Here is a 60,948-nt window from a genome sequence, read left to right as displayed (position 1 = left end):
ATATAGATGGGCAGAGGGTGCCTGATAAATAATTGCTCAGGCCAACAGTACTTCTGCCTTGGCTGTTAGGGCCACCCATGGTGTGATTCCTCAAAACTGTGTTTGTCTCTGCCTGATTCAGAAGTGGAGTCTCTTATTATTATTTATTGCTGGTAGAAAATGGCAATGAGAAAATCCAAAGTGATTGCACTAGAGAAGGCTAAAAGGATAAAAATACTTGTAGAAAGAGTAAAAATGATGGAAAGTTAATGGAACAGAATGAACCAGAATGAGTGGTGCTGGTTTTTGTTGTCTGTCCTTCCCAGTTCTGTCAGGACCGAGTAAATTATGCCAAGTAGAATCTTGCAGAATTTTGCAAAAAATTGCCTGAATTTATCCATACTCACTGCTTTGTGAGGAAGGGAGGCCACTTCAGAGGCTGTGGCCTCTGCACTTGGAGTACCTTGTAATTTTGGGCATATTTCCTGAAAACAGAACTCATCTTTCAGGGATCTCCTGAGTCACTTTGAAAAACTCAGGAACGGGTAAACTCCAAAGCTTTTGATCGTGGTGGTGGAAGGCTCAAAGACTGTATTTCACCTCTTTCTGCGTGTGAGGCAGGAGTGAAACTGCAGAGCATTGAGCAAAGATACTTCTCTTATCCCGTGTCTTGCTCTTCCTTCGTGGTTTGTTTCAGGTTTTTCTTTCTTTTTAAGAAGTGGCTCTTCCCTCCCTGCTCCTTGCCCCAGGCTGTAGCCCTTAAAGCAACTGGGATGGAACAGCAGAGAGGCAATAGTTGTTTGTTGTTTAGATCTTACTTATGAAAAATACTAGGTTTCTGTTGAACAACAGCTGTTCTCACCACACTCTCTCATTACTCACTGGGCACCTCCAGCCACAATTTTATTCAGAAAACCTGGAGATGTGCTGTGAACCCCAAATCCCATGTCTTTATCCATCAGAACTGTTCCTAGTGACAGAGGTGTTCTGAAGCAAAAAATGTGTATGTAGTAAAAAGTGAGCTTTTCTGTGCACAAGTTACTCAACATTCAGGTTTTTGGCTGTTTCTTTCCAAGACACCAAACATTTGTTTTACATTTAGAGAGTCAACAGAACAGGAAGCTAACATATAGAAGAGGGAAAAAATCCTTAATTTTACAGTTAGGCTTTTTTTTTTTTTATTTCAATCAATAGTTTAACAAGTGCTTAAACTTCCCCAGCAGTTTAATCTGGAACATAGTTGAGAAGAAAAATATCTTCTATAACTTTACAAAAATAAAAAGATTTTTTTTTCTTTTAGAATCCTGCACTTTAGGCAAGCACACTCCGACTCAAGCAAGACTGACATTATATCTTAAAATACAAACTTCTGTTCATAGAAATGACATTCTACCCCAGGACAGCAGGCACAATAAGTAAATGGTATAGAAACAGAGTAAGAACACTTGTTTTGACTTTTCTGATCCCTTTTGTCCTATTTCTTGAATAGAGCCTCTTGAAACAATTTGCCTAAGAATTTCTTTAGGTTGCCATTTCTTCTGTCAGGTGGATCCTTGAGTAGGATATTACTGAGGGAAAAGCTTTCACCTGTCTTGGCAACATTGGCAACAGCTAAAGATACCAACATTAATGGATTATTTTTTTTTTAAACCTGCATTTCAGCAAGGGACAAATCACCCAGCTTGCAGGTCTTTCACTGCTAAACCACTTGCAGCTTAACCTCTTCAGCAGCCAGGGCTGCCAGCACATGAGGTCAGGTTGGAGAAATAAAATGAATGGAATATATTGTGTCACATATGTATGTGGTGCTGTGCAGCAGTTAATTTAGTGAGTGATGAAACCAAAGAGGGGGTAAGCTTAGCTCCTCGTTCTGTGCCTGCAAGCAAGGAGAAGCCTCACAGAAAATACAGACCAGCACATAAACTGTGCACTCTGAAGACTTACAGCTTTGTCCAACTTGACTTGTATTGGCTAAAAGAAAAATTAAAAATATACAGGCACGTGGAGGTAAGCTGGTGCAGCAAATGCTAAGAACCCAGATCATAAAATTGTTTCTGTCAACACTACAAATAAACTACAGAAGTCCCCAGTCAGATTTCATGTAATGCATTGTGAAGATCTTTTAAAAGTACTTCCTTTTTAAGTGTCTTTAAATAACGGGGAAAAAGAACATTTATGGTACAATTTGTACAGTGAGTTACATTTTCATGTAGTCTAACCATAAACCTTTTAAAACCTAGACCTTTGCGAGTCTGTGATTCAAAACAGCTGAGATGTGAATGTGCTTTTAGAGGTTATAACTGGACAGATCTTTCTCTTGAAACTGTTGCAACATTTTTGACATTAGACAATTTACAGAGGAGTCACAAGGCACTAACCAACTGTAGATGATTGCCCTGATAAGTATAGAAAATCATGCTGTGGAACAGCTCCTTTGGTCTTTGCTTTCATCCTGCATCACAAGGATGTGCAGATTTCAGCTGGGATTGAGTACGTGTGGCACTTGCACAAGCCAGTGACACAGTCTGGCAACTTCTAACCACGGATGTTTTTTCAGAGATAGGACCACATGGGAGTGCTCAATGGTGGTAAAAGCAGCTTGTCTTGTGTGATCCAAGGAATGCCACACAGTACCCATCCTTTAAAAAAACCCCAAGTGTGAATTCACTCCTGGTGCTAGATCTCAAATAGAAGTCAGAAATGCAGCAGGTACTTAGGGGACTTGTTTGACTTTAACAGCTCAGTAGCCCAGTTAGAGAAATGCTGGTATCACTCTGCTGACTACAAAACTCAATCCAGAGAAAACCAAACTCCATGCTGGTTCATAGCTACTCTGTCAGAGGCATCCAGCCTCCTTCTTGACCCTCTAGTTAAAACTGTGCTCCCCACCAGCAACTGATCCAGAGCTGGCTCTTCAAGTACATTTGACTGCATGGAGCAAAAAATACATCAAGAAATGCTGATCAGAACAGCTGTTGTTCATTGGGCTCAATTCACCACAGCTTTCAGATCCTTCCAACAGGCTGAAGAAGGATCTAACATTAAAAGGATGGATAAATACTTTGTCTGGTGATTACTGAGCCAACCAGAGCTCCATTCCTGACTCTTAAGTAACAGTCTTCTGTGAGTTTTTATTTGTCTGAGGAAAAATATGAAAAGATGTGGTCTGACTCAGCAGTGCATCTATCCATGATACTGCTCCTTCCCCCTGTCTTCCTGCTGTCTCAAAACTAGGTGAACTCATTCTGTTCCAATCCTGAGGAAAGTCACATCCATGTTTTCAAGGAATGGTTTTGCTATAGTAGTCAGTATGAAGATTCACTATGTAAAGTTGAAAGACTTTCATTCAAAACATACTTTCCCTAGGATACTGAAAATAATACATTAAAGGTTCTTTTTCTGACACAGTATTGGGCTGGGCAGCTAGCAGCTGCTTATGCTGTGAAGAAACACTACAACTTTTTTCCTTATGTTTCTTACAGATGTTCCTGCTCTTCCTGTGAGCCAGAATGTGTACATCAGTAAAAGCCACAGCCCAAACACACGACTAAGCTACGTTCTCAATTCATTCCCCATTAAAGCATGGGAACGTGGTTCATCTATGAACTTCCAACCCCTTGCTGGCCTTAAACATCTCCCCTACTGCTTCCAGAGTCTGCTCTGACTTGCATCAGTGCACAAAAGGATGTATTCACCACCGAGAGAAACCTGAGAGTTTCCAGGGCAGGCTCTAGTTGACAAATGCTCTCTGAGGGCTGTCTCTCCACCTTCCCAGCAGTGTCTCTCCATACCAATGCTGATTTAAGCTCCATAAAACCATGGCATGTGTTGGGACACTTCAGCAAGGAGAAAAGGAAGGACGTGGTTGCATTAGTGCATCACTTGCTCCTCCCTCTCTAAGACTGGGCTGGTGTTCCTCCATCCGAGGGGGTGTTTCCAGCTGCTTTCTTGTTTTACCAGGAGCTACAGTGTGTTTGCTGCTGTAACCCTTTTCTCTGTTCTTACACAAGGTCAGATGACTAAAAAGATGCTGCTAAATAGGGCTGCAGAACACATTAGATCCCATTTGCTTTACTCTGCCCACCCAGCTCACCCAAGTACTGCACGTGGAGTATGTAAGGCCTCAGGAATATGGGAAGTCTTTCCTGCAGCCTTGTATTGGCAGCTTACCTGCACTCTGTGCATCTGACAGGAAAATTGCTGCTGCTGGCTGGCTTTGAGGGGGCTTCATTGTAGCTACTCTCTAGATACAAGGGGAGGCCTCGAAGCAATTACACAGCCAAGTTAATTGAATGAGAAAATACTAAACCACTGGTTATTTTTACAACTTAATGATTGTAAAAATAGCTTAAATTACTTGGAGTATTTTTGTTTTAATTAGGGGTATCAACCCAAATTTAGCACTTTTTGAACAGAGGGCTGTTGATTTGCTGATTCTTTCTGTATTATGAGCTGTGAGATAATGGCAAGATAAATCTTTGTGGGTTTCCTCCTTATATACATATCTACATCAGAGCTGTGAAGTCAGAGGGGGAAGCTGCTATCACAGTACTGGCACAACACCGAGCCCTTCCCCAGAGCTAAATTCTGATGAGAAATCAGGCACTGGGGATAAGAGTACCACAACAGTAAGATGGCAGAGATGACTGAAGCAGGATCATAGAGTTCATCCCAGCAGTTAAAAAAAAAAAATAAAAGGAGACCCCTTCCCTCCCCCCAGAAGTCTGCAGTCCTAAAGTGCAATTACTTTTGTGCAGTCGTGTCAGGCCAGGGATCAGACTGGATGAAGTTCAAAGCACAAACATCAAACGAGTGCCGTTCGGGATTCGAGGAGGAAGAGGGAAGTAAGGAAAAGAACAACAGTTCTCAGGCATTCAAGTGCATCAAGAAAATAAATGTCCTTTTCTGTCTGAAGAAAAACAACCCCCAGTCTGGTGGAATCCTGGCTCTGTAGTCATGAAAAAGAAGTTTTCCTCGCTTCTAGCTGAGAATGTCCCAATATGACACAGTACAAATAAACAACAGAGCAAGAGCTGGGGTGCTGCGATATTTTTCCGGTGCCCTGCTGCTATACAGCCTGATTTTATTCTCCTCGTGTGACTCTTCAGCTCTGGGCTCTGATGAGGTGCACTGAATTAAAGGCATCTGGTAGGAAGTGGCTCTCTTCTCGGGTCGGTCGGGGCTGGAGCCGTCGCTGGGTCTCTGGCCGTTGTAGAGCAGGTACCTGCCCCAGGCATCCTGCTCCATCTTGAAGATTTCGTACTCGGTGTGAGGCAGGCGGATGCCGAGCGCGATGCAGCCGTTGGTGTGGGTGACGTCCTGCTGAACCCCAACCTGCCAGGATCCCTGGGCTCCACACTCGTTCCCGTTGAACACATTGAGCAGCGAGGCTGTGGATATATCCATGGGAGTGACCTTCATGTGATTCACTGTGAGAGAGGAACAGGGGAGCTGTTAGCGGAGGGACGAAAACAACAGCAAAGCCAACGTGCAGATTGGGGCACACCTGTTAAATCAAAATTGTCTCCCCTTGTTTCTTCTTAAACTTGTTTTTCACATTACAGGTGTGGCCAGCAAATCTAGGAGCACCATTTAATGTCTTTGTCTGTGCAAAAATTGCTTTTTGCAAAGAACAACCTCCCTCCAACTCCGCTGAAGAAAACCTGATGGCCACATATCTCAGCCAGAGATTAAGCAAAGCTTTTCATAAATTCCAGACAATCCTTCACAGATAAAGCCTGGTTTGTTGTACTAGGAGATAAGGAAAAGAGGAAACAATAAAACTTTACCCATGTTTTATTACTGCCTGTATTAATTCGTAAGTGGGGTATTTATCACATATTTTTCATCATTTCTTAACATTTGCGAGCTACCCTGCAAACCTAATAAAATAATTACTTTCCACTGGGAAATCTGTAAAACAACACAGTTGCACTATCATCCTATATTACCTGTCCTTTTTTGCATGAATTATAAAATATAGATGACCTACAGAAAGATGTTTTTTCTCATCTCTCAACATTGGCTGCAGCTTGCAGTATCAAATGTAGAACTGCTGCAGTTTCTTTAGTTCTAACCTGCTTGTATTTCAAAGGAGTTTAAGGCATATAAAGTTTCATTTTCCAGCCAAGTTAAAGAAGTTGAGAAAAGCCAAAATGAATAAGCCTGCAGAAGCTGAATAGAGATTTTTCCTGGTGTGTGTTTGACATTGTATATCAAGAAAAAGGGATCTGAATGGATTGGTGCTACCAAAACAGAAGCAAATAACCATCCCTCATGCCTTCCAACATACAAAAATCCCAAATTCTCTTGCAGATCATTTTATAGTAAGATTTGTTGTGAGCTTTTCCTGAGCTTTTATAAACAGCCATTTGACTCAATAGCTCTACAATTCACATTATTTACTCTAGCTGGAGTAAAAGGTAATTTATAGAAATTGAACCGGAAAGTTTTACCTAAGCCCAAATTAGTGACCTTGATCTGTAAGATACGTTGGCACAACATAAACCAGAAATGCAAGCTGGATTTGATGCCAGGAGCTGAGCTGGGACATGCTGCACAGGCAGCCCTAAAGAGCCAAAGTTCTGACAGGCAAGGGTATCTCCCACCTCCTACAAAACATCTCAGATAAATAAATTATTTCTTCTAGTTGGATGCTTTTCTAAATTAGACCCATGTAAGATGCTTTACACTTCTAATGTGGTAACTGAAATAAGGAGAAGAGCCTACAGAGGGCTTGAGGCTACCAGAGGCTCCGCTGGGGCTGGTGCCATGGTGGGATGTTGTGTTTTGGAGATGTTTGTTTGTGTGAGTGGCTCAGGCCCCTGAGCTCTTTTTAAGCAGGGTTCCATGGGGCTGTTTGCAAAAGAAAGCTTCTCAGCCATGGGTGGCGTCACCACCGAGAGCTGCTTTCCAAAGCACCCGATGCCTTTGGGTTGGATACATTTTGTCTTTGCTCTGGCATCTTTAATCAGAGCTGTCTTTAGGGACACCCTTATTTGCTTGAGGGCCCCTTGGGAGCACATGAAAAGATGCATGCTGCTGCATCTGTTTTCCAGAGAAAATTATTTATACCCCTTCAGATCTGAAATGCCTTCTGAAGATGCTTTTTTCTCTCTACGGAAGGAGCCCTAGGACACAGATCTAACCACTTCTTTTAGAGGCTTGATGGCTGGCCACTGGACTTCAAGATCACTAAGTAATGTGGAGTCTTATTTTCTTGTGTGTACTTAAGGACTTCTGCCTCAAATGAGTATTGCTTCAGTGGTGTGAAATGCCATGCAGCTGTATAGTTTGGCTGGGCATTGACACAATGCCTGCAAACTTCCCAAGAAATTATGAACTGCTGAAAATCCCAGAATGAAATCATCAGCAACCAAGTCATTATGAAGAAACTGCTCTGGTCCAGAACTACCTCCCTCCCCACTGTATCACGCTTCTCTACCTTTGAACACAAACTCCGTGCCACCCATGACTTTGGACGAGTGGACTCCGCGGCTGTAGCGTCCCTTGGCGTAGATGGTGAAGGTGGGGTGCTTGCAGATGGGGTCGGAGTAGTGGTAGTAGTGGCCCTCCCAGGTGTTGTTGTTGTCGTGGAAGATGAAGTGGCGGGTGAGGAAGAGCACCTCCGGCCGCACCTCGCAGCGCTGGCTCACCCACTCTCCATGCAGCCCGATCGTCAGGTCCGCCTTGGGGGGCAGGAGGGGTGGGTGGTGCTCGTCCGAGCGGTAGATGATCCTGCACGGGATGCACTTGTGGTCGTGGTTCTGAAACAAAGCAGAGAGGAACCCTCAGTTGGCATCACCTGGGATACAGGGCAGTGTATCAGGCCAGCCACTTCATGCTGACGTGACACCAGCTCCACACTTGAAGGAATGCATTGTCATTTCTGATCTTGTTAGTGGTACTATTTGGCTTTGTATTCATAAGACTGCACAGCAGAGGGGCATGTAAGAAATGAATTCTCCTGTCTGCATTTATCTGAAATTAACATTTTAGTTCAGGATCTAGAAAAAGCTGACTTTATCCTTCAAATCATACAAGAAGCTGGCAGATGGTAATTTACTACGATGATAGGGATTTTGCAATGCCTGTGTCAGAAATCAATACATTTGCTGAACTCTTATTTGTCTGTCTTTAAGTTGTTAACTTTAAGTACTGTAGATAAACATGAGTGTTATAAGGACTTCTTTCTTTTTGGATGGCACCTTGGGAGAATAGTAACCAGTGTTTTTTAAACTCTTTCAGCTTTGCTGAGCCCTAACACAAGTTTGGGAAGTGTGTGATGTGGCTGGTTGCTGCTGGACACGGTGAAAGCTTTATTATAGCCCTCTCCAGCAGGAACAGGGGCTGTGATACATGCTGAGCTCCAGGGTGGCTCATCACTGTGGGCCATGCAGCAGCCTCAAGCAGCCAAGTACCCCTGGCCCCAAATGTGAGTACCTGGGGTGTCTAAGAAGGGGCCTGCAGGCTCCAAGTCTGTGGAGAAATTTCAGGCTGAAGCTTCCACCTTCTGAGCAACACCATTTATAGTTACTTTGTATAGACCATTATTCTACATCCTAGGGACACAGAACAGCAGCCATTTCATTGATTTCACTATTGCTGAAAAGACTTTGGATGACTGTCTGGTCTGGGGCAAATATAAACCCTGTTTAATATGTGTAAAAGACATATTGTGGGTGTTGTAAGTTGATTCTCTGAAGCTACCTACAGTCATTTTATTGGAGGAATTCAGGGCACCTAATGAAGATGGTGTGAATGTCACCTCTAAAGTGAGCCAGAGCTGAAGGTAGTGAGGGGAGAAACGCTGAGCTTCACAGCAGCTCATGTGGACTTTAAAGTAAGAGCTGTGAATATGAGCATTTATGTTACAGAGGGTGCTCAGAGAGGCCTCAAAAAAGAGGGCTGGAAAGGTGTACATAGAAAAAGTATTTCTGTAAATCTCCCAGATGGCTGCATCTTGAGCTTTAGCTCTTAACTCAATGCACCTCAGGAAAACACCTCACAGCTTGAATGTGGTGGATGTGAGTAACCTGCCAGTGCACCTCCCTCTCTCCAGGAAGGATCGAGGAGAGTCCTTGAGAGATGAAAGCACAGGATCTGTGTTGGTTGATCTGAACCACTGCTGGCCACCAGCCCTGCTCTGAGGAGGAAGGAGGTTGGACTTGGTGACCTCCCGAGGGTCTTTCCCCCCCTAAACACATGGTCTTCTGGAGACCACATGTGCTGACATGCTCTTGAAGTGGATGTAGTCCTTTCCAAACACTGTGGAGCTTGTTACCAAATTTTAAGATATGTTTTTTTCAGCTAAATTGTGCAAGCAGGTTGAGGTCTGTCAGTACCTTAGTGAAATACAAAAAACATTTAATTGAGTAACTTAACTGCAACTGGTGAAGTTACTGCAGATATATCCACAAAAAGTATCTTCAATTGTAAGAGAAATAATGTTTTTTTCTGGAGATGAAGATGCCAGTGCCTTTTAACCACACATTTCTGTCCTGCTATGGAGCAGACTGGCTGCACTGTTCCCTGACACATTAAGGGCAATGATGACAGTAACTTTATGGCTGTGATTGCCCCACTCACAAAACCAGAAAGCAAGAAAAGTGCTATAAAACTAAAAATAACTTATATAAGTTGAATCTATCAATAGTAGGAGAGAATTTCTGTTACAGTCCCTTCTCCTCTGAAGTGCATTTGAAAGCTTCTATCATCTCCTAGAGGAGACCTTGGCAGAGCAGTATATTGGTTTGGTTTATATACACATTTTCCTCCCAGGAGCTGATCCTCCAAAACCAGTTTGTGAGCCAAGGCAATTTAACCTGGGAACCAAGGATTCCTGTTGCCCTTGTTCAAAACCTGAAGAAAACCAAACAACAACTCAGCCTGTTTTCTTTTTTGGTCACCACTGTCCACCATCACACTGTGAGCAGAGGTGACTCGTTTGGCAAACCCCAGGAAGGTCCCTGTTAACTCTCTGTTACTTGTCTGTAGTTCACCTTTGTAGTTCTTTGACCACTGTGGTCCTGAACTACTGTACTTCTGTGCAGCCCTTCTAATTGTGAAGGCTTTGCACCAGCTGTGAGGGTCTGGCCAGCTGGGCTGCTAAGGAATGTCCCACCTGATGGCCTTGTAGTCACTGACAGTGTGCCCAAATGAAGGGGCTGAGGTAACCAGAAACTTTTTGCATCGAACTGAGTGCAGCAGGGAGAGGTTGGGGTGGTGAGGGAGGAAGCAGAAACATCCTTTTCACAGCTGTGAGACACCAGCTGGCTCCAGCCCCTCGCTGGATGTACTCTGAATCCATTGCTTTCTTGAGACCAGCATTTGAATCTAAGCCCACATAAACCTTTTTTGCTGTGATACTATCTTTCACAACGTTATAAACTTCTTAGTGGAAGAATATGCCACGTATAAATTCCCTCAGTATGATTTTTTGCCCATGTAATGGGCAAGGGAAAAAGCTAGTTCTGTTATGAGGCAATTTGGCTTAATTATGGAGTAATTTATGTTTAACAATTGACTGTATATTTCACTCTTGCTTTTTTAGGTCAGCTGCTCTTGGCTCTTAATTACACTATCTGAGGCTTTGCAATTCAATCCCTTTCCATGTGTTTCAGGGAAAGATTATTTTCTAAAAACAGGCATTCAAAGAAAACAGGGAACAGAGACAAAGGACGTTTGAGTCCAAACAGGATTAAGAACTCTCTAGTAAAAAGCTCATTGGGGCATGACATAAACTAAAAAGCAATAAAACAAGCAGAGGACAGGATGGACATCGGTTCTACGTTTTGATTATCTTAGGTGCACAGTGCAGTATTTTTAATACTGGGGCCTTGCTAGAAGGACTGGGCCCTAAAATAGCTGGGAGATTCCCTCCCATGATGGGTGACTCCTTGAAGCTCTGCAGTGCCAAAGCCATAGTGACAACATTCCTCATCCTTCCAGGTGTTTCTTTAAAGCCAATTTCTGAACTAATCCACAAAGCCATGTGTGCCAAAACAAGCCTGAATCTCTGGCTGAAAACTCAGTTCTTGTAGCTGGGGAGAAAATAGCTTAGTATCTAAAAATTCCCACCAACATGTTTTCTTATCACTCTGTCCTGCTGTCTCAGCTGAAGTGGTAATAAGGACAGAGAGCTCTGGAAGCCAAGCAAGGAGGATTCCAATTAAAAAAAGCAAACAAACATGAGGTTCCTTCATCTTTTTCCCAATTGCTATGGACAGTCAGAAACACTCCCAGCACAATTTAATTTTTTCTTAAGTTCTGTGGAATTCTAAGACTGCCTAAGACTAATTATCTGACATTGGCTATGTCACATAGCACGTGGCTGGGTCTGTCATGCATATCCTTGTTGCAGGGAGACATGAGATGAGAGACCAGGCATTGGATTTCTTCAGGCATGGGCTCAGGCTTGAACTGTGTGTGCAGTACAGATCTAAGCAGAATCCTGGGATGTTGAAGGGGCCAACAGCCACAAGAGCTGGGGTAAGAAACCCCTGCCATATGACTGCATGTATTACCCTGAGGGGAAGGGCTGAAAAAGAGGGGGAAGAAAAACAACACTCAGCTATGGCCTTGCACACCTCCTGAATACCACGTGTCACAGGCAGGACTGGTGGGACTGGAATGAATCATGCTTTAAGCCTCACCACCCAAGGAAACACAGTACCAGGTGTTAGGGCTAATAACCAGTGCTGCCAGGATGAGTATAAATGGAAATTCTTGGGAGAACATCAATTCAAGGAAATGCTTCCAGCTCAACAAAAAAAGCTGGATGGCTTTGCTTCACACTGCCCAGGAGCCAAGTCCACAGCAAGGACACATTTATGAATTGGTCAGGATAGTATCAGGCTCTCTCCTCCACCACTGTAGATAACTGCAGACCAAGACAACTTTAAAAAACGACCACAAATTCTCTCCAGTACAAAAAATTTGCAGGCTTTGCATGACCTCATATGAGGCTGAGTTGACTAATGTGCATTAGGCTGGCTCTGGGGAGTTGACAAGCATGGCTGACACAGTTATAACTCAGCCTGCCAAACGGAATGAAGAGAAACGAAGATTTAAAACTTTAATTAAAAATCTTGAGGCAAGTAAAATGCTGGAGAGAGCGGTAACTCCTTTGCAGAGTTGTCAGATGGATATTTCTTTTGGTAGGGAGCAGAGGTGCTGCAAGCAGGAAGGAGGGTGGAGATACGCTCAGATTTATCTGCAAATACGTACCATATATTCTAAGATATTGAGGAATGGTTTTTATTAACTGCTCTTATGAAGGGAAAGATAGTGAAGGAATCTCAAGGCACTACCATTGCACAACTGTCTGATCTATGATGTTGATTCTGTTGCACAACCCTGCATAAAACTGAAATAAACAACACCAATATTAAATGCAAAAGTCTTCTGGTTGTTCTTTTCTGGTATAAATGACTTTAGTGTGGGCAAAATACAAGAACAAAAAGAAAACCAGACTTCTCAGATGAATGTGCTTACATGTCATCTGTCCCATTAAAATGATACTAAATTATGGTGAAATGAATGTTTTATGAAGTATTAATAAAAAAAATTCCTGGAAAACCCGAAGGGACAGCTTGAATGTCCATTTTCAAGAATAAAGTATTCCTGAATAAAGCTGCCTTATGTATTTATTAGGCCCTTAAAAAGCATCCTATCTAGCCCTCTAAACCATGCAATATTACCACTGAGTCTTCCCTGCCCTTTTACAAAAGATGAAGCCACTGTGCTAAGATGCCAAGGGAAGGTGTCAGTAGTTTAGATACATATGCTGAGTTGACCTGGAGGCCTGGGCTAGGCTAAATGGTTAATTTTGATCCCTGGTGCTGCACTTGAGTTGTGGCAGGCTTTTACTGCAGCTGCAGAGCAGCCAGTGCTCAGTGCAGACGTGGCACCTTCAAAGGCGCAGGGCCACAGCCGACAGCGCTGCCGAGCACGGCCAGAGCCACCCTCAGCTAAAAGCTGCTGCTCCCTCATCTCCTTAGGGCACCACACACACTGTTACTGTTCATAAACCTGGAGTTAACCCACCTGACCATTCTTCTGAATATTCCTACCTTGCTTCCCCTCATAATTTTCCTAACCAAGAGCTCTTTTCAAGTAAAAATGGACAAAAGGCACCCTTCAAGTGTTGCCTTAACCTAGAAGTCTAGTGGCACCACTCGGACAAACAAAGGAGTTTTGTCTGCCAAAATTGTGCTTTTTGGTTGAGTTTTGCATATTTCTCTGAGGCACTTCATGTGTTTAACATCTATTTATTAACTTATGATTGCATTTCCCTGGGAGCTTCACAAGTACATAGCATTCCCCTAGAGATGAAGTCATTGTGTTTCAAAGAGATGAAGACTCAAATTTTTGAAAAGCACAGGAAACCTTGCACCCTTTGCTCTTTCCTGGCTAAAGGAAAGCCCAAGAACCAGTCCTTCTCCATACATTGAATCTGTATCAGCTGCAAATTCCAGGTGCTGCTGGAAGTCAGGTCCCAGAGGTAAATAAAGTTGTAATAGAGAATTGATTCGTTAGTCACATTTTAAAGGGAAAACATATTACTGAAAGAGTGTGTCCAGCAACTGATTGAGCATGACAAAGAGTGAAGGTTATCCTAGAGTGCTTTTTAGATTTCTTGTGATGTTCCTGGCCATGATAGCCTTATTCCTAAGTAATGATCTAATCAGAATGACCGGTCATCACAGCCCTGCTTTGATATTTCCTGTTACTCTGTCACATGATAAAATAGCACAAGGAGTTCTTTGTTTACAAAGCAATATTGCTGAGGCAATTACATGTCAAATAAGTCTCCCAGTACTGCTATTGTACACATTTTCTGTAGTTTAGAGCAGACATTTCTGAAGACATTTTCTGTCCTGCACAGAAAACGAATAATGCATTCAAGCCTTCTTCATGCTACAAGTCCCTGTATACTTCTGTGAGATTACAACTAACCAGGCAGCCTCCCTGATGTTGTCCTAACTGGGAAAATTCTGTATAACATATGTGATGATGGCCAAGCAGTTCCCCCATCCTGCCCTGCCCAGCCATGTGCTCCCTCACACTGGCTGAAGAAGCTCCATGTGTGATAGCTTGAATCACTCAATAAACTTGCAATGTCAAGAGACATCAAAGATGTTCATCTCCATTCATCAGCCAGTCCTAACTAGTACCTTGAGCCAGGTTAGAGAACAGCCAAGATAAATCTATATAGTGACCTATTCATCATCTGCACTCAAGAACTTACACATATTTTACTGGAGGAATTTGTTTAAGGTATATTCTTATCTAAGAGAGTTCGTAAACCCTTTAGAGATGACATATTATATGTTTTTATAAGCTCCCTGATTCTATATGAACACTTGAGATACAGTAATCTGTGAATTTATTCAGATTTGTAGCTCAGCATAAAGCTGTCTGGTTTTTGGACAGCCCTTTTGATTTACCATCCCGTGGTAAAATCGCTGCAGGAATTTGGAAAAGGTCCAATTCTATTTGTTTAAAGTCCTGATCATGTGGCTTTGGCATTCCTAACATATCCAGCAATCATTTGTTTTTAATTACCGTTCATTTCAACCACATAAGTAATGAATGTGGCTACCACATCCAACTTACAGGCTGTGTAAACTCTTGGGCTGGGTGGAACTTTCTTCTATATAGAGGCTTAACTATAAATTTAACTCCAAATGTGAATCCTCTTAACTTATTTTAGGCAGGCCTTTATGAGTCTAAAATATAAATAAATAAAAAGGAAATGAAAAAAGCCTTAAATGAAAGATTCCACACAATACACCTGATTCACTTCAGAAGCAATTTCCTGGCCTCCCCAACCTCTTGGTATGACTGTAGAAACCTTAAGAAAACAAGTTGATTTAACGTTTCTATTTATTCATGGTGTCCAGTTTCCAGAGGAGTCTGTGACTTGTAGTTTTAAACCCAATTTAGCATTTAAACTCATTTTCAGCTGGGTCCCAGTGGAGCAACAATTAAAAAAGGAAAAGAGTTCAAAAAGGAAGGGTTATAACCTTTCAATGGTAGGTTTGCCTGGACTTCCAGAAAAAAAGGGGGAAAAGCACTTCTGTTACTATTCTTCCTGCTTTTGGCAAACAGTAGGTCAGAGTGCCTGTTGAGAACCTGTTGGTATAGGGATCTTCATGCTTAGGTGCAAACCAACAAACCCACATCCTGGAATCTTTCATGGCAGCTGAAGCAAAGGCTCATTTTCTATGGTATTGCTATTTATATCATGCTGAAAGCCTAGTACCAGCAGGCCCAGCTCCTCTTAGCTAACCTGTCTCAAGAAACACACCTCTCTTACGCAGAATTTGGTCCCTTAAATTTGAACATTGTATTTTAGAGCCACCATATTTTAGAGAGAAAAAGGGATGCTATGGTAGCAGAACACGCAGGCAGGAAAATCATTACCTAAAATCGCAGCAGGCCTGGACAACAATCTGAATTTTCTAAAGCTGTCTGAAAGTACATCTGACTGCTCTGACTGTAATGAAATTACTACAAGGTGGAAACGTAGGCATTTGCTGTCTTATATATCAGCCCAGAATAAAACATCTAGATTAGACCAGAAAAACTACTCAGCTACAGTGATTTAAATCAAGATTTTGTCTCTCTTTCAAGCAGTTGGAAAAAGATCTACAATTTTTTCTAGAACAGATACAATATAGCTGGTGTCTGATAATTCCTATCTACAGATACCTGTAAGGAAGAGATCTAGCAAAGAACCCTCACACGCAAATCAGTAAAGTTGATGTGGTCAATTAAAAAAACCCAACATTTTGCAGAGGACTGTGCTGTGGTACATCTTCTGCTGCTGAAACTCTCTATTTTGGGAAAGTAAGTTCAAAAAGAATACTCAAACTTGTCCTTGGTAACTTGAAGACAGCATAAGAATGACAGAAATTACTACAGTTTTCATAAAGTTTTTCATAAAGCAAAACAGTTGACTGTGGATTAAAATGATCCCTAGGCCAGGCTACAAAGCAATTAAAGGCAGATCACACAATGCTGTATTTCCTGCTATTGCTGATAAGCTGTAACTGATTTTTGAACCATTTGTGGTGAGATGATTAAAAATGGTGGTAACTCATAGGCTGGAAGTGATGCTGTGGCAGTGCCCAGCTGGAGCACACTGATGGCAGCAGCACCTGGCAATGTGGTTCCAATTGCTGCCTGCCTTTGAAATGTCACCAGAAAAGATCTATAACAGCCTTCCTGCAACAGGCCATCAGTGTCTCTGCTTCCTGTTTGAGTTTTATTTAGCTTACTATGGGTTGATCAATTCCCGATGAAGCTGAGGGCACTCTGAGGCTCCTTTGAAAACTGAATTATCAAGAGCCCCATTCAAAATTCACCTGTTTTTAATTTCATTAATGTGTGTGCCTACGTCTGGATCCATGACCTCTGCAGTCCTTCAGTTTTTTTCCCTTCATGCTGCCCCTTCCATGTGTTTACCTTCCAATTTCCTTGTCTCCTCTTCAGGTTATGGATCACTCAATTTCCATCTGCTGATATTCATATTTGATTTCCTCTCTCCCTGGTTGCCCCCACAGCCGTAGAAGTATCCACTGATGCCTGTTCCTCTTCTGCTATCTCAGTTCTATATGAAACATTCCTCTCAGCTGCTAGCCTACAACCATGGTCCCAGCCAACCACTCCCACTTCTGCCTACAAGTCTCTGATTCCATCTTCAGAGTGGCCTTTACTGAGTTTACTTAATGAGATTACTTTTTTCCATATTTGCAGTCACATAAACTGCAGCAAAGTTACTGTTCTCACAAAGTTCTGTTATCTTCTGTTAATTATGGCTGTAATCAACCCCCTGTATTAAAAGCACACGTAGATTTTAGGTTACATCAGTGCACTTACTCAGAACAACTGAGTGATTTGGGCTTTATCAGCAATGTCTTAAAAAGAGGACACATGCAAACCCCCAGACACGTACCTTGGCATTTTGAAGAGGAGGCTGGTAACTAGAGGGCCGATAGAACCTCCTCTGAGTAGCATCGGTGTGAATGTCTCCCAGGAATAGCTCCTCCACAATGTGGTCTACATTGAGGTGCAGGTACTGCTTCTCCACACGGATCAGCTGCAGCTCGTGCATGGCAAAATTCAGAGCTTTGGTGCATTCACAGCCATTGTCTTCTCTCAGCAAATCATAGCTCACATCGTGCTCCCAGGGACTACCTCCTGGGATAAATCCAGGGCACGTCTGGTTCACCAACTCGCTCAATTTTTTGGCTACGGCTTCGTTGTGGCATATGATCTGCACGCTGCGGAGCTGGTAGTCGGCCTCGGTGCCGCCGCGGATGATCCAGGACGCCTGCCGCAGGCGAATCTTGCCGCGAATGACCAAGGTGTAGATGGGGTTGGTGCAGCGATTGCCTCCGTAGTAGAACTGATAGGCATTGAAGGTGTTGTTGTGGTAGAACCTGTAAGACCTTGTGATGAACTCCGGGCCCGCTCTAACTTCGCAGCTGTGGGAGGAAACAATGTGGAAAAAACATTTTAGCAAGGTGGCACATGATGTCTACTACGGGCAACATGACCCACATGGGTCCACAGAGACACCTGGGTGCTTAAATCCCTCCAGCAGGAATAGGAGTGAATAGGAACTAGGCATCTGTGGCCTGCCAGTTATCCAACAGTTCCCTCTGCTGCTATTAGCACACTGCTTCATGGTGTCATATATACTAAAGGATTTATCCTGTAGGCTTAAATACTTTGAATTGTGTTTTGCTTTTGCCTTTTGTCTAGGGACCACCATGTGATTCAACTCTTTGTTGAAAATAGGAGCAGCTTATTAACATCTATTGCTCTCTTTTGCACGGTAGATTTAGCAGAATGACTGATAACATCAGAAAGTGAAATGTCATATGTCCAGGGAACAGCAAAAAGAACTGGCTTATAAGCTGCTCTAGAAGCTTCTCTGTGCAACTCCATAATCTCTGGTCTTCTGTGGATATGCAGGATCCTATCCTGAGCTTTTCCACTCAAAAAGTCAACAATACTCAGGTTCTGTCAGTTCTTTCTTTTTCTTCCCAATGACCACCCCCCTTTTTTTTCCTGGCAGTGTAAATGGCAGTTAAATTCCACTTCCTGTAGGAAGCCCTCCTGTGCCTTCAAACTTGTTCCCCTTGTCACCTCTACACTGCTTAATACAAACAGAACTGTAGAATTGTTAAGGTTGGAAAAGACCTCTAAGGCCATTGAGTCCAGCCTTTAACCCAGTACCACAATGTTCACCACCAAGCCACACCCCAAGTGCCACATCCACACGTCTTTTGAACACTTCAGAGATGTTAACTTCCAGAGATATTAACTCCACCACTTCCCTGGGCAGCCTATTCCAATGCCTGACCACTCTTAAGTGAAGAAATTTTTCTTAATATCTAATCTAAACCTCCCCTGGAGGAACTTGCGACCATTTTCTCCCATCCTGAAATACACTCCTTTCTGTTAAAAAAACCCCCAGTCTTTCCTACTACAAGTCACTTCCAATGAGCTTGTGAATATTGGCTGCTGAGACACAGAAAGCAAAACAGCTCTCTGAAACACAAGTCACCAGATATAAAGAGTGACAGAACTAGTGAAATACAGCTTCTTGATTTCTTTTGCTAATAAAACCTGTGCTAGACCGCTGCTCTGAAAACAAGGACCCATTCAATGGATCAAGAGCATGGAGACAAATATAGTACAATGTTATGTTTGAATGAGCATCCATTTTGGCAGCTTGGTAGGCTCCTTCCTATTCAGAGAGATTTAAAGATATTTCACAGCATGCTGCTTAAAATCCAGACATTAAATTGATTCATCAAGACAGCTTTATGGCAGACTATTTTAATGTTCATAATGCTGCTCCTTCTCCTTTTATGCATAAACATACAGAGAGCATCTGGAATTTAGAGCATCACCATATTAAAGAAAATATTTCTGTTGTTGAAAGTGGGAATATTCATCCCTCCCTCTCTGCTTTTTTATCATCTTCTCTTCCCCATCCCAAGCATTTTGTTTTATCTTTCCTTACCCAGTAGAGACCCAGTGGCCCTCAATATTGGGAGGCATCTGTACGGTGATGCGGGCTCCATTGTGAAGGTGTTTCAGCATATGATGGCACTGTGACTCCTTGAAAGCCCTCCAGGCACTCTTCTCCAAGGACCGAGGGTAGGTCCTGCTGTCAGGGTGCAGAAGAGCAGAACCTTCTCCCAGCCCTGTGACAGAAAGTGTAAATTACATCATGAGACCCTGCTGAGTCGGCCTTCAATGTGACAAAGGACACTGTGACCATCTTGTGTTGAATGACACTTGTTCATATTGTTATGTGTCTGGGCAAATACTGTTTACATTTATTTTCTCTTATGAAAACAAACAAACAAACAAAAATGGGAAGCTCTTCCTTTCTGTCATAATCCACTAAATAAATTTATGAAATAAATTGAGGAAAAGAGCTCGAACTGAAGTGCTGTGTTTCCACACCCAGGAGATGTGGCTCTGAAACTGAACTTTAGAGACACCTCTGTAATCTCTGGTCAGGACAATCAAAAACCTAGACTTTCAAACTTTCAGAAAGTTGCATCCAGATCCGGACACAAACTTTGCGGTTTCAGCCCTCCTCTAATTTGAACGCTTCTATAATAAACTTGCAAATAAAGACTACTCTTTAAAGTCAGGGGAAAACAGATATTAAAAGCAAAGCCTCTGCACACAGGAAGCCTCTGTGATGACTGAGGTGGTCAATTAAAGGCAGATCCTTCTATTTTTATTTTAAAGGGGAAAAGGAATTTCAAAAGCTAACTTTATCTCCAGCACACAGTAATTTTGGTTTCTAGTAATGTATACATGCAGAATTTACTAGCATGCTCTCTACACAATATTAATTGAGCAAAATGAATACATAGCTTCAAAAGGATTGTGCCTTTACTCTTTTAGACACATCCTGCTCTTAGATATGTTGGAAAACATGGATCAAAAGAAAACTTCACATCTAGGGGTTAAAAGGTGACAAACATGAACCTTACATAACGTGTTGGAAACTCTATTACATTGCCAGAAGGAATTTGAGCACCAGAGGGCTACAAAATGGGTAAGGGGTCGGGTGAAGGGGCTGTTTGGGTGCCTGGGAAGTTGGGGCAGCCATCTCAGGAAAGGGATGTCTCACTCTAAGATGCTTCCAGGAGCAGGGTCTGGGATTCATCCCCATATTTTCTGCTGCCTTCTCAGCTGACCTGGATAAGAAATGGGGCTGTTGGGGATCACCATTGGAAACCACCCAGTACAGGATCCTATGCTTTATGACCCAGGCCCCATCTGACATTTGGGCACATGCCTAGTGTTAGGTAGACACTTTCTTAAGTCTTTCCCATTTCCTATTAAAAAGAATAAAAAAAAAGAAAGGAAAAAAAGAAAAAAAAAAAAAAGAAAATAAGAAAAAAAGAGAAAAAAATAAAAAAGAGAAAAAAAGGGGAAAAAAGGTGATTTATTATGTTGGCTAGGTCTTAGATCTTCTGGAAGAAACTTGGGTAGCACCTGGGAAAATGGCATTGCCAAAATTATAAATACATGTCAACCATTTAAAAACAGCAATTCCTCAGCTAAACAGAAGCAAAGACTTGTCCAGGAGACAGGGTAAAAAATGATCAGAAAGAATACAATAAACACTTTAACCTAAACAGTGCTCACCATTGAACAACACTGGGATTTAATGAGATTAATGAATACAACCTCACAAAATCTTTTCTGGAAAAACTGATAAGTTTGTTATGTTGCAGGTAACAAACAATTCTTCAATGTGAATGAGAATTTATGGCCTTGCTTTCTATAGGGTAATAAATACTAGGAATACTTTGATATTTGAGCACACTGCCTGGGATGTCCTTACAGAAGCCTGATTTTCAGGGGATCAGTACTTCTCCTTTTCTGGATGTCAGAGATTTCTCAGGTATTCCTACACTGCTGAGCAGAGTCACTCATGCTAGCACCAAACAGCTCCCACTCTGCAGCCAGAAATGGTATAGCCATGACAGGGTGATGCTCTGCTGGAACTGACTACATCTTTGGAGAGGCAGGATTGACTAGGCTGGGTCTGTGCTTCATGTCCATGCAAGGTACATGGCAGAGGTTGTAGCCACCAGCACTATCTTTCAACGTGGTGTCTCCTGCAGACAAATTATCTCACACTGAAAAAAGACTTTGAAAATTCGCACTTCCTTTGAAGTTGTTGAACGTTTGAAATTTGCCATCAGAAGAAAGTTCTGAAATTGTTCAACTGGTTATTTTCAATGCATATTTATTGTACCACTGCTTTTATGCAGCTGTATTTTGCCTAGTTCATGTCATATGACTCATGAATACAGATGCATTTAGAAATGATTTATTCATTTAGGCATACTTGGGGATTTAATTTCTTCAAGCAAAAATCCTTCTTTGGGAGGACACCATCTTGTACGTGCACATATCAAAGAAAAAACTCAGTAACCACATCAGACATTCCCAATTATTCCCTGAAGGAAATAATAAAAAGAAGGAGATTTTGAAAAGGAGTCAAACTTTATGCGGCATTATACAGTGTCTTCTTTGATACAGCTCAGAAGCAATTGTATCTCAGCTCTCCATGTCACATGAGTGTAGTTCTGTCTACAACTTGCAAATGATAAACTGCAGCTAGGGAATAGCAGGGAGCTTCCATCGACAGGCCTAGAGGAAAGAGGGTATTTGTTTGGGACTCTATCCATCCAACTGCAACAAATGAAGGCAAGAACAAATTCGGGTAATCAAGAGAGGCATGAGAACATAACGATGGCTGCAGAGACACGGGGAGAGGTGTAGAAAACACACATATAGAATGGTTTGGGCTGGAAGAGACATTAAAAATTATCCAGTTCTGCAACAAATGAAGGCAAGAACAAATTCGGGTAATCAAGAGAGGCATGAGAACATAACGATGGCTGCAGAGACACGGGGAGAGGTGTAGAAAACACACACATAGAATGGTTTGGGCCGGAAGAGACATTAAAAATTATCCAGTTCCACTTCCCCCTGACCATGGGCAGGGACACCTTCTACAGGACCAGACTGGTCAAGGCCCCATCCAGCCTGGCCTTGAACACTTCCAGGGATAAGGCATCCACAACTTTCCTAGGCAACTTGTTCCACTGACTCCTCACCCTCACAGTAAAGACTTTCTTCATAAAGAAAGAAAGGATTGGATTTAGATCTAATCTAAACCTGCCATCTTTCAGTTTAAAGCTGTTCCCCTTGTCCCATCACTAAATGCCTCCGTAAGAAGTCCCTCTCCAGCTCTCTTGCAGGATCTCTTTAGGTTCTGGAAGGTGCTCTAAGGTTTCCCCAGAGCCTTCTCTTCTGCAGGCTGAACAACCCCAGCTCTATCAGCCTGCTGCCACAGGAGAGGTGCTCCAGCCCTCTGAGTATCTTTGTGGCCTCCTTTGGACTTGTTCCAGCATGTCCACATGCTTCTTATGCTGGGGACCCCAGAATTGGACACAGTATTTGAAGTGAGATCTCCCCAGAGCAGAGGGACAGAATCCCCTGCCTTGCCCTGCTGCCCACTCTGCTTTGGATGCAGCCTGGGATGTTTGGCTTTCTGGGCTCTGAGTGCACATATTGAGCTTTTCATCAACCAACAACTCCAAGTCTTTGTCCTTGGGGCTGCTCTCAGTAATGCTAAACAACATCACAGGACCAGAATATCAGAATATGAAATACAGTATAAAATTGAGAGACAGCAATGGGACCTTTACCTATGTTCGCCTTGCTGGAGCAAGTAACTACGCAATTCAGTGCAAACTCCTTCCTTACAAAGAAGTAATTTCAACACTTTTGCAGTTACTGACATATGCCTGTAGATACAGCTGCCACACAAAGGAGATGTAACTTCCCCTTGTACCATCTGCAGGTCAAATACTGAGACCAGTGAAATGCTCCCCACACAGAGCAGTAAATCAAATTCCATCTTCTGTGTTTTTCCTCCCAGCAGGTGCTCAGAGGCAGTACAGTGCCCCCCTGCCCCACCCTTGGCAGTGCACACGAGGTGTTCTGCAAAACTGAGGGACTGCAGGGATGATTCACTTATTTTAAAAGATCCATTTGGCCATGTTAAATGAGACATTGCTCGAAAGGTTCAAGGTTAAAACATGCATTCACAAAACTGGGAAAAGAATTTCATGACTCTTTAGAAGCCCACTTTGGATAGTAGATGCAGTTGCAACATAGTTGGAGTCATTACTTTCATTCAGAGAGATCCAAGTCTGCTATTCTCCATAGCACTGACAGATGGTAGGTTTCAGTATCTCCATGACTGAGTATCTCAGACTCAACTGAGAATATTTCAGACTCTCTCTGACTGACTGTTTGAATTTTTGTGTGTTATCAAGGAATATTACCCACTTGTTAAAAAATAGAAACCCAAAAATCCACCCACTATGCTACTAATCAAAAGTGTGACAGAATTCAAACAAACAAACAAAAAAATTTTTGCGTGAGATGAATAACAATAATTTTGTGAAGTGTCTGGTTGGCTCTCACTTTAGCTACACCAAACCAGAGATTGGTGTGATTGTATCCCCTACCCCACAGCATTTGTTTTCACAAAGGAGCAAGTTCAAAAGGAAAAGGAAAATTCCAGAATCCACTTGAAATACCAGGTGGCAAAAAAAAAGCATGTTACGATCAGCTGATATCCAGCTTCCCTTTCAAAATCAAGCCCGAGCAGTGACAAAGCTTTAGCATGAAACTAACTGAATATAGCATGAGAGGTGCTACAGCTCACTGGGGATCCTTGCCCAGACCCTCAGAGATCACACAGGTCTTTGAGGGCCTGTGATCTCAGATCACACTTTACAGGATCCAACATCCATCTGAGTGGGAAAGTGGAGGCCTGCACAGCTGCCATGCCAGTAAGACGTGGATAGGAGCATGTACCACACCAGACAGAGGGCTTCAGGCTCTCATGTTGACCTATAAACCTGTATCTGATGTGGGAACAACCATTCAAGATAAAAATAATTGTTAAGGGAAGATAGGTTACTTTCAAGTTCTTCAAAGATTTCTGCACATAGCTGCGAGTAAAATACAGATCTTAAAAGGGCAATCTGTTAGCGGCCCATTACCCAAACGTGATTCAAAAATGGTTATGACAAAGCTCTCTGCCAACACTTCTGAAAAAAACTGCAAGCTGCTAGAAGGAATGTTTTGGTTTTCTGAAAAACAGCATGCAAATACTGTACAACTGCAACAAAGATAATACGTAGAGTTGTGCTTGAACACAGATAGTTTTAATTTAATTTGTGCCTCAACACCCAGGCCAAATTCTGTTCAGAGCTACGCCAGACTGCTAAAGCACAAGGCAAATAATCTTAAACTGTTTAGATTTTATCACTTTAATGAACGTCTCTACCAGAATCTAAACCACGGCTTCGAGCATGTCCAAGTGTAGCGCTTTAAACCAGTCTGAAAGCTACCAGGTGTTCAGCAGGTTCATCCTTTGCTAGATCGTTGGAGACATGTTACCTCAGAGTAGGATTCAAACCTGGCTTTAGGCTGGGATTGCTCAGCAGGAACCACTTTTTTTTTTTCCTAATTTCTAGTGATGTAAATACAGAAGAACAAAATTTTATTATGAAGTAAAACAACCTCGAGTGATAGCATAAGTTCAAAATAAGCAATGGCTTAATCTCTGACAGAAATATTTTAACATTCATGCTTTTCTCCTGCAGCAACCTCTTTTCAAGTTAGAACTTGTCTGAAACTGGAAAAACCTTACAACAGATAAAGAATAATTGGCTGGATTAACTTTATAGCTCTCCTTATCTGGGCAGTTGCCCTGCACAATTAAATAAATAGACATTTGGATCATGCTTTTTCTTGATGTGGGATAGTGTCAGATAATGCCTATGACAGGCTTTTAGCTCCAGTGCAAGCTTACATAATTGCCATGGAGAATATAATGTCCTGTTACCAAGCCACGAGCTGTGTTTACCAGTGTTTTCCCTGCACTTGAAACTTCAAAGAGTCCTCGCAAGACTGGGGCCCAAATTAGCTACTACAAACAAAAGGGTTGGGAAAGGAAAGCTGGGTTTTATGGCCAGGGAAGCCGACAGGACAATGACTTCCTTTCACATGTATCTGTTGCCTCTCTTGTGCACACAGAGCTTCCAAGTGCAGCTTTTGAAGAGAGGAAAATTGAACACTTCAGAGCATGGAAGATCCTGAGGAGGGATCCAAAGTATGTCTACATGGGACAGCTAAAAAGAAACCCCCTCAAAGCTGGCAGGGCCAGCATGGAGGTCCCCTGTTACCCTATAGCTTGGTCCTCATTCAATGCCCTCTCTTGGAAGAGGTCAGAGAACCAAGAGCCAAGCTGTTACACAGCCCATAACCTCTGCTTAGCTGAAGTTCTTAATTGGGATGGCTGCTGCTATGTGCGCAAGGTGAAATGGCACTGCCCAGAAAGAGGGCTTCTTTATGAAACCCTGAAGGGTTAAAGCCCATCTTCCTTCAGGGCAGTGGGAACTCTGCCCCTGACAGGAATGGGTGCAGTGCTAGGATGTCTGTGCAGTTCAGTATCAATGGTTGTTTGGTCTTGCCCTCTATGCAAGAAACATCTGCCCTCTGTCAGAGCATCTGCTCCATCCTGTACCCACACCTTGGCACTGGGGTTTATTCGTGCTGGTTGGCCCCAACTCCCCTGGCACTTGTGTCCAAGTGGAGACAGTGCTAAACAAACTCACTACAGATAATCCTGCCCTCTACCAGCCCTAAATAGTCACCTCACTAATGAAATCCTACCCTTGCCTTGGATAGCTGAAGGTATTTGCCTCCAGTGCGGGTGAGGCACTTTTGGGCCCCACTGTGTGCCAGCCTACTTTCTACAGACACCCTACAGAGCACAAAAAAGTTGTCCTCTCTGTTGATGACATCAACATCTTACCACTGTGTTAGCCCACAGTCAAGCTACAAAAATGAGTGAAATGGAATTTACTCTGACAAATGTGTGAATAAAATTTAGTCCATCTTCTAACTCTCCCTGCAAATTCTCCAACTCTTACACTAAGCACTGTGTCTTCCCATCTTTTTATTTAACTGAGGAAACAGATCACATGTGTCTCTAGCACAGAGCACAATATATGTTAATTCTATGGCTATGGGTATTTATATCTCCTGATGCATTTACTTATTATTTTCCTGAAAAAGTTTTGAAATAAAACACTACTATATAACTAATTTAAGCAACACTGCCAGAGAACTTTTAAAAGCATAAAAAGTTTTTCTCTGAAAAGCCTATCAGTCTTGTTTTCATTGTCTTTATTAGTACCATTTCCATGATGTTGTCAACTAATTGTTTTAAAGTTTCTAACTCATTACTCTAACAGTAGCATAATCAGAAATATACTAAAGCTTTTTTTTTAAGCATCTGTATTTATAAAAAGCAAAGGTTATGTTTACAAAATAAATTACCCAAATTTGTTTTAAATCCCTTGAACGTAGCTCTTATTATTCAAGTCTTTTGGACTTGAACGATCTTAGTGTTTGGCATCTGAAACTTCTGTGGCTTTTTGTCTAAGCAAAGAAAACAGTGATAATGGACAACTTCCAGCTGCAAACCTGTTTTTTTTTTTTTTTTTTTTTTTTTTTGTGACACTGTACATGTACAGGTTTTATTTTGATTAATGAAGACTAGTTTTTCCAAATTTCAACTCAGTGACGTTAAAGCAGGCATTTCTTAATGTAATGAAAGCAGAAGCTCGAGCCTTACAGGATATTTTAACTTCTGTCACAAAGCTTTAAGCCCTAAAAAGCCTCAACCACCCACCCACACTCACTCACTTTTAACCCTCGAATTGCCATATGCAATAGAAATCCAGAAAGAAAATGCTGCACGCTGCAGAGAGGCTTAACACTGCAGTCCCCTGGGAACGCAGGTTATTCTTACACATTAGCAATTTGGGATAGCTGCGGATCAAAGGATGCTTCTACTGATTTTATGGCATGGATGGAAAAGCTCTAGACCAAGTTTAAAGCCAACAGGGTAAAGACATTTCCATGAGCTATATTTCAGTGCCACTGATATAATTTTCAAGTTTGTAAGAGGGCAGTAGTTTCCAGACTCTTGAAACTCTGATCCAAACTGTGGACTGCTACATTACCAAGGTCCTTGTCTTCATATGCAAGGCAGTGAGTTGCATCTTTCTACAAGAACTTTGGTTTATGTTGTTTGGTGAAATATAACTGCAGATGGAAGAAATGGATGACTTTTCTTCATCATCCTCTTTTGGCAGCTGCTGTTTTGATCTGATCACTGGCCATGATTTGTTTCCTGCTCCAGCCAGCACTCAGCTCTGCTCTGTAATTCCAAGCAGATGAGCCAGGGAGTCCAACCCTGCAATTACACCTCCTCTCTTTACCCTCTAACTTCAAGTTTCCCATTTCAACTTTTACATCTCAGATCACAGAGTTTAAAGAACACCTATGGTGTCCTGTCAGGTCTGGCTCAGCTAAACATGTTTCTACGCTCTCCGGATCTCATAGCTGAGCTGTGAGAAGAGTATCAACCCCCTCCTGGGGATCAGAGCCTCCTACTCTTTCTTTCTTTCTTTCTCTAAACAAAATATACCATCAGAAGCCTATGCTCTTTATTATTTATTAAATACCATAGTGTGTGCTTAGCACTTGTACAAACACAGAGAGAGACAATCCCTGCTTCACAAAATTAACCCCAGGAATAGCTTTGAAATCCTTAACCCCAGCTCACAGATCTCCCACTGAATCCATGTAGGTCACTTGCATTTTAACAGTTAAAAAAATTCCTCTTTTTACGACTAAGCTTGGGGTCCTAAGAAATTTAAGTGATGGAGCCTGGATGCTACAAAGGACTTCAGAATTGGGAACACTCTCCAAAATGATGCTGAATAGCTTGAGTCGCACTTTCAGAAGGATATCATACCCAGATTTTTCAAATCTGGCTGCCAAATGTTAGACATACCTAAGCAGCTCATTAAACTGCCTCCTTTTGAGAAGTTTCTCTTGAAGAACACTGGCTCTCTGAAAAGATCGGTTATCTGTTTAAAGGCCTAAAAACGAATTTACAAGATAAACTTTCAAGTTTAAATACGCTGACTTTTCTCACTAAAATTTTGCCTGCAGAGAGATGTCAGTCCAGGGTTAAACTGAGAGGCTGTCAAAGCAGGAGTGTGTGTAAGAACACTGAGAATTTTTGTGCTCTGTAGCAAAACAATTTTAGTTGCGCACAAGATCCGGTGCTGGCACACTTTGCTACCGAAGCCTTCCCAGGTAACATCTCCACGCCAAAAAACGCTTCCCGATAAGAGGAAGAACGCGGGCCCCGCAGGGCGTCTCGGCCAAACGCGCCGGAGTTCGGCAGCGCCAGCTCTCGCCGGAGGTGAGTAAAGAAACTTTGTGTGAGGTGCCCGGACCAACTGTTCCATCCAAGGAGCTGCAACGCAATCCGCCGACACCCGCTCGGGAGCGGGGCGCTTTCGGCGTGGTTTTACCCACACCGGCGGTGCCGCTCCACGCGTGCTGCGCAGGGGCTCCGCTCACACGGGGGTCAGGCAGAGCCACGGGGGCTGCCCGCTTCCCATCCTCCGCCCGGGCAGGCGGGACCCAGCGCCCGCGGCCACCACGGGAGAGCGCACCCACCCACCCGCGCCCCTCTGCGCCCCCAGGGCGGCTCTGGGCCCCCCGCACCCCAGCGGCTTTGGGGGGCCGAGCCGCGCCGGCAGCGCACTCACCTTGCAGCAGCAGGGCTGGGAACAGGTACCGCACCAGGCTGCCGTACGGTGCGGACATCTCCCCGCTCGCAGCGCTCCTCGCCCGCTCCTGCGCTCCGGCCGCCGCCACTCCCGCCGCGCCGCCCGCGCCTCAGCGCCGCCGCGGGCAGCCCACGGCCCGGCGCTGGGGGGCAGGCGGCTGGCGGGCCGGGGACACGGGCACCCTCCGGGACCGCCGCCGCCGCTCCTCAGGGCTCCCGCCCCGCACGCCGCCCACCCGGCAGGGCTCCGGCTCGGCCGCCGCCGCTCGGTGCCCGAGGATGCCCGCACCGCCGCTGCCGCGTCCCCGCTCCTCTCCGCGCAGCGCGGCGACGGCTCCGCTTCATATTTCCCCGTCCAGCAGGAGGAGGAGGAGTGGTCGGGAGGTGGGGACTCGTCCCGGGGCGGGGAGGGGGCGGCCCCGCCGCTGGGCCGGCGGCAGCGCCGGACAGCGCTCGCTCCCACGGCGGGGGAAGGGGCGCCCCGGACCGCCGGGCGGATCCGCGGGGCGGGGGCGGCGCGGAGCGGACACCGCGCTGTGCGGGCGCGGGGCTTTGCCTTCGGCTGGGATGGGCACGGGGCGGGCTGGGGATCCCGTGGGAGAGAGAGCGGGGCTGCTCCGTCCTCCCGCGGCTGCGGGCACGGAGTTGCCAGCTGGGCTGCGGCTCCCGGGGCCGGCAGGAATCTCTCTTCCCCAGGGGTGCCAAGCGCGACTTCGCCGTCGCGACCGTAAGCTGGAGAGAAAGAAAGTTGGTGTGCGTCCTCTCTTTGAAAGGAAACCTCGGTGTAGTTACTGCTTTCCATGTAAATCCGGCGTTTTATAAGCTAAAAATGCGTGTCAATGATACTTCTGGTGCTACACTCTCCTGCACGCATTCCCCCATGTCTTTTGTTGATTAGTTTTGCTTTTTTCTCTAGTCTTAGGCCCTGGTCATGCAAACACGCATGGACTTAATGTACCTGTGAGTGACTCGTGCCCGAGTTTAATCACGGGACTTTCATTTGTGATGTCCTCTGGATAGGGATGTCATATTTTCCAGTTTATGTTAGGTCTTGTGAGCTCAGCAGTAGGGCCTCATGGCAAAGAATGTGTAACAAATTGGAGGAAATGTTGAGAAAATCAACATAACAACATTTTGAACAGCTAAAGTGTTTACACGCTGCATGCTTAAAAAGAAATACAAACAATGTTGATTCCTTCCAAGTCCCTTGAGAGGGAAGAATAAACTTAATCTTCCTCACTTATATAGGGAGGAAACTGAGACAGAAGCAAGTAAGTGGTGAGTCAGAGTCAATGCTCTGGTGCCTTGGATTCACCGGATTATGCTTGTGCCTTCACACAAATGTCTTTCCATCCCGAAGGGGTGGTTTCCAGAGCACTTGGTGGTGGTCTGTACAAGCCTGTAGTGATCAGACGTCCTCTCAATGACCTGGATAGACATGGACAGAGAAAGGCAACATCCTCTAAGACACAGGTGTCCATGAACACGATCAAGTAACACAGGGTAAGGCTGTAAAAATGCCTTTACCCCACGTTGGTTGCGTTGGTTGCTCATTGTCTTCTCTTGTAGTTGCGACAGAGGTGTTTGTCAGGCGAGCTTGTGAAGGGACGTGATTCATGCTTTAGACACAGTGCATTGGGAAAAAGTGTTGTGTATCCAGGTCAAAATTCTGATTTTGCCACTTGTAACAATCGTGCAACAGCAGAGACACCCAAGTAATTTTGCTTTATCTGCAAGTTCAGTAAATGAGTCAGATACAATGAGCAAGGAAAACAACAATATCCACTCAAAATACAGTACAAACGTCTGCATTTCTGAATCTTGAGGACCTGTGATGTACTTCAGATCTGTGTCTGCTGGTTGCCTCCCCTAAGAGAAGTCACTGATAACTCAGGGTTATCAGTAATATAATGCTGGGCATGGAAATGGGTGTTAGAAGGAGAAGGGAAAGGTGATGTGTATGGGAAAGTGGATTGTTGGTTGAGCAGGTTATTACTAAGGGATCCTGCCTGGTGGAAGAAGCCAGTCTGAAGAGTCTCATGTGTTTGGCACACACATGGGTAATATGACATGTAGGAAGTCTCCTAATGTAACTTTTGCTATTTACCTGGATATAAAAGGCAGGCCAGTGTCACTGTAAGCAGTGGTGAAAGATTAGGGGTTTTGAATGTAATTGCATAAAAGCAGCAACGTCCAAAAGGAGAAGCTTCTTATAGGCACATTCTGTTTTACCATCCCCAGATCTAGCAACATAATAATTTGCAAAAAGATGAGGCTGAGAATTGCCTGCAAAAAATCAATTCTTACAAAAGGCAGTTATCCCGGAAGGTCGTGGTTTCTCCCTTGGGAAGTGACCGGACCCCATGGCAGCAAACAGCTTTTCATAAGAGGAAAGCAATGCCTTCACTGCTCCAATGGACAACTTTGTAAATTGGGCTCTGCTTGTGGTTTACTATCAGTGCAGCTTCAGATGTGGTAATGAAACAAAATGAAATCAATACCCAGTGAGTTCAGATATGGGAGAACTTGCAAAAGACAGCACAAACTATACTTTGTTTTTTCTTGTCTTCTTTTTTTCCCTTGTTTTTTTGTCATTTTAAGGCTATGTATTTTATCAGCCCAATGCATGTTATTTTTCTTTAAATATACCCAGTCCTACTTGCTTCATTGCCGTGTCCCTCTTCAAAATGTGCTGTAATGGGAAGCAGTGACAAATAACAGCTCTCTGCACTTTGATCTAGGCAGCATGTCACATCAGTTCTCATTAAAAATGGCATTAACCAATCCAACCATGACTTTCTGAACTGGAGCTCCTGGGGTGTATACCTAATTTAGGTATAATGCAATATCATTCACAAAGGCATTTCTCATGCATATTCTCAAAAATAGCATACAGGTCAAAGCATTTCAAAAAGGAAATCGCCAGCAGAAGTTTTCACAGAAAGGAGCAGTTTTGAAAGAAAAAAGCCAAACACCAAACCTGATGGGAAATGTACTTTGTGACTGAGGCCCTCTGCAAAAAGTATTAAAATAGGAGGAAAACTAACTTGTTGGACTTGTTGTGTGACACTTCAAAGATCTAGGCATATCAGCATAGCACTTGTCTAGGTAAAGTGCCGACTGGTTGGCTGGCAGCCAATGCCAATCTGGTGGTGAAAGATACTTAAAAGAGGGAGAGGATGGGAAAGAATGGAGGCAGCGAGTGTGTGGGACACTTTATGCTATGGAGAAGAATAGGATGGGGCAGCACAGCTAGGATTTACTAATGGCTATATTATGTTTTTAAAAAGAAGGGACGTAAAGATTTATTGAAAAGGAGTGGAGTGACTAATTCGCAAAGAATCAAGCGTCTGTCAGATTTCTGTGAATTGCCCATGGCAAATTAATCAAAATAAGTAGGGAGAAGTTTTTTTACACATCCAGCTTGAGCTAGAAGCCACAAGATAAGCCTGAAGACTGTTTGATAGAGAGAAATATTCACTATGTGGCTTCTTATTTTGGCTTCAGCTGCTTGAGGAAGAAGTTAATCTGTTTAACAATTTGAAAGAAATGGTAATTGGTTTGTTTCTTCCTTCTTTCTGAACTGAAAATGCCATACTTTATGGGGTATAGCAGAAATGGGATTTATCCATTACTTCCTCTACTGGTTTTAAATATTTAGAATAAGGTGTTTAAGCTGCTGATTATTTTCCTTATTCTTTGTTTAAAAAGTAATTGAAAGAACTCTGGCAATATTTCTTAAATGTTTGGCTCCCAAATTATGCAGACTACTTGACTTTCCCCTACCAGAAATTTTTTTCTTCATTGCAGCTATTGAAGACAGTGGAATTTTATGGTTGCTTTAAGGGATGCTGAATCTGGGTTTAGTTTTGTCAAACATGTACCTGTGGTAAGGCTGTCCTGGAAACTAAGGTGGAGCAGATTACCACAGAGGTCTATCCTTTATTGCTTTTCCCTGTATAGGTAGATAACTAATCTGATAAGTGTGTTTTAGAAATGAATTTATTTTAGTCATCCAAGACACAATGCACGTGTTAAAGTCTGTTGCCTGAAAGCAAACATAGGAAGCATAGACCAAGCATAGTAAAATGAAATTATTGAGGCCACTGTCTATTTCTCCTTTTTTTTCAGATACACAAAGAGATGTGCATGCACATGAAAACACAGAGCCCATCTGCTAGAATAGACTTGATGGTTTCACAAAAATGAGGTTGGTTATCCAAATAAGGGATTTTTTTTTTTTAGTTTTTCTAGAATGGTTTAAGAAGTAGATGGAAATAAAGGTATAAAATGATGTAAGAGTAGACCCTGCAGAGCTAGGGCAACCCCAGGCACAAAAAATAAAAAAAAGATGTAAAGAGCTCAAACTCAGCCAATGGCTTTTCATAAAATTAGCTCTCTCCTTCTTGTTTCCCCACTCACTTCTGGCATTTAAAATCTGATTTTGATTTGACGATTCAGAGGCAAAGAGGAACTTCTCTGTGTAGAATTACTTTGCTACAACCACAAATTTCATGGTGCTGTTGCTGTAAGCAGAGCTTGAGAACAAGGTCCAGCTCCCAGTGCGCTTGGCTGGGGTCTTGCCATTGACCAGAGCGAGAGGTGGATCAGTCCTTGGGTGAGGCTGTTGGAAACACCAACTGGAACACCCAGTGCTCATATGTTGGTGACATTCATCTGGAAGCACAGCAAACAGGGGCCAAAGGTATTTCTTCACCCAGCACACAGGCAGCCATCCTAACCCTCTGCAGCACTGCCATCCATTCATGGCACTCAAATACCATGAAAATGGGTGTGGCAAAAATGTCTTCATAAATGTTGTTTGAACCTCCCATTGTTTGCACAGTGGCTTAGTGATGTTGTGACTTAAGGGAAAGTAAACCACCTCAAACAGCTAAACCAGCAGATTGAAAATCTGTTGCAATCTGGATAAAAAATGACCTTCTTATATCTTCTTGCTCTGAAGAGCTGTGCAATGGATCACAGAAATAATGATTCTGATTGCTGAAAACAAAGGAAAACTTCTGGAAAAACTTAAATGCATGTAGAGTGTTGTTCATTACTGCTTATATTTTGTCAGACTGAAATTGAACTTTGATTTTGATTAATTTCTTTGAAAAAATTGAAATTTTGGCAATTATGTATAAACTATCTAAAGAAGCAGATTTCATTTCCAAACTGAAAAATGTAGTAATGTGATCCGACAAGCTTGTGTTTAAAAGTCTCGAGTAGCATCTAATGCACCTGGGAGCTACTTTCCTAGTTTTTATTCTCCTTGTAGCTCTTTTGGGGCCAATGCTTCTCCAGGTTAATAACATCCTTTGGGAAATGGGATTTTCATCCCTTACACAGCACTGCCAGTGGTCCTCATTTCCCTTGGCAAACTTCTGCAGCAGGGGATGGACAAAGAGTAGGAAGCTGAATCTGTTCCAGGCAGCCCTGTTAAAAATAGAGCTGTTCCCTAGCGAGGGGAGGAGGAAGCCCTCCTGCCCTCCTGACCACATCTGAGCCAAGTAGCCAGCTGGGCTGGGTAGAACTTGAGTGTTGCCTTGAGGGAGCAGGTGGGAAATTTTCTTTCATGGTTTTGTTCGGTGTTTATATTTGGTGATGGGTCTCTTGCAATGTGCATTAGATACACAAATGGCCAAACAGAAATTGAAAATATTTCAATTGAAAGTATATGTTTTACAGTGCCCCTGGGTTTTTGCAGCAGAGCTTTGGTCGGCTTGTATCCAGTCTCATTCTTGTGCTAAGGTTGGTTATTTCTCAGTGTGATGTTGCAGCAGCCACTTTCAACCTTGATCTTGTGTCGCAGGTCTGACAGTCCCGGTGTTCTGCAGATATCTCAAACATACCCAGGCTGCAGGCAATTTTTCTTTGTTCAATTACAAAGTTGACTTTTGTTCAAAGCATTCACTGAATTTTAGACTCAGGCTCTCAAAACCACTCATATGTTCAAGCACAAGTGTATTTTATCAAAGCTCCATCCCAAAGGGGGCTAACCAACACTTTCAGCAATGATATACTGAAGGAGTTTCAGCATGGCCACCAAGGGCAAAGTTGACTCCAAAGAAATGTAAAAGCATTTTTTTTCCCAAGTAGTTTGCAAGTAAGGAGGAGGAGAAGAAGGAAGCAGCAAGAAGTCTTGGAGAGATGATTTCTAGTCTTGGCAGCTGATGTGGAACAGAAGCCTGGGGCAAGCCTCTGCTCTGGTTTGATGTGCAAAGCTGGTGCAAGCCACTCGCTTTCTCAGGGCCTCAGTTTCCCTAACAGTGGGAAAAAGTAACTAGTCTGTGAATAATGTCACCAACTAAAAGGAATGTTTGTACAATAAGAACTGTAACTTGGGTGAGAGCTCACATGCACATAGAATGACATGAATATGGCTTTCAATGAGAAATATCACAGAACGGTTGAGGTTGGAAAGGACCTCTACTGTTCCTCTGGTCTAGCTTCTCTGCTCAAGCAGGGACACCCAGAGCCAGTTGCCCAAGACTGTATCCAGATGGCTTTTGAATATCTCCAAGGTGGAAGACTCCATAACTTATGCAGGACAGCCTGTATATACATTGTCTCAGGGTATTCCCAATCAACTGCAGTAAGTTCTGAATTCCTTCCATCATTTCCATCTACTTACCAATGTAAAATGTGTGTTATATGCATATATTTGTATGGGTGATGTATGTACATATACTGTATGTATATATGTATAAAATATGTCTATTTTCTATATGCATAAAGTCTTTGAAACATCTGGATAATGCATTATCCATGAATATGGGCTTCAAGTCCATATGCAGCCAGCCAGCATGCTGACTGCCTGAATTAAACTGCAGCCTTCCCAGACAATTCTGTCTGCAGCTGTAAGGTGTTCTATAAGTTACCTAAAAGCTGCCAGGTTCTGTTGAAAAACTCTTTATCTACTAAGAAAATGTTACCAGCATCCTCTTGGAGAGAAGCTCCAAGTTTCTCAGACCAGTGGCTAAATGACAGGTATTTTAAGTAATAAAAGGAGTAGAGAAGAAGGAAAGGAAAGGCACCAACCAGATGAATTTTAGCTGATTTCTTTCCTCTCCTATGTCTGTGCTTGGTACAAGAAGCAGGAATATAACAGGCAGGGTTTTGTAAGACGGGTCTGTGTTTTTGTGGCTGATGCTATTTAGGGTCTAGAAAAGAGTGAGTGAGTAACTGCTCAGAGTAGCAGAGGGCTGCTCTGTCCCCTTTTGGGTCTTTGCTTCTCACAGGCAACTGTGCCAAGCAGTTGCATAGCCTCAGTGTCCAGAGGATCACAGAATCAATTAGGTTGGAAAAGGCCTCTGAGGTCATTGAGTCCAACTTTCGACTCATCACTACTAAATGCCGCATCCAGTTGTTCCTTAAATACTTCCAAGGACAATGACTCCACCACCCCCTATTCCAATGCTTAACAACCTTCTCCATGAGGAAAGTCTTTCTGATGTCCGACCTGAAGCTTCCCTGGTGCAGGATGAGGCTGTCTATGTCCTCTCATCTTTTTGCTGGTGGCTTGGGAGAAGAGGCTGATCCCCACCTGGCTACATCCTCCTTTCAGATAACTGTAGAGAGACATGTGGTCTTCCCTGAGCCCTGTCTTCTCCTGGTCAAGAACCCCAGCTCTCTGAGCAGCTTGTTTTGGGACTTGCTCTCCAGACCCTTCACCATCTTCTCTGGATGTGCACCAGTGCCTCAATGTCTTTTTTGTATTGAAGGGCCTGGAACCAGACTCAGGACTTGAGGTGGGGCCTCACCAGTGACGAGGAGAGGGGGACAAACACTGTCCTGGTCGTCCCTCCTCCCTCCTCTCCTGGCTTTTGTGTTTGGACAAAGTTGCAATTATCTTGTGGCAAACAGCACACAGAGGTACGTTTTCTTCCCACAATGGAAGGAATAGCAGCAGGAGACAAGCCTTTTATCCCATCCACTGTTTGTGGTCCTGGGAGCTCCAGCACCCCTTTCCCAGCCCTTCTTTCAGCCCCTTCCCTTTGCATTGCTTCCTGGCCTTGCACCAGCAGGGATCACGGACCTGTGGAGAGTTTTAAAACACATCTGGCAAAAGGGACATACTCACACCTGCATTCCCTCGTGTGGTATGGGGCTGCGTGTGTGGGATGCTACAGGAGGGAAACAGAGAGCAAAGATGTGGACCATGGAGCAGGTAGCCAAGGTGTGCTGACCCTTGCACTGCTGTTTCTCTGCTGGACACATGTGTGCACAAATAAACACTCCATGTGCAGGTGACCTGTGGAACTGTTTTTCCCATTGGAATAATCCCAGCTACTCCAATTATAACCACACGTGTGTGCGACTTACTCCTGGCAGATAATTCAGCGATTTTAAAGCTATCAGGTTACTAAAAATATCCCCTTCAGCCTGCTCTTTAATTACTGAAACTGTTTCCCATCACATTACAGGAAGAAAAAGTACATTTGGTAGTAATTGTCTGACATGAAGGCGTATACACAAAGAGTTCTCTGGTCGTCATACAAGTGTGGTAGACTCCCTGAGATATTTTTAAAGGAGACTTTTACAGAGGTTGCCTCCATTGTGAATCAAGGGGCAGACAGCTGCTGCTGCTGCTTTCATTTTGGTCTCACCCAAATCTGGAGGAAGCTGATGTGGTCAAAGTGAGCAGCCAGTTGATGAGACTGCATTGATGCATGTCCTGGGAGCAGAATTTTCTTCTGAGCATTGTTGTGTGTGACATGGGAGCAAGCTGCCTGTGATGAATGAAACTTTTTAGAAAGAAGAGGAAGGGGTGAAGTTCATATCCACACGTCTTGTGGATTTTCATTCTTCCATAGGGGCACAAAGAGACATATGCAGTGAATGGGATCTGACATTTCACTTAAAAATTGTAAAATATCTTTCTCTAGCTACTGCCTATTTTTATAATTGTATATTATGAATGTAGACAGTAACATGGCTAATGGTTTCTGGCAATGCCACAGGGTCCACATTCCTATGGGCTAACACCTCCAAGGAATATGGGAGGAGAGGAAGAGGAATACAGATGGTTGGATGTAAAGGGCCCTCTGCAATGTGCTCCACTACTCTCAGGCTCTCTCTCACTTGAACATTAAGATTGGGAAACCAAGAACTTGAAAGAAATTAATTTGATTGCTTACATGATTTGATTGCTTTCATGGTCAGCCATTACCAAACTGTTGTTACTCATTTTGTTACTGTCTGACATGAGTCTGTAGCTATTTGTGAACATCCCAAGCCTTATTTGATGTGCTTGTGCTTGGGTTTTGGGCATGTTAACAGGACAGAAGCTTGCTCTGAAGAGCTGTGCATTCCTTGTTCACTGGCTCAATGCCTTAGATGTAAGCACTGGGAATGGTTCCTAGTGTGATATCCCAGGAACAAAGAGATGCATGGCAGTCCTTAAATAAAGGATGGCAATTAGAATCATAGAATGATTACATTTTGCCAACACAGATGACCCACTGTGCTCCCTTCCAGCCATACCCATTCTGTGATTGATTCCATGATTCTTGATGATAGTATTTATCCTTTTACTTGTTATTTCTTCAATTTCTCAGCAAAACACTATCACCAAGTACCAGGTTGTTCCAGGTTTTGTCCAAGTTTATACAGTTCAGAAGTTTTGTACTGCAGTCAGTGGGAGTTTCACTTCTGATTTCAACAGAAGTGGGGTAGGTTCTAGGGCTAGTGACAAACCCTTTATAGTTCAGTCTGAAAGCAAGTGCAAACAACTAGAAGAAATCTCTTAATAATTTGCATGTTGAAACTTACATTGCATAAATGCGCCATTAATATCATTAATATCTTCCTGGAGATAAGATGCAATGAACTTCTTTGAAGACGAATTGCTCAACTCACCCTTGGCATGACTTCACTGGAATCTCACCCACTCTGACAGTGATTGATTTCGTCTGGAGCACTTTCCTCTGGGAGTCCAAGATGTCTATCTTTTCAAATCCACACAACCTAACATCAGAGAACTCAGAAGCAGGACTCTCAAGTTCCAGTACTAGCTCAGCCATGAACTAGCATTATGCTCGTTAACTCATTTAATTTCTGTGGGCCTTGCCTTAATCATAAATCTCACAGACATACTTATTTCTTGCAAAACTTATCAGAATCTCACTTTGAAAGGTGTACTCATGAAAAATTTAAATATTCACAAATTAAATGTTTCTAAAATAATGTGCAAGCAGAGAAGGAGATTCATTCCCACAAAAAGGAAAGGAGGAGATGTTCCCTGAGGCTGTTGTATAAATTTTTGGTCGTGTCTAATATGGTAGAATAGCAAAAAATATTCTTGGTGTGTTTGTTTGCAACAGAAAGGAGGCTCTGTCCTCAGCTTTCTCTGTTGTTGTAATGGTGCTTGTCTGTGTTTTAACTTATGAAAGTTAAAAGCATTACTTCTGTAGTAGGAAAAGTGGCAACAGTCCAGGCTTGAGCATGAGTTGTGATGGGCTGCATTTAAAATTTTTCACATTTGACATGGAACGAAAAATTCTCTATGCAAATGTTAGTTTTAGAAAACAATGCCAATGTTGTAATCCTTTATGCTAAATGAACAACTGAGTTTCTTTAACCCACTTTTATGCTTCCTTGATGCTGGTTCAGATCTCATTTGGGCCTGAAGTGGCTTTAAGTGTTCATTTTCAAAGTCTGAAGTTTTAATATTTTGGAGGCTTTGCATCTTGCCTCCAAGAAGGTATGAATGAGGGTGGGAATGGGCACATTTCCATAGTCTAAGTGTCAAGCAAATTTGCCTTCATTGCAGTAGTCCAACATGGACTTTAGGAGTGGAGTCCTTTGCTTCTGTACTTTGCCTCCTCTCTTTTCATACCTTGAATTTATGTTGTAGTCACTCAGGCTCCTTTTTTCTCTCTGTGATGGTAACACCAAGGGATCTGTGGTCTAACCTGACCTCTTGCTAAACAGAAGGGCTTTATTTAATAGTGCAGTCACTTGCTGCTGAAGTTGAAAGAACCATTACTTGTCTAAACAGTCTCAGACACTTGGACACAGAAAAACAATTCAAAACATCCACAGGCAAAAAAATATTTTACTATAATGATAGAGGGAGTGGCACCTCAGAGATATGGTGGCATTTAACACTTGGAGAGATCTGTTAACAAGAGAAGTTTTATAAGCTGTTTGTAAAGAAATATTTATCTTTTGGTGAAGGACACTTAATAAATCGCTGCAGCTGAAGAAATGCTAGGTGGAATGGGGTACAGTTTATCATACAAACTACACTCTATTCTGTTACTATTTCTCTGCTGCATCTGAATATTAGTGTTAAAATACTCAAGGTGTATCTTCAGCTCTACTCATATATATATATATATATATACATATCCAAACACACACACATATATATATATGCATCTATGCCAAATCCTTTTATGTCTGAACTGTAGATTGTGTCACAAGATTAAACAGCTTGGTTTTGTAAAACTAAAATAAAACATCTGTTTGGAAAGGCCCTGGCATTGTAAGAAATTTTTTGCAGGCCAAATCTGCATTCAATGAACATTAACCCACATAAGTTTTTATAATTATTTCAACTCAAATAATCTTATCACACACATTCAGAAACTGAAGCTAAAGGAACTGTTGAACTTAAGCAAAGGCTTCTCCTGAATTGCAGTTAAGTTTTTGTAGCTTTCTCTGTGGTAGTCTGTTGTTTCCACTGGCTTCTAATTTTCTGAACTACTTTAATCAGCTCCCTACTTTAAGGTGAAATATGTTTTTCAAGGATTTAAGCAAGAAATTACTAACTTTTCACCACATCTGTGAAATGCAAGAGAAAAATTTTGCCTTACTTACCACAAAATCCTGTCTGTGAACCTAGTGAAGGGGCTTGGGGATAAAACAGGGGACCTGGGGATCAAAGCCTCTTATACAACCAAGAATCTTTAAGAAATATTTGTTAGGCATACAGAAAAATGTTACTCTATCTTGAGGAATTAAAATTAATGTGCATTTAAAAAATAATCTACATTTTAATATCAGGTCTTACAATCAGGTCTTGGTACCCAGCTTTCTGTGTATGCTCAGCAGTGTTTTGTCTACAAGACATCCTTACTTCCCAGGCTGAAATGATTCCAGATTCTGTTCAGTTGTGTTTCCTGGTGAGCATAGGATATATTTACCCATCTGGGACAATCCCTTTATGATCTACCAGGGAGAAACACATTGTAATTGCCATGCTTTCTTACTGGCTGCCTGATGTACTGCTCGGCAGCAATGGAACAGCACAGCGGGTGGAGGGCTGCTTCTCCTCTGGAAATCAGATCACTTCATGTTGCACCATCATTTCTCAGTCCTTTCTGTATTCCCCTCAGATAAGAGAACTCAGTTTTGAATGCTTGTTCTGGGAACAGAGCAAGGACAAAGAAAACTGTTGTCTTTTCATCAACATACCACAATATGTGTCAGGGCAAAGAAATGTGGGCTCTGGAAAGTTTTTTTACTTTATCTGCCTGAGTAGAAATGAAAGCAGAAAAATAGCAAATTGCAGTTGTGAAAAAGTCACAGTTTTCCAGCTATAATTGTCCCTCAGTAAAATGCACAAACTGGGAAGCATGAGTGATCCAGTTGTGTGAGTGTTTCAGCATGGAGCAGGCTGGGTGTCAATGCTGTGTGCATTTCCCTTTCGCAAATAGGCTCAGTGAGGTGGAGGGGCTCTTGCAGCCATTCTCACTTTGTACAACTCCTTTTGCATGGCTTGTTGCACCCTACAGGGCCTTGGAAAGATCATAATCCGAACTCTTAGTGATCTCCAGTGTGGTCTCCTTCTAGGAGTAAGGCTGTTGTCTTCCACACAAAGCTGTGGATGCAATTATGTTGCACCATGTCCTGGAATTTTTAGATGTACAGATATAGAGGAAACAAACAGAAATAGAAGCTTTTAGAAGAGCAGAGGTCTAAATGCATACCACATTGGTCTACACATGCAGGTGGGGGTCCTTTAACATCGTTACGTATCCAAATAGTTGCACTAGGCTTCCAATGCTTGCCCTCCTACCCTATTCTCGTGTTCCCTCAACCACACAGACTAAACAATCCAAGCATAGAATTGCTGTTTTTCAGTTTTAGGCCCCCTTCTCTCCCATATGCTTTGTGTTTTGGTGAGGTGACTGGCTAAGACTTTAGAGGCTGCTTATTAGTATCCATGTAGGCGTAATTTAGCTGTCTTTTAATCCAGTCATGCTTTTATTTGAAATTTTAAAATATAATGGTACAATACTAAAAAGAAACAAGGAAAAAGAATTTAGCATGTGATCCCTTTCAGAAAAGACAAATTATTCCATGAAATGGCGGACCACTGTTCAAAATATATCAGGCTATTACAGAAACAGAACTAAAAAACAAAACCAATGAATAATAAGTATCAGTGTCCAACAAATACTAATCTACAGACTAGGCACCAAGACAAATTTTAGACTCCATTCTTGCATGCTGTTATGTTCCTGAGTAATCTAATATTTATGGGAATTGTCTATACCTGTGGCTGGAGGATGTGGTTCTGTGTGAACAACTCTGCTACTTGGAATAAAATGATGTATCCATTTCACTCTTAAAGCTGTAGGTAAGTGGCACTAAAGCACTGAATTAAATTCAATCAGATTAAAATGTTCTCATAATAACCTTAAGGAGTAGGTAAGCCTTATCATGTACATTCAGGAAAAGATGAGGCACACCATAAATTTTCATGCACGTACTCTGTAGGCCAAGCAGCTAAATTAATTTTGAGTGAGGTCTGTTGCCTGTAAGTGTATTGGATCCAACAGTGGGGCACACGTGCTTTTAATGTGGAATGAAGCAAGATCCCATATCCACATAGTTTGTTTCTGATGAAATCTCATCTTATGCATTTGTAAACATTGCTATTTCTCTCCTGGAAGCTCCTAACATTGTGCATAATTTCATCAATTTCTCTCATAACCATTTCTGACACAGCACGTACTCGGGCACGCAGCACATGCACACGTAGCGCTTCTCAAGGCCAGCAGCAGCCGTGCTCTCACGAAAAGATGGATTTGCTTTTGCTAATAGGGATGTCCTGGTTTAGGGCAAATTTAGGAGAAAAATTCCAGAAAGCAAACCCACATGGCCCCCTCTTCCAACCAGTTCAGGAAGGATTCCTCAGACAGAAGTGGAAAGAATCTGTTTATTTCACAGGCACAGCACCCCCCAGCACACCAATGAACAATACCGGGTGACACCACTCTTTCACTGCTCTGAAAAGGATGACAAATTCAGAAAGTCTCTCTCTTGGGGATGGTCGCTCTGTTATCAGTCCCTCCGGTCACAAGGTGCAAAATCTCGGTGTTCCCAGGTCCCAATCCAGAGCAGGCTTGAGTGGTTCCAAAAAAGGGAAAGGAAAAACAGTTCAGGGAAAAATTCGGACTGCTTAGCTAAACTAACTAATGAGCAGAAGCAAAAAGCAAGAGCAAAGCAGGAGCAAAGCAGGAGCAAGTGCAAAGCAAAACCCAAGCAAAAAGCAAAAGCAGCATTATGTACTGCCCCGTCTCTGTGTCCCTCCAGTCATGAGGAGCAGGCTAATAATAAAACAAAACATTCGCTCTTCAGAGCCGGTTTTGAAGGCACAGAACAGAATATCCAGCATAAACAGAACACATGAATGGGGATACAAGCATCATAACGTCACCCTAGGACAAGGGATTTTGGGTTTATGGAGTGGCCAGTACATGTGGAAGGGGCAGAGCTGTGCCTCTTGGTGGGACACAGGCTGTCCCCTCAGGACACCCTCCTTGGGCTGCCTGTTCCTCCTGTGTGGCTGCTGGCACCTCTGGGACCAGGAGTACCCTGCTCTCCTGGTGGGAGCTGGGAAGGTCGGTCCAGCCTTTCTGGAGATGGGGTCTGTAATTTAACAAACAGGTCCTGAGAGAACTGAGCTGGATTTTCTGGTTTTGGATGCTCATTTCCATCTGGAAGAGCTGTCACTTCTTCTGGCCAGCACAAGCTGCTCTCTGGTTACCTGGTGATCCTGACCAGGGAATGATCTGCCCAAAAAGTAAGTGCTCCTCAGCCCAGCCACTTTTTAGCATGAGGAGATCATGCCCAAACAAGAGTAGTGGTAGGAAGGAATGGCCAAGGATTAGGTGGTATCCAAAGGGACATACTCCTTGGGAAGAAAAAAGAGGGACGCCGAGCACCATGAGTCCTGGGTTGCAGGGAGTTCCAGCTGAAGTGTACTTACAGTGCATTGTGTGAGTTACATTTTAAATGATTTTTGTTTGACACCTTTGTTGTCTTGTCAGTTTTCCAGAGCTGAGTACAGAAAGGTAAAAATATTGATGGTATCTTTAATCTTTTTTTTTTATGATCTTTTTCTTTTCAATGGGAAGAAAAACATAAATAAAGATAACAAAGAGGAGATCAGGACTTTTCTTGTGCTTTTGAAGTAGTAAATGTCAAAACTTTTAAAAAGCAATAAAAAAAGGAATCAGTTGGGATTGTTTAAAGGACACAAACATCAAAACTCTGTGTTTACAAAAATCACATTTTTCTGATTGAAGAAAAGCCGATTTAATTGAAAAAATGCCTGCCATCATGTTGACTGAATTATACAATGCTTTGGTGACAGTTGCAGAAATGAAACACATAAAATTTAGTTCTTCATGTCAAGTAGGTCACGTTGTCCCATACTTTTCTAAGCAGAGCTAATTTTTAGTGCAGGATGTCTCACTAGCATGAAAGGCCTATTTTGAGAGCCTTCTGAAAAGTTGACATTTGGAATGAGTCCAGGATAAGTGTTACTGACCCTTTTAAGGCTGAATATTTATTAAGTAAGCCCAAAGGGTTTTTGGCTTGATCCTGTCAAATTTAGCAACAAGATTTTTGTTGGATGTTCTGTTGTTGCTGTGTTGGTGTTTTTGCTTTCAGTGTGTATAAATAAATTTAAAAGTATCTTTTTTGAACAAATGGTGGAATGTTTGCCTGTAAGTAGGCAAGACAAAATGTTCACAAGCCAGCCCTGAATTTTTAATCACAGTTGGACAAGCTTGAAAATACCATACTTCATCTTGACAATCAAGTATATTTACTTGTTTCCTCCATAATATCTCAATATTCATTTCTCTGAAATGACTTTTTTTAGTGGCTTTTCTTTACCTTTGGGGACAAGATAATCCAATGTAGCTATTGAAATATCATATAGGCATTTATAATGTTTATCAGTAAAGCAGGAGTATTTTATGGGTTTTTTGTTTGTTTGTTTGTTTCAGTTTTATGTGTTTATTGTTTATTTGGGTTTTTGTTTTAGTTTTTAAAAAAAAAGTTGGAACATTTTGCTTTGGCTTTAAATTTACAGATTGTGTTCAGATCAGCCTATCCCTTGGTAATTCTTCTCTGACAAGTCATGCTGATTAAGTGCCCAAAGCATGGGGCATCAGGTGCTCTGTGGATTAATTTATCCATTGTGCATGACATCTTCCATACTTTGCAATGTGAACACCAAAATCTGTTTGTCATGCAACTTGTGCAGTTCTCCTTGTCATCAGTACAGTTGTGTTTCCTTATCAGTTGGTGGGATGTTCCTCAGGTGACTCCAGAGAAGATTTATCTCCAGAAAGGTCCTCTTCTGTGGCAAAGAGGAAGGACTGAAATGTTGCAAGCAGGATGCTGAAAGCAAGCTGTGGTTGTCGCAAGAGGGTTGGCGGGTAACTTGGATATGAGATGGTTTGGATGCTAACAAAAATCTGTCACTAGAAGTGGTTTTCAGCATCAGAGACAGAAAACAGGAGTGTAGGAATGACAGTGCTGGTCAGACCAGACACCCATCTAACCTAGGGTCCTATCTCTGGTGTTGGTGAGCCATGGATGGCCAGGAAAAATAAGAACAGGACTTAGTGAGTAGTACTTGCCTGGTGTACTCTCCTGCCAGCCAGCAATGTGGGGCTCAATCTCCCTTGGGCTGGAAGTTGCATCTGTAAAATGCAGCGATCCCCTGCAAACCTTTGTTCTGTGAATTTGTCTGGCTGTTTGCTGAAACTGCTGCTATCCACAGCATCCTGAGGCAAGGTGCTGCAGAGTTTAATGACACGTTGTGTGAAGAGCCTCTGCCTTTCCTTTGTTTTCCACCTGGTGCCTCCTCTCTGCAGCCGTGCCCGGTCCCTGCCCTGAGGGTACAGAGCTCCCATTGTGCCCCGTGTGCTCCCATGACACACGTGTGTGTGTGTGTGTGTGTGTGTGTGTGTGTGATTTATGGACCTCTGTCCTACCCCCGCTCCTCATTTCATTTCCAGCCTATTCTCTTTAGTGATTCCTGGTGGGGAAGCTGATCCACACCTTTGATCATCCTTGTGACCTTTTCCTGAACCTTCCCCACTTCAAATATATCCTTTTTGGCTTCAGAGGAACAAAACTGCACAGGGCATTCAAGGTGCAGTCGCATGAGAAATAACACAGTGGCATAATAACAACTTTCAGTCTTTTCTCTAAAAACCCCACTGTTTTATTTTCCTTACTGATGGCTTCTTGCTACAAAACCTGTATTTATGTGACGATATCCACATAAAGGATTGTACTCTAGACGAATAATTGTCTCAGAGATCATGATTTTTTATCAGTCTAGAGAACTAGACTAGACCAGCCAAGCTGAAGCATAGCTATAAAAAAATAATAAAACAAGGTTTCTTTCAAGATGGACAGGATGATTTTTTTTAAATCCAGTATGAAAATAAACTCTTCTAGGCAAATTAACAAAAATTTTCCTTTCACTTTTTTTTTTTCCCCAAAAGGTTTTCTTTGAAAGTTTTCTTTATTTGTCTTTCATTATTTTGTAAAGAAATATTGTAGTGGTTTAGGCATGATTCAGAAGGTTTCAGGCCAGGAACCCTTCATTCAAGCCTTGCAAAAGGCTTTGAACTATTGAAATAAAATTAATCTAGAAGATCACAATGAGTGTTTGCAGTGGAGATTGTGCTGAGCAGATCCTTGGACTTCTTTGACTGTGTCAATGAAGTGGTCAGTGGATAAATTAAAATGAGTTAATAAAATTTATTTAGACTTTGAAAGACCTTTAACAGCAACTATTAAAAAATTAAGTAGTCACTGCTGTTGTTATTGCTGAAAAAGCAGGAAGGAATAAATTTCTATCGGTGATCAGTTTTCATTATTACAAAATCCTAAGAGCAGGGTCTGACAAGTTTCTGTGTTACAGCCAATGTTTCGTGTGTACAATAATAACTTGGAAAGGATGGTGAGCCCAGAGGCAGAAAGTCAGCAGATGGCCCCCAAATAATTTAGACAAGTCAAGATGAAAGATGTAGATAGGAAGACAAAAACTGGGAAAAATTTGGTGAAGCTTAAGAAATCTAGATAAATGAAGTTCAGTATGGCTAAATGTAATTTATAACTGCAGTATTCGTTATAAAAACAATGGAAAAACACAGTGCAAATGTATGGAAGTGCTCTGTATGCTGAAGACAGTCCTATGTTACAGCAGCTCAAGAAAACATTGAAAAATATCTGCTCAGCTTGTAGCTACTAAGCTGCTACAAGTAGCATATGCAGTAGGGAAAGTCCTACCCAAAGAAGAAATAGAAACTATTCATGTAGTCAAATCGGTCCTTTTAAATTTAAGAAGTCCCTGGACCACATGGGTTTGGAAGACAAAACATTCATAAAGAACATAATTTTGAAGATGTTGCTTCCCTTTGCATAATTATAGTCTTGGTAACTAGCTAGAAAAGTGTTCTGACTGGTGAAACCTCCGAATTTGACTAAATTAGGTTAATTATCATTATAAGTTGTTTGAAGATTATAAAGATAACTATCTTTTGGTCTACCAATGCTACCTGTAAGTTTGAGAAAGTTCTCACATCACTGCCTTAATTTACTTAAGACTTGTGGAATTGTTTCTCTTTTGTGACTGACCTGTGTAGTAACATAATCCTGCTGATTGCCAAGTTAGGGGATAAAGCCCATTTAAAATTTGTTTTTCCTCAATATGCAACTTTGTGCTTTTCTGCCTTGTACAAGCATTTGAGCTAGTAAAACCCAATATCATGAATATCCAGAAAAAAGCAGACATAAAGGAGGAAAAAACAGCTGGGAAACATTTGTTTAGGAGGTTGATCAAATATTTGCACACTTTTTTTCCTTCTGCCCAGTATTCACTTTCCTGTGCAGGCACAGAAGTAGTTTTCTTTATGTAGGCAGTGCTTTTCCTGTAGACAATTCGACCTGTTTTGCAGACAACAAGCAACATATAAACTTCCATTGCATTGGTGTGAGCTGAACTGCACTAGCCTGTGGTGTGAGGCAGAGCATACCAATTAGAAGCCATCTCCCCTAGTCTTGACACTGTGCCAATATTGAATCAAAGAGAAAATAAATGGCAAAAGTGGAATTTGACCAGCAGACTTGAACCAACATTTTCATTGCAATGAAGAATGTCCTAGATCTTTCTGTGGCTGCAAATAGCCAGGTGCTTCAGCCAGACCCTCTGAGCAATTCACTGGTCAGGGAGAGATGGCAGCACTCAGATCAGAAGTTCTGTTGTATCTTACAGACTCCTTCCAGCTTTTTCTTATGTCAGAGGAGGTATGTAAGGCATCAGAGAGCAGTCACTGTGGATTGTACACGGGGCACTCAGTGAATTGCTGCCTGTCTCTTCTTTCTGTTTCTTTCTTCTGCTCAGGTAGGTTTGCTGCAGCTTGAATCAAATGGATTCCATTTGTCAGTTTTCAGGGTTGATGCCGTATCTTGCCTTACATCTTGATTGACTTTTCGCTCTGTGCTTTTTGCTCTGCAGCTGCTCACAATTCTTTAGTGTAAGTTGTCACAGATGCAAACTTTGACTCACATGCTTGCAAAGTGAATCAGTGGCAACATCTGTTCCCCCAGAGGGATGGGTGCACCGGCCTGGAGCCACCCACGGCAGCAGTGCCGATGGAAGCTGGTATTTCCTGGCTCGCTTTCTGGCAGGCATGTTCACTAAGGGAAAAGAAAAATCAATCCATGCTTCTGTGCTTTTGTGCAAAGGTGTGAGGATCTCCCCTGTGTTCACAAAAACAGGGTCAGGGAGAGGGAGTCATGTGGCATTACTACTAACAGGCGTCTGAAATCTTCAGTTGAATCCAAGATTCCTGATATGGTTACTGCAGTCAGAGATGTCGCTTTTAATGTGTGGCAGATGTACCAACACACTGTAAGAAAATATTTGTTATTAAAAGAAAAACATTTTGTTGGATGCATTTTCCCCTCTGTTGCTTTAGTGGACCTGCATGTGTGTACCTTAAGCTGGCCTGTGTGGATCCTCCATGGAGAGCTGAATGTGGGTCCCTGTGGGATTCTACCAATCTGCAGTGACATCTGCAGTCTGACAAATGAAACATTGTGGGATTCTGGGCAGTTCAGAAGAGGAGATACCAAGAACAGGAAAGCATGTGTGACGCTGACTAGGCATCAGTTTCAGTCCTAAATAATGACTTGGGTCTGTAGTTCTTCTGTGGTTAGATACACATTCTCCTTTAAAGACCACCTCAGAAAAAGTTCACACTATTAAAAACACTCTGACTTCAATGGTAAAATGGGAGAAAGCCAGAGATGAAGGGACAGAGAGTCAGGAGCTGAGGCATTGCTTGATGAGGAAGGATTAAAATGAAGGGAGGTTTACCAGAATGGCTTAGTTTCCCCTTCCCTCTCTTAGTAACACAAGGAACACTGCAAATTGTGGGTGAAGTGACTGTGAAAGAGTCATGGCAAAGTGTGGTTTCACATTATCTTTGTGGCTGTAATCTTCCATAGAAGTCTGGGTGGTCAGTGGAAATGTGCCTTTGATCCTGAGAGATCACAGGCTGAGCACCCAGGCTGCCCAGGGTGAGACATCTTGGCCTTCCTGTATTTTGAAGGCTTAAACTTCTTATTTCTATAGTTTGAAGGACAGGAGTGCATAATGGCAAGACAATTGTTCTCCCAGACAAAATCCTTGGTGGAAATGCCTCCAATCCTGGTGTGAGGAAGTACAGAGCAGGCAGGCTGAGATCTCTGTGGTTTGCTGGCAGCATCTGTGCTGAGGGAATCACAAGGGAGTTGCCTCTTTACCAGCCTCTCAGAACACCGGGTTACAAACAAGAGGTCATGGCACTTAAGAGGTGGCTTGATGGGAAGTTGATTGCAGGAGTAGGGCTGGCAATCAGAAGTGGGGTCATGAGCCTGGAAGTGCACTGGGAAGTGAGGTCAGGAGAGGGAGAAGTTGAGGAACTGCCCAAAGATCTGTGTTTAAGCGCCCTGCCGCCCTTGGCCTCTCTTGCATGTTCCCATCTCTGTGTCCATAATGCTTCTAGCGAGGATTAACAACCCTCTTCCTGATGCATGAGGATATTCACTTGGATCCCATTTCTTTGGTATCCCTCAAAACACTTGCCAGCAGGCTGACAACAATCTCCTTTGTCAGTGTGAGGAAAAACCTGGGAACTCTGTGATCAAGGACTATTTCTCATTTTCATGAAAGCAACAGGAAAGGGTTGAGCCACAGGGGAGACATTTGGAGTCAAAGAATAGAACTTGCCTCAGCACAGCTATGATGCATATACACACGCCATCTAGTAGGGCTTAGAAGTCACAGTCTGGTAGCACCAGACCAGATTCTCTCTGAGAATGATCTTGCATAAGAAATGAGACTTAATAGCTATTTGTAATTAAAAAAAGTCTATTTGTTTATGTTTATGCTGTTCTCAAGAGCCTTGTTTTTTCTCAGTCTGAGTAAAGAGAAAGTAAAATGATCTCTCATATTTTCCTTTGTTTTCCTATATATTAATTGAGAAACTAAAACTGAGCATGTAAAAAGGATAGTGACATGCTTAATTAATATTAAAACATTAGAAAGGGAGATGGCAAATTGTTCTATGCAAGCAATAGAATAATTTTATGTGCTGTCCTGCCCAATATTTGTGGTACTGTAATTTATGTTTTATTGGGAACATTTTCCTGAATGTGCAATAAGATCCTTACGTGTACAAATTAACAGTGTCCTTTGACAAGGAGGCCTTAGAGGGGGGTTTTGTGATCTTTAGGAGAAGCAAGCAAGATGCAGGATTTCCTTAGAATTGCATTGATCCATAAACAAAATTTCTCTCCATATCTCGGAAAGTTTAAATGTCACCTCTTAAGCATAAAACAAAAGAAGTATCTCAGGGTTTCCTCATTTTCAATAATTATTTTAATTGAAATGCTGGACTGTGTTCTAATTCCTACACCAAAATGTCTTGCAGGCACAGAGAAGAGGAATTATTTGTGGAATGCATCATCAGCCAAGTCTCAACACACACACTGGAAAGAATTGGCGTAGGCTCACCTGGTTTTGCATGCAGAGGAGTCTTGAAGTGTAGGAGTTTGGACTGGTTTTTCTTTTTAATTCTTTTCATTAATGCTACAAAACAACAGATGCAAATTTCCCATTGCCTGCTTGCTTTTCTCATTTCTCAAAGTCAGAATAACTAGCTGTCAGTGGGACTTCTCTTGTTGCAAACGGTATCAGACAATTCTTCTCTTCTCTTCTCTTCTCTTCTCTTCTCTTCTCTTCTCTTCTCTTCTCTTCTCTTCTCTTCTCTTCTCTTCTCTTCTCTTCTCTTCTCTTCTCTTCTCTTCTCTTCTCTTCTCTTCTCTTCTCTTCTCTTCTCTTCTCTTCTCTTCTCTTCTCTTCTCTTCTCTTTTTCCTTTTTCATCTATCTTACAATAATCATATTGTCTTTTCCTTAAACCTGCTTAGTAGACCTTTTCGAGTTGCAGCAATTTCTTTTATAGTCTGGAATTCTTACAGAGGCCGAGGAAATGAGACCTAACAGTTGGAATTGACTGAAGGTGCCATTAAGGCTATGTGAAGAATTGATTTTGTTTCTCTCTAGTGATGAGGTAAAAAAACAAACCAAACCAAACCAAACCTCCCAAACAAATGAACAAACAAACAAGCAAACAAGCAGGAAAAAAAACCAAACAAAAATTATCAAGATTTTGGTTTGTATTAAAATAAATCTAGACTTTTAAACATTTTTTTCTCCCCAAAGAAGAATGAAAAGTCCCCAAATTATATTTTATGTCATATGAAACTTTCTGTTCAATCCCAAATGAAACATTTGTTTTCCCAAGCCTTTACAAGAAAAGCAAAGGAAATGAAGGGATAGAGTCACAGAACTGGAAAATGAAATGGAGAGTTGGACAGTTTTAGCTTAGTGCCAGAGAACTGTTCTGTCACTTTTCAACTTTGTATAAATATTTATTAGAAAACAGAAATGAGCCCAGGGGACTGTTCCAACTTGCAGGTTACCTAGACCTCCTCCTGTGTCTGTTTCCCTTGAAGATTTAAAAAAAATATTCAACAAAAAGTAGACCAGAAGGCAGCATCTTCAGTCCCATCCTTTCCTGAAACACAGCAGTGGTAAAGACAAAGGGTGAGTTCACACACACCTTCTTTGCATGGCAAAACATTTAACCACTCCTGACATGTACAGCTCACTTTTCCTGTGCTACCAAGCCCCTGGAGCACAAAGCAGTGAATTTCAACTCAGATCTCTGTAGCAAACATCCAAACCACCAGGTTTTACTGGTGCTCCCTCAGTCTCTTCTGCTGAAGTGCTTTTACCCTGTTTTTTAGATTTTTAGGAGGTAAGACAGCTAGAGGAAGTGAATGTGCCTCCTTACCCCAAGGGGTAGGATGCTCACCTGGAAGGTGAGAAACCTGCAGTTCAGGGTTTTTTAAAGTTACTGATTGCTAGTGAAACAAGATAGCCTTGCAGACTGAGGTAGATGCCCTGCCCTGAACATGAGAAGATTTGATATCATCAGTGAACTTCTGGGAGTGAGGGCCATTGGTTACATCTCCGGCAGAGGAGGAAAAGCGGTGTTTTCTCACATCCAGCTGGGTTTCCCACTGGTATAATACTAGCTAAAAGTATACCACAACTAATACTCTCCCAAGTCTGCCTTTTTTAACGTTTATTCAAGCCAAAATGATTTCGTGAATTTGACCAGCCTGCCCTTTGCTACATATATTACATGGCAGGTATCCCACCAAATAAAAAATGTCCTCAAACATGTGTGAATTTAGAGTACAAGTCCAGAATAAACAGTGGGCTGAATTAAGCCTTTAAGGTGAAATTCACCTTTCCTTTCAGAGAGCACTGGAAATCAACACCATACATGGCATTTCTCTCAACACAAAAAGAGCTATAGCAGAGTAGTCTATAGGCAGCAAAGAAATTTGAATTGTAGATTTTATAGGGTAGATACCATATCTTCTAGGTATAGTTTTATGCTTGGACTAAGCCCTTGACTGAATAATCTTTGCTGAAGTTGCCTGCAGCACTTGGGTGTCTGTAGAGAGAATATTAAAGAATAAGAGGAAAAAAATACTTTATTTATGAAGATGAGCTGAGAGAGGCCAGGTTTAGCCTTGAATAGGTTTTCCAGAATTGTACATTTCTGTGGTAGCATATTTATGAACAAGGAACCTTCTTGTGTTTTCCTGATACAGACAAGGAAAAAGTCTGAGACCAAGACAATTGCTCTGCACGCAATCAAGTTACTCATCCCTTAGATTGTGGAAACTTGCAATCTACTTCCAGTTCAGCTTTAATTTTCCAATTTACTGAATTTTTGTAGAAAATGGTACCTGTGTATGTGAATTGGTTTATGCAGATGAAGAGCTTTTGTTGGTGACCTCAGCTTATGCTCACAAAGTCTATCTAAATTGAGCAAGCTGCATTAATAGCAATCAAGCATTAGTGTTCAGAGCTTGAGGGTAAGCAAGGGGAGGCAGTGAAAAATGAGATTTTTTTTCTCCCCAATTCTTTATTAGAGCTAAAAAATGAAAAATGATTTTGGAAAAGTGAGAAAGTTTCATTTTGTCTATAAAATATCAGGAAAACCAGACAAAAATGAAAAGGGAGAAGCAAGCTCTGATCCAAGTGTTCCATACAAGGTCTCTACTGAATTTTCACTTGAGTAGCTGAATTGAGGATGCTGAAACAAACTCTTTCTATACTGGTGACCCCTAAGTGACCAATACTTGTTTATATTTGTACTTGTCCTGTTTTGCCAGGACTCAACTTCAGGACTTTCTTGTGGCATTAAAATACAAAATTTCAGTTTATTTCAGAACAGATAAAGAACAACCTTGTCTTCTCCACATTTTACCACTGTGGCTGAGTAAGTAGATGCACATAATTTACTTTATGTTTTATATAGCACATATGTGTACAAAATATGAAAATTTATGCTAAAAGTCACATAAAAAGTAATTTGTAATTACACTATAAAACTGAAAATAATTTTGGATTGATCAAAAATTTTCATTTGATGGAAAGTCAAATATTTAGTTTCCTTTGTAAGGTTTTAAAACCTTTTTAAAACCCCTTTGAATAATTGGACAACTTTAAAGTAAAAATGCCATTTTAAAACAAAAAAGTGAAAGAATACTGAAAATATAAAATGAAACACTTTGGCCTGTCATTCATGTTTCTAAGATCCCACTGTCAAAACTTTTAATTAAATTTCATCTATCCTTCCACTATTCCCTTGCAGAAAGTGTTTTTCAGCATGTAAAATACTCACTGAGGATAAATAACCTAATCTACCCTTGAGACCTCATGCTGCACTCCTTTCTCTGGTTTGCATGCTTTATTTGCCATTATTTGCATGCTCAAATAACTGCCCTGATGTTCACTTATCCACTGAGCTGTGCACAGGAGTGTGCAGGACACACTTCTCACAAGTTGGAACAGAAAGATCTGTGATAACAGTATGCTATGATTGCTGCAGAATTTGAACAGCTGCCCTAATAAATTTCCAGGAGTGAGTTGACTGAAGCTCCAGTAGTGCCATGCCATCCTGCCTTCAGTGACCTGCCTCCCGTGGGTCTTTCCTTTCTCTCTCCTCATGGTTGGCCGCGCTGGTGCTGCTGCATCTGCTCAGCTTCAAGATGAGGTCTGTGTGCTTGCAGAGGAAATTGGATTAATTTTTGCGCATTTGCATGCTTGTTTTTATTTCTTCTGTCAGAAACATTTTTGACCTGAGAAAGAAGGAGTTAATAAAAATAGGCTTTTTGCTCTTGAAATGTCAGCTGCAGCTTCTCATCACCCCATGAAAAGCCCTCTTGTTTCCTTGCTCAGCTCCTCCTGAACTTCAAACAGTCCTATAATCCCTTTGACCTTAGAAGGTCAAAGATATATAAAATGTATCATTCTTTGTGTAAAAGCACATTAATCATTCTTACCTAGCTTTTTATTCTCTTTGGAGGGCCCTGTGATATTTTAATTCATGAACCACCTTCTAGCATTAACATATATAATTTCAACTCTTTTCTTAAGCAGGTAAAAGAGGAGAAATCCTTTCTGTTCCTGCTTTTGCTGACTCCCTGAATAGAGGCATATAATTTATTTTCATTATTAATTTAATTGTATAGTTTAAAGCATTAATATTCACTCAAAATGCATATACGTATGTCCAATTGTACTATAAATATTGTTTAATTAAAGAGTGGAAGCAGATATTTAAGTATGCTGCTCTCAATTTCTATGAATTTGGCAGGACTTGAAAGTTCTGGGAGTAAATTCTGATGTCAATGCAAATCCGGAATTTAATTTAGGTCAGTGAAAAAACCTCTCTGGACTTTCAGCTGAAGACAGAATCTGTTTTCCTTGAGGAGCTGTATCCTGCAGTGTGACGGGAAAGGGAATAGCCAAAATGAAAACCCCTCTAAAAATGAAGCAACTTCAGACGAACTTAATTAACTGTGTGGAGCCTGTCAAAGGTCAGGGCGAGCTCACTGCAGGAAATGCAAGTGCAAGACTGAAACACTGGCAGCGGGGGAGTGAGGGCAAAGGCAGGGATGAGCCTTTCAGGCAGGCCCGGCTCCGTGCTGGGGAGCCAAGCCAGTGTGTGAGGCCAGTGTGCCTGCCAGGGTACAGCTCCTGCCTCCGTAGCTCCTGCCTCTGTCTGACAGAGTGTATCGATGCCAGCAGGCAGCAATTGTCACAGAACCAAATCACACATCACTCCTGTCATTGTGCACATGTGCACTCCTGCATCAGGCCCTCAGTCGGAGCAGGCAGAGGAATGGGCTGGATGGAGGAGGTTGGGGAGAACTGGGCTGGCACTGGAGCTGTTTTGGGCCTGATTTGTGCATTCTCAGCTATCCATGCTTGATGCTCTTGGAGGAGTAGCCTTCTTGAACTGAGACACCTGTTCACTAGTACTTTAGTTTTCTTTCCTTTATTTGTCTTTCTTTTTTCTAAGTAGGTAAAGGCTCAATAGGAGCACGAGGACATAGGCTTGGATTATCGCTACTACTTCATCTAGGAGAGTTAGTAAGAAGAGAACTAGTAGACTTAGGAGTGAAACTGCTGGTATTGTGGAAAATAGGGCTGTTGTGGCTGTAGAGATGAGCTGGATGAGAAGGTGGCCTGCTTGTTTGCCAATGGATTGGCAGAACAGTTTTTGACTCCAGTTCCATGAGCAATGTTGAGATTGTCACATGTTTGAAGCAACTCTGCACAAGATGCTTGGCAAGGGAGGGCACAGAAGCATTTTGAAATGGTTAGGCTGGAAGGAAAACCACAGACTGCAGAGCTGCATCAAAGTGACACAGCTAGGGAAAGCCCCTCAAGGTGATATATACTACCTTTGTACTGATTTTTTTCCTGGGTAAACAGCATTTTGTTTACCTAGTGTTTAGTGCCTTGCACTAAAAGAATATAAGTAGCAACCGATTGTTGTGTCAATAAGCCTGAGAGGTTATGTTGGTGGGTCCAGATTTGCCCACCTTTTTATTGACCCTGCTCTTTTAGGACTGGAAAACAGTCTTGGGGACATACAGGGGCACAGCAATGTCCTGAAATTTGGGTATCTGACACAGCTGTTCTCAGCTTCCTTCAGCCTTCCTGGCATTATTCCAGACTCAGCATAAAGTAGTCACTAATCCCCTTAAACCTTTGGAATAGAACAACAAAATGATGAGAGAAGGACAGCTCAAAGTAGATGAGCAATCCAGGGAAAAATGTTCATTTTAAATGTGCTGTGCTTCCCTACAGGGAGTGGCAAAATGCCTCTCACTGATGGCTGTCTCCCTCTGGCTACAGAAAGGCTACTTCTGACGGTTGTACAATTCCCTGGCTTTTTTATCTTTCCTTCTCTCCTTCCCTTGCCAGGAAGCAAAGGGAAGTGCAGCAGCTCTGACTTCATACCAGTAAATTCTGTAAGCTGAAAATGAAATAAAATTACGGATTGATGCTGGGAGGGCAAGGGTACACTACAGACAAAATGTTCTCTCTGTGATAGCATGAACTGATGAGCCATTGGGCTGCTCATGCCGGGGAAAAGCATGTTGTAAAACAGAGTACTGAAGTACTCTTGTACCTGTGAGAGAGTCTCATGGCTGTAAAATTCTCCTGCTTCCTAACATGGGATCCTGCCATCAAATCAATCTCAGACCATCAGCCCTGCAATAAATGTTGTCTTCCCAGTCCTTCGTCACTCACCACCCTTGCATCAGGACAGCTTTCTGGAGCTGTGATGGTGCCCTGAGCTCAGATTGAGAGCTCCCTTTCCCCCTGAACTTCCCTATTAGCCCTTTCTTCCCCCAAGTGTGGTGAGGCCCAGCCTCCTTCCTACTGCAGCTGCCTCCTCTCTGTTCCCAGTATCAAAACTCAAAAATCCCACCACTGCCACCCACCAGGACTTTAAATAATTAACAGGTTCTTTCCCTGGGTCCTTCCACTGTGCCCTTGGGCTGTTTTAGGAAGCTTTAGCTACTTTTGTCCTAAAGAGCTCAGGCCTCCCAGGGATGTGATCCATTTTAACCTCCTACCTCCTGCACTGATGCTGGCTTTCATCTACCCCCTTGCAATGCACTACTTTGGTCACTGAGCCAACTGGTTGTACAGGAGGGTCTTTCCCCAGACAACTTACCATATATGAGGACTCAGAATCACATCATGGGAGATATGTATTAACTGTTCTTTGTCAATACCTATTTCTTTGCCCAAGCCACGAGGGCTCGCTGTCCTAATCCTGCTAAAGGTAACGGCCCAGCCATTAGGAATCCCCACCTGGCTCAGACATTTGATATTGTGCATGAATTTCACTAATTTACCTCCCAGAATTTGAGAGAGGTGGGTCCATAGTTTAAGCCTGATTTGTGATTCCAGCCCAGCTTGGAAAACCATTGAAATCTAACCCTCCCTTAAGGTAGAGGGGACAGAACTCTCCTCCAGACACTTGCAGAGGAAAGTACGTAGTTGCCTGTAGGTTTATGGTGTGTGTGTGTGTGTGTGTGTGTGTGTGTGTGTGTGTGTATGTGTGTGTGAGAGAGAAAAAGCATAAAACTGAACCTAGGAACCATCAGGCCAGGTGTTTCACTCAGTGTTATGGGTTTCAGGGTATTGGCAAGCTGTGATGCTCTTAATGGACATCCCAGGTTTCCTGCTGGGACAGAGAAATGGAGCATTTAGATATTAGCAAAAAACATTTCCAGATACACATGTGAAGGAAAGAATTGAAATTGTAAGGGCTTGGGTGAAAGCTGAAGAATCTCTTGTTCACGTATTTGGGAACAGTGAATAATTTATTCTGGGTACTTCAGTGTGCAGGAGGGGTTCTGCTTAAGCCCTCTCCTTTCAGTGGAAGCCCTGACACACTGCTTGCCTTGTCCTTGCTCAGATCCTTCCCAAAACAGAGAGGAGTGACCACAGCCCGAGATGTGCACCACATACAGAGCTCCTACCTGCTTCTGGTGATCATGAGGAGGAGTTCAGGAGAAGGATTTGAGAATTTGATTTGCTTTCTTTTCCTTTTATAGTGGAGCAAGGCTAGTAAGCCTGCCTATGAGAAAGACTTTACATGTATTACAAAGAAGCTGGCTGCATGAAGCTGACAGTTCATTGGTATCCAGGGAGAGGTCGATTTCCTTCTTTATAAACATATCAGAATAAGGCTACAGAAGTAATAAAATAGTAAACCTACACCTATTTAGTTCCTTGGACAGTCCATCAGAAGAAAAGTAAGGGAAAAAGTAAAAAAATCATCAGTATGCTTGTGCATACATGTTGGATTATTTCTCCAGAAAGGAAAGGAGTCAGTCTGTGAGTATCTTTTGCAGGTAAGGAGGAAAATCATAATTTCTAGCTGTTGGATTTACAGACATCCACACAGCCCACCTTCCTTTACTAGAGAAGCCAACAACTTTTTGGATCACACTGCTTCACAAATTTTAGGAGATGATTAAAGAAGGGATCTAGTATGCAATCTAGAATTTATTAAAATTGGCTCTGACTTTGAGAAAACCTGCCTTTCTGCTGCCTGGAGAAGAATCTGTGCATAATATTTGCCTTGTTCTTATTTGGTTTCCTATTATTAGTCAGATTGATTTTTCACCTGTTTTTGAGTATCCTGTTATGGGAAAACTACTCTGAAAAGTCATGACTTAACTAACAGCAACTACAGCCAATTTTGCTTTAGTAGCTTTGAGCTGATTCAGATTGTGCTGGCACAGAAGAGGACAATACTTTTCCACCAGTCCCATACCCAGATTGCAGAGCTATAATTTAAGCTCTTTGGGAGTGATGTAGCACCCACATCTTGGGTGCTTCCAAAGAGCTTGGGACTGCAGGCAGGAAGCATCTTGCCTTCTTCACCCCATGCCACTGGAAAGAGCCAGCAGACCCAGCCAGGGTGTGGAAAGGGAAGCTACATTTGTCTATGGGGCTGGGCTTCTCTTCTTTAAGGAGAAGTGTTTCACTCTGAGAAAAAGGACTTTCAGTTCAGGAGATGGAGACAAAAGGAAAGGCAATGTCCTCATGACTCCTTGGTGTACAGTCACTCTGTGTGTGATATTGCTGAATATTCAGATGTGTGACAAGTGACAATATGCTGTGCAAGATGGGATCAGTAAGAGGATGGGACTTGTAGGAATCCTCTCTTGGTCAACACACTCATTGGACTATGAAGATCAGGGTGAAGTTGGGAAAGAGAAGCAAGGCAGCACAGGAAAGTACCACAGAAGATATGACAAGACTGGAAGGGCAATGTGAGGATTGAATGGTTAGCCCTGCCTTGGGCTGTCTGCTGCCAGAGGATGTTCTCTGTTGCCTTCTGTAACAAAACAGAAAAAGACATCTTTTACTTGGAGTGTGCAAGGTGGATCCAGGGGATCTACTGATGGTTCAGGTGCTCCACTGCATTCACATGCTTAAGTACAGGAATGTAACAAGAAATGCAAAAAATGCCCAAAAACCTGCCCAGAAGGGAGAGAATTTCAGTTGTAGAAGAGGTGGGGTGGCTTAGGAGAGAAGGTAGGCTGGATATTGGTAGCCCTCATGGATGACTCCAGAGCTAATCTGCCAGGTTGCTCTGCCCTGGCAGATAAAGCACATACAGAAGGGATAATTAGGAATGGATAATTAGGCTCCCCAATGAGAGTCAAATTGGAATGAGGTTTAGAGGTGGGATGAAGCTACTGCACTCAGAATCTGGGAATTATGCTGCATTTCACCAGAACATCTGGTCAAGAGGGTCCTTAGGGGCTTAACCACAAAATTAGGGACTATAAACTGCAGAGCAGATTCTTGGATAGCACATGAGATAAGATTTAAGCAATGTAAGACAAGCAGGTCAGGATTAGAGAAAGAAAATTAGCAAAGGTCAAAGCAGAATTCTGTGAAGAAGGGTCAAGAGCTAAGTAGGGAATTACAAGTGAGGTTCAAAGGTCAAAGCAAAGATTGAGCAGACAAGGAACACTGCATGCTGAATGGCTAAACATTGGATATACATATACCACATAACAGAGTCTACCCGTACTGTATTAACTAGGACCAGAAATTCTGATTTTGCGCTGTGTCTCAGACCCTTACAGGGACCCAGCTTGGAGACTGCACTTGTCTTCCTTCAGAGAAAGGAGTTTTATTTATCACAGACAGAATCCTCTGAGATTCTCCCTTTTCTAGACTCTATGAAGATAACTACCTTTTGAAAGAAAAAGAACTACCATGTGATGGTAGTTCTTTCTTCTTGTTTGAGGCAAATATCCAAAATAATTTCCAGCGTCCAAACCTTTCTAATCTAGACCTTTCAAGTCACTCAAGTCTGACTGCAGGAATTTCTGAATGACTTCTGTGGTCTGTGTGCCACCAGCTGTG

General features: G+C 42.4%; 1 protein-coding gene across 1 annotated transcript; it reads right to left on the bottom strand.

The window, feature by feature from the left end:
- Positions 1–1,146: 1,146 nt before the first annotated feature.
- APCDD1 (APC down-regulated 1) lies at positions 1,147–28,959 on the bottom strand. Its single transcript, XM_058806608.1, has 5 exons — positions 28,764–28,959; positions 19,025–19,208; positions 16,943–17,474; positions 7,424–7,745; positions 1,147–5,408 (listed from the first exon to the last, which is right to left on the bottom strand). Exons 1-5 carry the CDS (start codon positions 28,819–28,821, stop codon positions 4,960–4,962), a joined length of 1,545 nt encoding a protein of 514 aa, XP_058662591.1. The 5' UTR covers positions 28,822–28,959; the 3' UTR covers positions 1,147–4,959.
- Between the last annotated feature and the right edge of the window lie 31,989 nt (positions 28,960–60,948).

This window comes from Ammospiza caudacuta, chromosome 1, assembly GCF_027887145.1.
Source record: "Ammospiza caudacuta isolate bAmmCau1 chromosome 1, bAmmCau1.pri, whole genome shotgun sequence".
Classification (NCBI taxonomy): Eukaryota; Metazoa; Chordata; class Aves; order Passeriformes; family Passerellidae; genus Ammospiza; species Ammospiza caudacuta.
This window is presented reverse-complemented; position numbering and strand designations above follow the sequence as displayed.

Bases quoted from the DNA above. Each gene is read 5' to 3' on its own strand.
- APCDD1 (XM_058806608.1), bottom strand. From the start codon at position 28,821: ATGTCCGCACCGTACGGCAGCCTGGTGCGGTACCTGTTCCCAGCCCTG. The intron at 17,475-19,024 runs GTAAGGAAAGAT...TTCCTCCCACAG, and splicing joins GGCCACTGGGTCTCTACTGG to CTGCGAAGTTAGAGCGGGCC. The intron at 7,746-16,942 runs GTACGTGTCTGG...GCTTTGTTTCAG, and splicing joins CTCCTCTTCAAAATGCCAAG to AACCACGACCACAAGTGCAT.